The 68,692-nt window shown below is 37.5% G+C and overlaps 1 long non-coding RNA gene, 1 other non-coding gene and 1 pseudogene across 3 annotated transcripts; 1 reads left to right on the plus strand and 2 right to left on the minus strand.

The window, feature by feature from the left end:
- Nucleotides 1-9,504: 9,504 nt before the first annotated feature.
- TRNAS-UGA (transfer RNA serine (anticodon UGA)) lies at nt 9,505-9,575 on the minus strand. Its single transcript has one exon. It is a non-coding gene; the product is annotated as a tRNA-Ser (tRNA).
- A 6,136-nt stretch (nt 9,576-15,711) lies between these two features.
- On the minus strand, nt 15,712-46,947 carry LOC143676525 (uncharacterized). Of its 2 annotated transcripts, none has more exons than XR_013172145.1 (4): nt 46,844-46,947; nt 45,903-45,982; nt 44,638-44,709; nt 15,712-15,895 (listed from the first exon to the last, which is right to left on the minus strand). It is a non-coding gene; the product is annotated as an uncharacterized LOC143676525 (long non-coding RNA). The 2 variants fall into 2 exon arrangements; XR_013172146.1 differs by lacking the exon at nt 15,712-15,895 and adding an exon at nt 41,216-41,343.
- Nucleotides 46,948-57,593: 10,646 nt separating this feature from the next.
- Nucleotides 57,594-58,678, plus strand: LOC143676526 (phosphoserine aminotransferase pseudogene; annotated as a pseudogene).
- The last annotated feature ends 10,014 nt before the right edge of the window (nt 58,679-68,692 follow it).

Consider the following 68,692-nt stretch of genomic DNA (forward strand, 5'->3'; position numbering starts at 1 on the left):
GAACAATGCAAAGTGCATATTTCCTAACAGAATGAGTGTGAAAGCCACACATTCAGGATATGACGAGAAGTTTTGCATGTCTGGAGCTTGAGGAAAAGGAGATACAAATGGGAAGGTAGATCACACTTACCGTGTTGGCCCAGGAGACCCACCAAAGATGTGTAAGTGTGGATCACCTAATGCTGCAAACTTGCCTATGTTTTAGAAGAACAACTGTTGTTACCACAAGTCATTGTTGGGAGGGGAATAATAATGGAGGCATGGGAACAGCTTTGTGGTTGTTTACTATCTCAGCAGGAAAGCCTGAGGCCCAAACTGTAGGGATGACTATTAAAAAGAGGAGATGCCTTGATATTTTTATACAGCGTATAAAGAGCTCAGTGACAAGAATAGTTGTGAACTCCATATGGACAAGAAGGCAGGTGGCTTTATCCCTAGAGCCTACCCGAGTCCCTGATACTCAACACGTGCTCATTATTTATTGAATAAATGAATGACTGCTGAATGTGTGGGAGGGAATCCAGTGATATTTGTTTATTTTCTAGGTTTGATAATTGTATCTTTCAAAGAAAATGAAGATTGTAAGATACCACAAGGGAAAGACAAGTTTGGTGGGGCAGGTTGGGACTGAAGTACCTGAAGCTAAGAAACTGATGGACATGTTTAACATGCAATTAATTAAAAATATAGGCCTGGAATTTCAGAGAGCAAGGAGGGCTGGTATATATGAATTTTTAGGGGGACTGGAGGTATAGATTAAAATTGTGAGAATGCGTGAACTCAACCCAACTGAATCTCCATTGACAGGGAGAAGGATGCTGGGAATGGATGTTAGAAAAACTGTGAAAAGGAAGATGAACCAAGGCACACTGGAAGAACACTTACGGGTTAGTGAGGAAGGTCATCAGAAAGTTTGAGAAGATAAGTGTTAATATGTGTGTTTTAATCCTGAATGCAAAATTAGGAGAGTCTCCATATCTACTCAAAACCTACATGGTGAAGAAAGATGGCTCCTTGTGGTTATCATTTCAATCATGGCAACTCCTCACCAAATGCTGGCTGTCAAGAATATAAAATTAAACTAAACAGATATTGTTAATCCACTACTTGGATTTGAGACCCCATTAAATAAGCTCTGGGTCATTCCTCAAGAGTATCCTCAGCTAAATTTTTCTTTCAGAAAACTAGCCCAGTAGTAGAAAACCCATTTTTAAATGACCAGAAAACATTACCTACAATAAGGCTTTTTGAGATTTTCATGTTAAGATAGAAAGCAAACCAATAAAAAGCCTAACCTCTTTGCAAATTGAATCATGATATAGCCGTAGAAACAAAGAATGTAATTGAGGTAAAGGACTGCATTGCCTACTCAATTATTTTGTAATTAGCATGGCATAGACATATTCAGAGGTGAGATCTAGAAAAGTGAGAATCAAAAACAAAGCAGAGGGTGCACAGATGGTTCAGTGGTAGAATGCTTGCCTTCCATGCTGGAGACACGGGTTCAATCCCCAGACCATGCACTGCCCCCTCACAAAAAAAAAAAAGAAAAAAAAAGAAAAAAGGCAGTTCCTGTTGATCTCTAGTTCAGGTCTGAGGGTAAGTGTGCTAATTTAGGATGTCCATTTCCATCTACAGACAGAGATAACTCTGAGGTAGGGAAGGATAATTCATCACTATACCTTCTGTAACTTGAAGGAATATCCCTTAAGTTCACACAATTTCCTTTAATATTATTTGATGGACACTGACCAAGCTCTTTACCTATAGATTGTTTCTAGAAAAACCTACCCATATATGGTAAACTTCTGGTCAGCCTCTGCTCAAGCAGCCAACCAGATTCTCCTCTTTTACATCTTTTTATAGGAACACATACAAAGGCAGCCGCACTATAGCTCATGTCCTAATTCAGTCATTTGCTCTCAACATCACTAGGCTGAAATAGAACTTATTCAGCAAACAATTTTATTGACCATCTACTATGTCTTGAACATTGTGTTGATTGCTACAGCAGAGAATAAAACAGAAATTACCCCTCCCTTGAGGAAATCAGTGAGACAGGAGGGAAAAACAGGATTAATTTCATATTGTGATGTGTCATGACAAAAGCAAGCCCACTGCTCCCATAGCTGTTCCTCAAACTTGCCAGATATACTTCTACCTCAGGGCCTTTGCACTTGCTGTTCCCTCTGTCAGGAAGGATCCCCAACCCTCACCCCTGATATCTGGATTGCTTCCTTTAAGTTCTCCATTCCTTCCTTCATAAAAAGTCCTTATAAAATGTCATTTAAGAGAAAACCTTGTTGTCTTAATGTAAAATTGCAATTTCTTCCCTCCAACTTCTCCCCATTGCTTGCTTTTTTTCTCCAAAGTATTTTCCACCTTCTAACAATTTATAACATTTAATTATTATTTTTTTGCACTAGAATGTAAGCCACTTGAGGTTAGAAATATTTGTCTGCAAAAGTAATTGATTTTATCCAGTGTTTAGAATAGTTCCTGGTACATACTTGGAAATTTTTCTAAGATAGAGAAAGTGAAAGTAAGAAAAAAAAAGACTCTATTATATTGAGGGGGGTTGGAGGGCTTATTAGGAAGTGAGGAAGTGATATTAAGCATGAAAAAAGCACTGTGTTAAAAGGAGTGGAAGCATATGTCTGGCAAAGGACCTGAGTCTTGAATGGATCAGCAGGAGGAAAGACAGGGAAAAAAACCAGTGTACAAAATGATGGGAAGGCTGGCAGCCTGGGATACAGTCCTAGAAGTAAACAAGTCATAGCTCACCTAAGTGCTTTGTAGGCTACAATTAAGGAATGCGGATTTATTTGTACATGTGAAGGGAAGGCAGAGGAGAGTTTTAATTCGGAGGAGGTGGGAGTGGAAGGACACAAACCCAGACTGCTCTGTGAAAAAAAGGATTAGAGGATGCAAGAATTAAAGCATGGAAGTTCATTTAGGAGAGCCTATTTATATATTCCAGGTTAAACATGATGTTGACCTGACCACAACAGTTGAGATGAAAGAACTAAAAGAATTTAAGATACAATTTGAAGGTAATCGACTATATTTGCCGGTAGATTCTATTGGGATATGATGAAGAGAATGGAAATGAGGAAGACTCCTAAGTTTCTAGTTTTACTAGAGTTTCCAATAAGAATTGTTATGATTGGATGTTAAATTAAAGGGACAGAAATGAGACAAATGATTTTTTGAATTTATTGAATTTCTACTAAATCTACTCTGTAACTCCATCAAGCCTGAGTACATGTTAACTTTCATTTCTGTTTTAACATAAGGATTTCATTGAGTTTAAGCTTGAAGTCATACATTCTGTCACTGTCCGCTAAAGGAAAAGATTAAATCCTCAATATACATCCCTTGCTTCCTCTTCTCCTTACTTTTATATGGGCCCATTGCTTTACCGATGCTATTTAATTCTTCCTTATCAGCAATCCTGTACCATCTGTATTTTGAGAAAATCAAGGTTCTAAGTGGTTGACTATTTTGCCAACTTTCACTGAGCTAGAATGTATTGGAGCCAAGACTCATACCCAGGCCTGCTGATTCCAAAACTGTGCTTTTCCTTTAATCCTATGCTACTTCTGATTATTTGAAGTACTAAAAATTCTGAACAGTATATACTGCTCAGATTCCTGCCATTTACCTTTGAATGCTTTATTGCATTATTTTATAGCACACTTATTTTCATATTAAAATAGTAGCTGTTTTTTCCTGATAGCTAACTGCCTGCGCAAGGAGAAAAGTGAGAGGAAAGGCTAAGGATTAAGGCTTACCTGAAATTCAAACTTGATCATGACTCTGATAATCCAGTTTTTAAAAATGTAATTTAGTTAGTCCCCTAGGGCAGCTAGTAAATAGTCAGGAATTGTTTGGAACAAATGTCTGTGGAACTTCTGTGACCAAACACACATTGATTACCAGTTTGGAATGGGTAGAAGGGCTGAGATCATGGTGCAGAACTGCAAGTAAAGTTTCCCAAACAGTGGAGACTGGTGCTCCTCCCCACTATCAAGGCAGGCTATTCTGTAGAAACTTCTCCAGGGAAAAAAGAAATAATCTCAACTAAGAGCTAGGCAAGCAGAGCTCAAGCAAGTTCCAATTCGAGATTTAATTAACAAATTTGGACTGATGACTACAAGTTCTGAGCACAGACAAATCCAGAGTAATCATGAAAGGAACACAGAGATATCTCCCAGCAGAAAGGAGGTGTGACAGATAAAACAAACAAACAAAACAAAAAAGACCAGAGGCTTTTGGATTCCAGTGAGCTCAAAATACTGGAAAAGGGGTGTTCCCCAAGAAAAGGGGCACATAGAGCCAGGTACCCACTCTGGCTCTTGATTGGTGAACCTGGGGAAGTGGGCCGGGGACTGGCTCTGAAAAGGAGTTTTTAAAAAATTTTTAGTACTTTTAAAAAAAGGGCCTCAGGCATTTTCATTTTTCAATTGTCAGCAATGACCCACACAAAAGTGAAGTTAAGGTATTTCTAAAAGACAATGTAACTAGTGAAGTGAATGAGATAATTCCCTAAAGGGCATTTCTTCCCCAAGAAAAGGAGGGGAGGCAGGGCCCAGCACAAGTGGCAGCTCAGAGAATTCAAAGACCCCAGGGGCTGAGAAATAGGAACAGCTGAAGCCTACCTTCAACTTCAGCCTCAGTCTCAACCACATCCCTGGAAGGGACAGGATCTGCTGAGAATTAGAGGCACCATACCACTTTATGCTGGAGGGGAGGTTCAGGCTGACAAAAACCACCTGCTGGGTAGAATAGGAAAAGCATAGATTCAAGAGGCTTCTCAAGAAAGACTGGAAATCTACTAGGTCTCATCCTCAGGGAAACTTGATACTGATTACATCCTCTTCTCAGACCTGGTCCTGTCTTGTCTGGGAAAATCTGATTGGGGTCAATCATGTCTTGGGAGATCCTCCACAAAAGAAAAAGGCCCCATATAGACACAGTAAGAACCAGAAAAACAAGAGCTGAAAAATTCTGATCAGTTGATCAAAAGATGTGCTAGATGTCTAGAATAAGTTGAACTGAATGTTAGAGAACAGATAGAGAACAAAGCCAACCAACAAGAAACCCCTAGTTAAAAGAGTGTAAACAACCTCCAAAATAAACTAATGAAGGAAATCAGATGCCTAGACAGCAGCAAAAAAACCACGAATCATACCAGGAAGAACAAACATATGGCCCAGTCAAAGGAACAAACTAACACTTCAAATGAGATACAGAAAATGAAACAACTAATTAAAGATGTTCAAACAAATCTTCTAAGTCAAATCATGAGTTGAGGGAAAATATGACAAAAGAGATGAAGGCTATAAAGAAGACATTGGGAAACCATAAAGAAGAATTTGAAAGCTTGAGAAAACAAATGGCAGAACTTATGGGAATGAAAGGCACAATAGAAGAGATGAAAAACACAGTGGAGACTTACAACAGCATGTCTGAACAGACAGAAGAAAGGATTAGTAACTAGAGGACACGACATCTGAAATGTTATACACAAAATAACAGACAGGGAAAAGAATGGAAAAATATGAACAGAGTCCTCATGGAATCGAATGGCAACATGAAGTATGTGAATATACATGTTGTGCGTGTCCCAGAAGAAGAAGAGCATGGAAAATAGGTAGAAAGAATAATGGAGGAAATAATCACTGAAAATATTCCAACTCTTATGAAAGACATAAAATTACAGATCCAGGAAGTGCAGCATATCCCAAACAGAATAGATCCAAATAGACCTACCTCAAGACACTTACTAATCAGATTGTTGAATGTTGAAGACAATGAGAGAATCTTGAAAACAGCAAGAGAAAAGAAATGCATTGCAAACAAGGGAAGCTTGATAAGACTACATGTGGATTTCTCAGCAGAAATCATAGAGGTGAGACAGCTGTAGTATGATATACTTCAGATACTCTGAGAGAAAAACTGCCAATCAAGAATTCTATATCCAGCAAAACTGTCCTTCAAAAATGAGAGAAGCTTAAAATATCTTCAGACAAACAGATACTGAAAAATTTTGTGAATGATTGACCTAATCCATAAAAAATATTAAAGGGAGCACTACAGGCAGATAGTAAAAAAAATTATGGTGATTAAATGTACAAATATAAGAAAGTTTTTACATGAGGAAGACATGAATGTCAATGTTGAAAATGGGATGGTGTATAGAAAAAATACAGTCAACACAAATTGCGGTCTCTAGTTAACAGTAACATTGTAATATGTTTCCATTACTTCTTACAAAGTCAATACACCAAAGCTAAATGTCAGTAAGGGAGGGGTATGGGATTCTTGGTGTTGTTGCTGCTTCTTTTTATTTTTTAATTTGTTTCTTCCTCCATTTCCTGTGGAAGAAATGGAAATGTCCTCAAGTAGCTGGTGGTGGTGAAGGCATAGCTTTGTGATTACACTGGGAGCCACTGATTGTTTACTTAGGATGGATTGTAAAGTGTGTGAATAAAACTGTTTAAAAACTAAACAGAGAGAGAGAGAGATGTACCCATTCACTGTTGTAAGTAAGTAGAATGGTGCCCCCTCTCTGGAGGGCAGTGTTGTAGTTCCACAGGAGGCTAAGTATAGGGTTGCCATAGGGTTCTGCAACCCCATTATTAGGTATATACTTGGATAAGCTGATAGCAGGAACACAAATGGACATTTGAACACTGGTGTTTATGGTAATAGTATTCCCAATTTGCAATGATGGAGGTGGCCTAAAGGTACATTGACTGAGGAACTGAAGGGGGAACTGTAGCGTATACATACAATGGAATGAGTGGCTGTAAAAAGGAATGAAGTTGTGAGGCATGCAACTAGGTGAATGAATCTTGAAGACAGTATGCTGAGTTAAATAAGCCAGAAATGAAAAGACAAACATCGTAAGACCTAACTAATATGGACGAACTAGAGGGTACAAACTCTGAGAATTGAATTTGAGAGAATAAATTATCAGGGACTAGAACATGAGCAGAAATTGGGCAATTGAAGAGTAAGGAGTACAGAATGCTCAACAAAGCTTACTGTAAATGTTCCTAGATTGTAAGCTCCTTTAGCAGTTACGTCTCTTCCTGAGCTTTCACTGTTATTTCTAAATCCTACGATACAGAGCTCTTTGTGTATAACCTGGTCATTCCCTGGAACTTTGGGTACCTTATGACAGCTGAGACTCAAAGTTAGAGTTCTGCAGCTCTGAAAGCCAGCCTTACCCCACAGTCACTGTTAAAAGAGCTGAAAGAGAACATAATGCAATTAGAGATATGAATAAAGCTGATATACTTAGAACTAAGGAAAGTCAGAATACAGGGTAAAGGATAATATTGTGTTTTAAAACTTCAACTCTGTATGAGATGTTTATTTGGCATAAATTTTATATTTTCTGTAGCACACTATCTAACTTAACCTGGATGGTTATTCAAATAATATAACTACATGGAGTTCTGAATAGGAATGCAAAATTGTTTTTCTTTGCAGGTTAATGTAATACTCCAGTACATACCAGAGTGCTTTGGGAAGAAAATTTAAAAAGTATTTGCAAAGTTCCCTTGAGAGATTGGGGAAAATATGGAACTAGTAAACTTCCCACCTGGGGAATTCCTGATATTCTCTCAAGCATTAGGGACTCCCAATTTAATAAGCCAAGCCCTCAATCTTGGGCCTTGCCCTTATGAAACTTATTCCTGCAAAGGAGACGCTAAACCTACTTAAAATTATGCCTAAGAGTCACCTCCAGAGAACCTCTTTTATTGCTCAGATGTGGCCTCTCTCTCTAAGCCAACTCTGTGTGTGAACTCACTGCCCTCACCCCTACATGGGACATGATTCCCAGGCGTGTAAATCTCCTTCGCAATGTGGGAATGACTCCCATGGATGAGCCTGGCTCTTTGCATTATGAGGTTGAGGAAGCCTTCTTGACCAAAAAAGGGGAAGAGAAATGAAACAAAATAAAATTTCAGCAGCTAAGCGATTTCAAATAGAATTCAGAGGTGATTCTGGAGGTTATTCTTTTGCATTATATACATATTCCATTGTTAGTTTCTAGTGTATTAGGATAGCTAGAAGGAACTGCCTGAAGTTGTTCAACTGTAATCCAGTAGCCTGGATTCTTGAAGACGATTGTATAACTATAGAGCTTTTATGGTATGACCGGGTGATAGTGAAAACCATGTGACTGACACTCCCTTTACTCAGTGTATAGGCAGATGAGTAAGAAACAATGACAAAAAATAAAAAAAGTAAAAGTAAAATCTGGAACAGATTGTGACTTGTTTATTTAAAAAGTCACATATCATAGCATAATCTTTATTAAAGAGTTTTCTCCCATGATCTGATTATAGAAGCGTTACTCTTTATTATCATTTAAATAAGGGAACATTAATTATGAACAAATGATATTTTATTACCTTATTTTCATTTTCCATGTCTAAATGCCTATTTAAAAAGATATCTGATTGGACTGTAATAGCTTTCAGCCTCAGGAGCATTCATTGTTTGCAGTAATATTATAGACTACACATACAAAAGAAATAATAAAAGAATTCCCTTCTTCAGGTAACCTGTGATGAAATGTGATCTAATTTTATCCCCTTAGAGCTCATTGAAAATGTTTAAAATTCAGAAAAACATGATTTGGCAAAATTGCCTGCATTCGTAATTGCTTACTGATATTCTATTAATTTTTAGTCTGTCCAAAATGAAGCAAAATTAGCAGAAAACCATAATTTGGCTGGTATTCAACTTTGAAAATTCCATCAACCAATTGACCTTTTGCCTTCTTTTTACATGCCCACTATTATGAATGGTACATAGCACCCCAACAATCCTTTAATTAACTTTAAATATTTCATAATGAATATATTTAAATGAAAAAACTGGTACCTGGATATTAATTATGCACTGTTCACTGAACACAAAATATAAGAACATGCATGAAATAATTTATGTTTGCATTATCCTAAACAATGCCAGAATTAATACCTCCTTCCAATGTGCAGTTTATGGGAAGGACAGGAGAGAATTTTATTATGATTATTTTTAAAATAACAGGCAATATTTTTTTTTTTTTTTTTTTTTTTTTTTTAAAGGAAAGACAGAGAGAAGGAAGGAAGGATAGAAGGAAGGAAGGAAGGAAGGAAGAAAGGGAAACATCTTTAAACATTTTCTTGTTTTATTGTATTTTGTTTTTCCGTTTTTTGTTACATGGGCTGGGGCCGGGAATCGAACCGAGGTCCTCCGGCATAGCAGGCAAGCACTTTGCCCGCTGAGCCACCGCGGCCCACCCCAACAGGCAATATTTAAATGAACAAAACAGAATAAGGTATATAGGCATATAATATTAGCTATTGGGAATCATGGATGTGCCTTAATTACAATGTAATTACTAAGGAAATATAGATTAATTGGCATCTGTTAATTTGAACTATTAATTGCTTTAATATAGTTCTTTTAAGCACATTTTTGTTGTTGTTGTTTGGGTGCATGGTCCGGGAATCGAACCCGGGTCTCCCACTTTCAAGGGGAGCATTCTACCACTGAACCACCTGTGCAGCCTCTTAAACACACTTTAAATACATGAAAAATAGTTTCAGGTTCTGAAAAGAAGTGTTAGTATGTATCATTCCACGAGATGGCGCAAGCATGCCATATGTTGCCCTTTTGGACTGTCTCAAATAGTGTTTTACTATTTAGTCTTTATTCTGTGATCAGAATGCTTTCTGCCATGAAGAGTTTACATTTCAAAGAGCCATCTCTGTCTTGGGCAGTGCTTCCTGGTACACAAGCTATGTACATTACATGCAAAGTACAATGGAATCAGAAGAATCCTAAGCAAATAAAATTTCATTGATTTTTTTTTTTATTCTAGACTCTCTCTGAATCCCAGTGAAGCAAATGCTTTTGCATTTCTAGTTTTAGAACATATTTTACAAAATATTTTTAGGAAGATTCTTCACCGGTGTCTCAAGCATAATGTCAATGAGGTTTCTTAATAATAAGTGCAAACTGGAGGTTTTCAGAGGCTTTTTGATTTGAAGTAACCAGAAGGAAGTCATTATTCTTTACAGTGAAAGAAAAAATAAATCTACCTTTATCCTAGCTCAGGGGTTAAAGTGCCTAAAATCCCACTTTTAGAGAGCTATTCTTTGGGTAAGTATTACCTCTTTTTGTATGTGGTCTTGCTGGAAAACATGCTTTCTGCTAGGGTAACAATAAATCTCGAGCACTACAGCCCCCCTCCCCTTTACTAGTGGTATATCTTTGATATTTCATCAGACATATTTGTGATGTTTCAATTTTCCCTTTAATGAAACAGCAGGAGTAGTATACTCCACTCCTATGACTGGCCTGATAATTCATGTCATGAGACGATTCACGTGAAATACCTTGCCTAGAACCTGACACCTAGCAAGAGTCCAGCAAGTGATTATTACTGCCATGATGATGAGGATCAGCTTAGCATGCTTCTTCACAGATCTTTTGTGTGACTGGAAGACGGCAACGCAAGAAGACAGAGGGCTGGCGGAGGACTTGAAAGCACATCTTGTTGAGGGGCAGTTTGGTTCAGTGGTGCATGTGTGCTGTGTGTCTTGATGTCCCTCTGCTGCTCTGGCTTCCCAGTAGTTCTCAGTTTTGCTCTTCTTAGACTTGTATTTTGGGGTACTGGGATTTCTTCTCTTTATCCTGTCTGCATCGTCTCAACAAGATGAGCACACTCCTCCGGATAAGAACCTTGCCTCTCCATTCTTCCTTTGGCCCCTCTCCCCAGTATATGAGTTAACCAATAGCCATGGTGATCTCTGAATTCTGCAGGTGCTCAATAGTTCATAACAGATCAGGCATCTCTATTCAACATCTACCAATAGCTTAAATGGTGTGTTGTTTCCCAGGCTCTTCATATATCCAAACTTAGCACACAGCAGCAATACAAGCAAAGGGTCTGCATTCCCAGATCTCAATGCTGGAATCCTGTCTTGCAGGATATCATTAAGTTTACCTAATAGATGCCGCTGATTAGCCTAAGATGCTACGAGTAGTCTTCAGAGCTACAATAACATAGGGACTTGGATTTCATATCCTGTTATTCTTTTCAATAAGAAAAGTGTGCTATAGTATAAGAAAAGGTCATTTCATTTTTATGTCTTCGTAAAATATTTTAAATAACTAAGTCAAGAAGCGGGAGAAAAAAATCTGTGTTAAAATGAGTCTCCTGATTTTTGAATAAGAAAATACAATAGGTACTTTTTTATCAAGTTCTTTTTGCCCCCAAATCTAAAAAATATGGAGTAGCAATGGTAGAAGAAATTGAACTATTAACATTACATACATAATTATGTAATTTACATTACTTAATTAATTATGGGGCTGGACCAATTGGCTACACATTTGGAAATAAGTGGATCCTTCCTCATATCATAAATTATCATCTCTGCTTAGTGAGATTAGGACACTCACTGCATGTGCTATTTCAGGGCTCTGAATGGGGAAACAGTGAAAGTTGAGCCAACTCAGGGGACTAAAACACTCTAAGTCTGTGATTCTCAAAGCATGGTCTGGGAACCATTAGAGACCCCAAACCCTTTTTAGGTCCATGAGGTGAAAACTATTTTCAAATTACTGAGACATTGCTTGCCTTTTTCATTCTCATTCTCTCACAAATGTACTGTGGAATTTTCCAGAGGCTACAGGACATGATGATGTCATCACTCTGACAGCTACTGAATGTGCTTGTGTATCCTCATGTTTTAAAAAGTTCTGTTTTAATATCTAATATGGCAAATATCAATAAACAATCTATATAAACTAAAGCTCATTGGGGTTCATGCTTTTTAGTAGTGAAAATGGTTCCAGAGACTGCTACTTTTGATTAACATTTTGTGCAGAATAAATGACTTTGATTACCTAGCCTATAAAATAAAATATGCAAGAGATAAAGCATAGAATTCAGACTCCTGATTCATCAAAAAAAAAAGAAAATCTAAATTTCTAGTAACTAAAAATCATTCTTATTCAAAGGGACCTTGGAGAAACCTAAAGTTACCATCCAGTTAAGGATTAATAGCAAGATTCTGTGATGCTAATCCAGAATTTTAGAATGCTATGTTTATTATACTTTTCTGATAATGATAATTTTTATTGTTTATAGATGAGCTACCAACTAGAGTAAGAAATGGAGAACTCGATGTAAACCCAGCAAAGTGAATAGTCCTTTAAAAACAGTCTTGCATTAAAATAAAAAGCAAGAAGAAAAAAAATCTATAGCACAATATCATTTATTTAAATTAAAATATAGCACACAAAACAATTCACATTTATCAGGAACACAATCACACACAATTGCCAAATAAATATCAAGCCAGTAAAGGCTACTTATGGATAGATAGGGAATCAGTGTGAAGATCAGGGATAAGAGGGAATAAATAAAGTAAGAAAAGGATCTTTCAGGGACTGCTTGGAACAAGGAGTATGAGCTCAAATTTCTACTGCCAAGTTACAAACAGAGCCATAGAAAGAACTGCAATTATCACTAACCTACCATTCAGAGATCACTGCTGTCAATATTTTTAAAAATTAATTTTTAAAATATTTCTTCTTCTGAAAATAACCTATTCATACCCTTTGACCATTTTCATTGGGTTATGGTCCTTTTCCTATTAATTGTAAACACAGTTTACATTTTATGGATGTTAGCCCTTGGTTTATTATATATATTGAAAATATTTTCTCCAAACCTGCCACGTTTTTTACCTTTATTTATTATTTCACTAAACATAGTTTTAAATTTTTTGTGCAGCCAATAGGTCATTCTTTTCCTTTGTGACTTTTGAGATTTGTGTCATGTTTTCAAAGGCCTTCCTAACCCCTAGATTATGAAAATATTCTTTTACATGGCAATTTAGTTGCCAGTGACGGGGCTTGACCAACCGACTACACGTTTGGAAATAAATACAGTCAGACTCTCCCTCTTACCATAAATTATAATGCATTCCAGATAGATTAAGATGTAAATGTAAAAGATAAAACAATTAAATTGATGTTAACATGTTGGTGTACATGATTTCAGTCTTTTTTTAAAAAATTTTTTCTGTTAAGTAATAAATTTTATTCTGTACCTTTTACCCTTATATCATTTAGTATTTGTCTTGCTTACTTTTCTGAAAACAATTTTCAGCCAGTGATAGCTTTCTATAATAGCACATCATTTTAAAGCTGTCCTAAACTACTAAGTATTTAAGTTATTTCTAATATTGGTATTTTACATAACAGCAAAGCAACATCCTGGTACATGCATCTTTGCATGCCTTCTCTCCTATGATAAATTCCTCTAAATATGTATTGAGGGCAAAGGGAATGCATTCAATTAGGTTTCTAAATATTAATTGCAAAATTTATTAAACAGGTTGTACTCAGTTTCACACTGTAATGAATATAGGAGAATACCGTCAGATTATATTTTCACTAACTCTGAGAATGAACCTTTCTTTGTGGTCATTCTAGTTTGATCAGAAAAGAATGGAATCATATTGGTTTTTAATTTTTACTTCTTTTATTGCTAATAAAGTCAGATATTTTGCCATATTTTTCTTGGCCATTTGAATTTTTCCATTTGTGAACTGCCTGGACATGACTTTTTTGCATGTTATTCTTAAGATACTATGTCAAGACATTCCTTTAAAACCAGAGCATTCTGGTGTGTTAAAGAGAAATGTAAGTGCATTTCCATTATATATATATATATATAAACTATGAAAACCAGTACTGTTTATGTGACCCATATTTTAGATGAAATTTTTGTCTCCACAGTTACAAGGTTTAAAACAATAAAATCTAAAAACCATTGTTCTGGGTTTTCTGCCATTTCCCCAGATTCATTCTCTGTCCATCTTAGTCGTGCCGCACGCCCTGGGAGGCTTGGCCCTTTCTTGCTCTCTGGCTCTCGGTTGCAGCAGGCTGGTAGGAGTTCATAGGGCAGGAGGAAGAGGTTGCAGTATATATTCCTCTCATGTTCCTGCTTTTCCCTTGGTTCTGGAATGGTCTCTTCTTCGACGGCAGCTTCTCTTTTGCAGTCCCTCTTTCCTGGTTATCTCTCAAAGTGACTCAACCCTTGTTTCTTCCTCCTGACCCCAGAGACCTGCAGTGATTGGCTTCCCTCTGTTAGTCCACAGGTGCCTCAACCACCCTTGCCGGTCTCTGAACTCTGGCTGCACCCCAATAAATCGTACCTTCATGAAAGCATCTCTTCAAAAGTCCCAGCTGAACGTGCTTGATTCTTGCTAGATTCTGACAAAAATACCAGTTAAGTTTACTATATCCTTTCAATTTAGGGTCGTCTCTGGTATTTCATTCATCAATAAACATCTTTTTCAACATTAGCTGAGTATTTACTTGGAATCTGGCCCAATGGTGGTTCTGGGGATGTAAATAATACATCCTTCAAAATTCAGTCACGTTTATGTTAGAACATAACATTCTCCGATTTTTAAAGGATCAAATGTGATTATTCATTAGGGATTAAAACTCTCCATAGCCTGTCTCTTCCTTATCTAAGGAAGGTACCTAATAAAAGCTCATCTTTACCCACTAAATACGTCAAAATTCTTCACCACCTTTATATCATCATTTATGAAGTTCTCATTCCATTTTCTAGGAAAATCTGCCATGAATTTTCTCCCTAAATCCAATCTAATGTTTAAGATCTCATTACTCTCTTCCTGCCTTTTCTTTCAAGTTTTAAACACACGGTGATGGCTCTTCTCTTGTATTTTCATTTTTATCATTAACTTGAGACCTTAATCAAGCACAACAATATGTTCATTCCAATATCTTGGGTGTCTTTGAAACCACAGAGTGGATTTTATATTTTTTATATTCCTTAAAAAATTTAGCACAATACTAATCATAGAGCACTGTTCACATCTTTTCAGCTAATATAAGAATTTAGCTAATATATAAAATAACAGAATAGAAATACAAAATGTTAACCTTATATGACTAAATCAGTCTCTAGAAGAAAATTTAAGGTGTTAAAGTTCCACTTAGTATGGTATATTATGCACATGGTTCAATTTTCAGACACACATGATCTGGTGCTTTGTTAAAAATACTTAATAAAAGGGAAAAGTTCCAGCCCCTAAACACAGTTAGAACCATACACATCTTTCTGATGTGATTATCCATATGGAAATTTTACTACATAATCTGGAGACTAATAGAGTGATGCCTTCGAGATTCAGGTGGAATCTCTAATGAGAGAAGCTAAAATATTTGCCAGAAATCTAGGCCTGATTTTTTTCCCTCAAATTCCAGAGCACATATCAGTGATCGTTCAGAGTAAAGGGGTTAAAAGAGCCTCTTACATTCACCACTGAATCCGGACGCTAGTCAGGTTCGAACAGACTGCTGCCACCAACAGCCTCTGCAGCTGCTGCCTAACAATTTTCTAAGCAGCTCTCACAGCTGCATAGTAAAATGTTGGAGGGCTCACGGGAAGCACAGCTGTGCTCCTCCACACAGCTGTGCACCAGAAATATTATTTGGGTGGGGTGTACTTAGGAAATGCCTCCCATTGTCATAGCCCCAAACTCATGGGACCTGAAGCTTGGTTGGCATTTGGGGTTTAGGAGCAAAGGGCATAAATTAGCAAAGTTGTATTACGAGCTGGCATTCAGAATTGATGAATTATGTTTATTTTCAGTTTCAGAATGGAGAATGATGCTCATTTTCTCTCTTTTGTGCACAGGCGTGTTGCACACACACACACACGTTTTATTTTTTTATTTTTTCTGTTTCTTTGTGGAGTTAATCTTGATGGATTATCACTTGAAATGACACTAGTTTGAGTTTTCATTGACCCTGAAGGAAGCTTTACATGCTGATCAGCAACAAAAAAAGAAAAGAAAAGAAAGAAAGCATGAAAGCAAGAATAAAGAAAGCTTAATCTTTCTATGTATGTAGCCACGAAAGCACAAACTAAAGTTGCACAGATAATAACCAGTAACTCAACTTTTAAATAACAACTAACTTTTCTGGATAACTACTGAGTCAACCTTCATTCAACAAAATATTTCATGTGTGTCTACAATGTGTGAAGCACTTAGAAAGAAATTTTAGATTTTTCCACTGATAAGGTAAAAGAGCATTAGAAAGAAGACTGGTAAATTACTTTCTCTGTTAGTAAATTTAAAAACACGGTCTAAGTAACTTTGAAAACGATTCATTTTTAAATGTTTTCATTAAGATTATTTAGGTTTTAAGTTGACGAACTTTCAAACCATATCTCTGCTGCTACTAGAGAGGAAAAAAATGATATATGTATCTCTGCTGCTTTGGGGAGCATAAAAGAAATACTTGCAAGTCTAATTTATTCTGAAGTTTGTGATTTCAAGAACAATAAAATGGCTCCCTGGCCTAGGGTTTTTCATGAGAGAATCCCAAACCCATTACAAGTTCTAATTTTCTCAAAATCTCTTTGAGGTGATAATGGTAATACCTATCCTATGTACGGGTAAAATTGTACAGATAAGTCAAATAATAAAAATATTATAAAACTAAATGGAGATACTGGGTTAAGTAGGAGTTGAAAATAAAAGCTAAATGAAATTTCCCTTTTTTCTATAAGGTAACTGTTCTCCATAGATTCTTAGAACACTATTTGGAATTAATTTTGCCTCAAATTGGTATCATGACAAGTAATTGGATTTATCTTGCTATTCTGTGTAGCAACACCCCTATTATATGGTTTTATTTGAGGCACATGAGTTGTGCTGGGTAGCAAGCTGGCTATATCTAACTATGGAATAGGTCTATGTAAGAATTCACCTATCAATCTCTGCAAAAAAAGTTACATAATCTCTGTCTTGCTTTAAAAATGAAATCAAGTAAAGCATAAAAGACTGAGAGCAACTAGTAAAATACTCACTTTTACAAAAGAGAAAAGATTCATTTGGAAATGCCCACATTTTCTATATCTCAACTGACATTAGCATTTTCCTCTATTCTTTACATAGATTTAGGTAGCGTTGTTATTACAAGTTCATCAACTGTTCCATTAACAGAAATATTCTCTTTCTTGCTTTTTCCTGGCACATGCTTCCTTCCTCCTCCCTTCCCACATATGTACTCTTCCAGTAACTAATCTCTGCAACCTTGGCTGTAAGAATCTGAAATGTTTAGTGTGAGATTTGAAAGAAAGATGGAAGCATAAGTGCCAGTCCTTTCGTTCTGAAGCACAGAATTAAATCATGTATCACTACTTCCTATATTAAAAGTCTTTACTCATTATATTTATTAGGAAACACAACTATCTCTCCTAGAAATAACCATGTTGCAGTGCATTAGAATGCAAATGAGATTTGACGAGCTGACTTGTATAACTTTAGCAATGACTTAAACTGCAGACTTCTGCATGAATGGGAGCCTAACAGGGATTAATATTTTGATGTAATTGAAATAAGAAACCTTGAACTTTTTCCCTCTTTCAAACTGAAGATCACACAATAGGAGATTCTAACTAGGAAAGGGGATGTCTACAGCTGGATCTTTATTTAGGTGGAAGGAAATCAAACATTTACAACCAACCCTCTTCACATTTTAGCCTGGGAAACAGTGATTTTATTAATTAAAGCCAGTGGAGAATCTGGAAGTTGGAACCACAGTTGGCTCCCAATTCAGGATTAGGTACTTTTCCATTATAACTACAGGATGCTCTGTGAGTGCTCATAAGGAAAACCCAGGATTTTACTTTGTTAAAATTCCAATATAAACACAATTATAGCATAATTTGCCGAAAGACAGGGCTAGCAAAGACATTAATTTAAAATATGAACAAGAAGAAAAGCTTCAAGTGATATTTGGCCTTGGAGATTTGAAAATTTTAACTTTTCACTTAAATGGAATGTTTGACCACATGTTCTTTACATTTTATAAGAAACGAAAAAGGAAACTAATACACATTAAAAATATATTCTAGTATCTATGTACACGTAGTTTCTGAAAAAGAAAAACTAAGCACTTAAAATCTACCATAAGAGGTGGTTGAGGTGAAAGCTCATTTTTAGAATGTTGGGTTTTTTTTTTAATTTCTTAACTGCATTAAAAGTTTTAGAGGCAAAATAGAGAGATGAAATAGCTAAACTTCATTGTTTTCAGTTAAATTATTAGCAATATAATAATGTCCTGGATTCATGAGATGCTGAAAGCAGATCTTACCATGAACTTCCCTTGCAGTCAAGAAAGGCCAGCCTATGCCTTGCATATGCATTGATCCAGAGGACAATTTATTTCAAAGGGCTTGATCACTTGTAGACTTTTTTTCACATTCTTTATAAGATACCCAGAATAGACTCAAGTACTGTCATTTAATTAACGCGCTGGGACACTTGCTGGCCAAAATCAACATATGCAAATTGCTGACTGCATTACAAAAATATCAGCTCTGCTAATGGTTAAGGGTGGTTTATAGGCCCAAATATTTCCAGCCAATTCTTTGTGTCTTTCACCTTAATTCATCACTAGTTTGCCAACCATTATTAAAGCACTTTCACATCTAGACGTGAAGGCCTACATCCTGGCATTGATCCATATGTGGAACTCCCATTGAAGTCGATGAGAGTGCTGCATAGAAATCAATGACAGGATATGGACCTCAAGGCCGGACCATCTCTCCTCTGGAACCTTTTATTTCATTGACACTCAGAAATTTGAGAGTATTACAAGAAACAAGTTACATAAAGCAGAGTATTTGCACTATGAGTTCCATGGTTTTCTGTTTCTTCTCTGGCAAAGTCTATAGTGAGTTACATGCCAATTTTATTTTTAAAAAAATGGGGGGGGGGGTTGTAGGACTGTAAAACTGCCAACTTCAGCAGTGATGTGCTTGACTAGAATTTCATCCCTAACTTTGCAGGTGAGCAAGCCTTGTTTTAATCATAGTCTGTTTTGGCAAAGACACCACATTACAAAGAGAAACTTTTTTTTTTCTTTGCAGTTCTCATGTCTGAATTGGCAATCTTAAAATATTTTGCAAAGTACATGTCCAATTCAAAGCTTGAATAATATTGAACATTTTATAGTCTAATTTCTAATAACAAACTGTGTGAATTATTCTGCCATGTCATAAATGCTAGAAATAATCCTTTGGATTTAAATTGAGTTTTTCTTCCAGAGAATGCAAAGCATTTCAGGTATATTAAAGGTAATTCTGTCATTTTTGCAAACAGCCTTGAACTCAAGTTTTCAAAGACTTTATGAAAATGCAAACATTTTAAAATAAAGTAAACAAATTCATGCCTTCCATGCCACTGCTGTTATATCCCAAACTCTTTTTACCCACAAAAATGAGGGAAATTAAAAGTTATGTGTTTGGTCTACTTCAAGTTTAAAATAAATCAGGAGATTGGTTTTCTAAAGGGAAGGTTTTGACTTATTTTGTTGCTATGTATATTACTCACTTCTTTAAGTGAACAAGCTCATTAGTCAATTCAGCCCTTGTTTCCTTCTAGATCAATTGGAGGGGTTGTCTAGAATCAGTGGTATTCAAATTTTAGCTCACATTTAAATCACATGGAGGGCTTATTAAAACACAGGGGTTTGTTTCCCGAACCATGCACCACCCCCACCACCCCCCAAAAAACACAGGGAGCTGGGGCATGCCACTGGAGTTTCCGATTCAGTAGATTTGAGGATTTGATTTCTAACAATTTCCCAAGTGATGCTTGGTCTACTGGTCTGAGTCTATCTGTTGAGAATCACTGGTTAATGGACCTCAATCTTCAGCAAGTATAATAACCTGGGCACACTTCTTCAAGTTGTGCTACCAAAATCCTTTCAGGTTTAGTTTGGGTCTGGGGTAGAGTCTGGATATTCTTTAAGTTGGTCCCAGACCACTTTTTGAGAAAAAATGCCTCCTAAATCCCATCCTCTCAGATATTTCCTTCTAATCGCTCCAGAATTTAGGAGGCTTGAAGGAATAATTATTTTTTTGTCATCACAATTGACTTTTTTTTCCTTTTTTGTGAAAAATAACATATACATGAACAAGCAATAAATTTCAAAGCACAGTACACAATCAGTTGTAGAACAGATTTCAGAGGTTGGTATGGGTTACAATTCCACAATTTTAGGTTTTTACTTCTAGCTGCTCTAAGGTACTAGAGACTAAAAGAAATATCAACTTAATGATTCACCAATCATAGTTGTTTGTTAAATGCTACCTTCCACGTATAACTCCACCATCACTTTTGATCTTTCTATTCTTTTCTTTGGGGGTATTTGGGCTATGACCATTCTAACTTTTTCATATTGGAAGGTGCTGTCAATAATATGGGGTAGGAAGATGGAACTAGCTGATGTTCTGGAGAGGCTGGGCACTCTGGGTTTCAGGACTTATCTGGTCCAGGGACCCAGCTGGAGGTTTAAGGTTTTATAATTCCTTTTTAATAAGTCAAACTAGCAAGGCTAAAACAAACACCCTAGGGAATGAAAAAAGACACTGAGGCAGGAACATCTCAGAGATGATACCAAGGGCTCTCCTAGGCAGGCAACCTTTTAGATTCTTTGGTTAGTTGCAAGAACCACTGACCAGACTACCTAGAGCTTTCTATGTAGCATTTTGTGTATTCATAGTTATGTAATTGCTTATTTGTAATAATGTGTATAACGTCTATCTTGTCAAATTAATAAGAACTTAGTTCTATCATTTTATGAATTCCCTGTTTTATCAGACCATCTCACATACTGTAACATGTTTGAATTGGGGGCTACTTTCCTTGGCATGAGAACAGTAGGCTCCCTCCTTCCTTCCATATAAAGAAATTTTATAGCTAGAAAAAGAACTCAGTAGGTTTTATAAAACTAATTCGTTTTCTATTTTATACGGTGTGGTAAAGCTAAATACTTCATTAAAAAAGATTCTATATATGTGTCAGGATAATAGAATCTACTGCTTATATTTTCTTACCCATTACATTGATAAAATTTCATTCTTATGAAAAATAGCACTTTACCTCACCAAGGACACTTATTCTAGAGAGTAAATAATTACCTACTATTTAGCTGTCATCGTAGTTCCTCACAAGAGCACCATTTGTGAAGAGAATACTTTTCAAATAAAGAATGAAATAAAGAGTGTTTTTTTCAAATTCAGGGCACTGGTTTTTTTGTAGGCCACTGAACATGGGGAAAATAAAATTTTTTTGTTTCACTTCTTCATTTGTGGTTAAAATAAGTGATTTCTAGGGAAGTATGTGGTTAAAATAAGTGATTTCTAGGGAAGGCCTCTTCCAGCTCTTAATTTTTTATGATTTATGATTTAGAACTACAATGTTGACCCAAATGTCTATCATGTCAAAAATCCCATAGTAATACATAGTTTGTGTTTGTGATTTAATTGACAGTATGTTCTATTCCTATCCAGCCTTCATATTTCTTTTTATCTGGAAATGAGTATCTCTCTGTCCTGACCATTTATTAGCATATTTCATATTATGATGACCTACCAAACAGGTGTCTTCACTAATCACAAAGGTTGGGTTTAGAAATTAATTTCTTTTTTTATATTTGTCATAAATTACATAAGTTTCTGTGCTATAATTGTAACCTTTTATAATTGGCAGACATTACTGAACTTTTACTAGAATTTCCATATAATTTTATATCGAAGATACATGAATACTGAATGCATTCGTCATGATTAAAATGCCGATGGGGGAAATTCATTTCCACTATTGAAATGTGCAAGAACTCTTATGAATATGATAAGAATAAAATATGTAGATCTCAGGGTCCTTTACGGCAAGAAATAAGCTCATGTGTGTTCAGGTGTCTTAAACCAAGACCAGTTGTTTCCCACTAAAATTAATCCAGTTCTCTCTTACTAGAGCAGAATAAGACAAGAATCAGATCATGAAAAAGTTCCCATCCGTGGTGAAGAATACAGAGTAATACATTATCAGAGTTTTCCTCAACAAGCTATTAGTCAGAGTTCTCTAGAATAAAACAGCACCAATAGGAGATATCTGCAAATATGAGATTCATAAAAATGTCTCACGCAACCATGAGAATGCAAGAGTCCAAAGTCCGCAGGCAGGCTGTGAGGTTGGCAACTCCGATGAAAGGTCTAAATGAACTCCACAAGAGAGGTTCATTAGATGAAGAAGCAGTGAAAGTTCTTGCTTCTTCTTTAAGTCTTCAATGATTAGCTCAAATCCAACTGATTGGATTACACTAATTGCAGGAGGCACGTCCTTAGTTGATGGTAGATGTAATCGGCCACAGCTGCAATCAGCTGACTGATGATTTAATAAACCACCTTTCTGGTTTATCATCCAGCCATGAAATATCCTTGTAGCAATGGTTAGGTCAGTACTTGCCTGACCAGAAAACAGGGCATCATCACCTGGTCAAGTTGATACCACAATCTAACCATCACACTCATCCTTTAAGCATCCCTGTTTCTTCAATTCTCCCTAACATCCAAATTCACAACCTTACAGGCATTTTCAACTCCAGACTCCATGGGACAGAGCCATAGATTCAACCTCTTTGGTCTCTGTTTAAACCGGGATTTCTTAACTTGAGGTCCACAGATGACCTCATAGCATCAGTAATCATACAGAAATTGCATATAAAATCCCATACATATGGCCATCTTTTCTGAGGGAAGGGACTCAAAGAAGGCTATCACCCAAAAGTTTAAGAGACACTGAGCTAAACTACTTCATTCTTTTACGATCCTGCTGCCATCAAACAAAACCAGACCCAATGTTCTTTATTTTGAATATTATGGTTTCCTCCCACTCAGTCTCTCTAGCTTCAGGTTCTTGCTATCTTACTCTCTGCCATATGATACTGCCAAAGTCACCTTCCTGAAGTTCATCATTTGCCATGTTTCTCCTCTGTTCACTCATTTTCAGGGGTCCCCCATTGCCCACTGAATAAAATCCAAATTCCCTGGGTGCAGACATCACGTCTTACTCATTGTTGCATCTTCAGTATCAAAAGATTCTGGTTTAGAATTTTCCGGATACCATAAATCTCAGTGTCCCAGAGCCAACCCCTCTTTCCATCTTCCACTGCTTCAATTCATGAAGTCTATGCCCCAAGCAATTCAATCATTTCATCTCCTATCAGTTCTCTGAACATAATTCATGTTTTCTTTCTTTCCTGCATCTTTTCCTCATTTTTTCCCCCTTTGCTTGGTTGCCTTCCTGATCTTTCCTACCCAGACACTTTCTACCTAATGAAATCTTAGCCAACCTTCCTTCATGAACCCTGTAAGCTTTACCAGTGAGAATAATCCCTTTCTCCTCCAATCTCTTGGTACATTTTTTAGGACTTTTCAATTATTAAGCACATCATATTATTTAATAAATATTAAGCACCCAAATTTTAATATTGTGTAAATCATTTATAAAATTTGTGTATTGTATTAGACTATATACTTTATAAATGCAAAGACTGAATTTCTCTTTTATTTTTCCCTTCTGTAAAATACCAGTCTTGCATATCATGATATTCGACAAATAGCTGTTGAACACATGGATGAAAGAATAAATGAGCACAGAGTCATTGGTTTTTCGGATGCCTCAGACCTGGACAGTTGGTCAGCACTCATACTGATGAGGATGATGAGGTTCAGAGAGGCAGAGTGAGAAGCAAAAGGGCACAGAGCCAGTGAGTGGACAAGTGCTGGAGCTGAAATATCTGGACTTGATCCAAGTCTCTGTCCATCTCACAACAATGCTTCTTTTCAGGGGGGTGGCTCAAAATAATGCACTTAGATGTTTCTCCGTTAAGCTTGTTGCTTTTGTAATTTTACATATTGATTTTGCCACTTACCTGTGAGGACGAGTATTTTATTTAATTTCCTCAACTGTAAATTAAGGGTCTATATAGTGTTTTCTAAACTTTCTTCCAAACTTCCTTCTAGCCCTGAAGTTGGAATTGCTTCTGACACCTCATACCTCTTTCTCTCCAGCAAAAAAATTAACCTTCCCAAGGTTTGCCTAGGTTTTGTGATGTCCCATTTCTTATCAGTAGCTGGTACTGACCAATAAAGGTAATGGAACTAAAGAATTCATGTGGAAAAATCAAGATTCATAAAAATAAAAATTTAAAAACAAAGTTTTTTTTTAATGCTAGAATATGTAAAAAAAATTAAAACTTTAAATAATTAGGGAAAAAACCCTTATTCTGAAGATCTGAAATTTCCCATATGCATCCTTACTGTGATAAATATGTATGGCAAAAGAAAGTTTAGGACCAAATAATTCTTTCTTAGTTTCATCCCAACAATCAAAAATGAAACTTTTTTTTCATTATTTCATTCTTAATATCCCAAATGTGAATAGAAAATTCCTTTTATTATGGTTTTGCTCTGAGATATCATAATCTATTATAATTTTATGTATCTCTTTCATGTATAGGGTTTTGGATATGAAGAGCTGCTGACAAGTCACACACAAAGCAGATATGTGCTTGGTCCACACAAGTCCCTTTTTTTTTTCAGATGCTGCATTGTGGTTTCAGTTTATACATTCCACCCTAATGGGCAGTCTCACTCAGTTCCAAAATTAAGTTCTGGGCAAAATCTGGCATTACTACCCAGTTCTATAATTCCATCTTCTGCATAGTTTTCTTCCTTAGTACATCTTATGTGAGATCCTCAAAGCTTAAAAAGGTCTAGACCCCTTTTGTTAATAATGAATTTGCGTTATATGCACAGTCTTTAAAGGAAGACATGCTTTGCCCTTTTTAAGATCAGTACACACTATAAGGAATATATAGTCCGTGTTCTAATAAGAAGTAGCAGAATCTGATAAGGAAAAGTTAGTGGGTGAGATGAGAACTATAAGTTAAAAAAAATTCTTTTGACTGGCTTATTAGTCAAGAGACTGAGTGAATCCCTTTAAAATGTTTAGATTTAGCAAAGGGAGAAAAATCCCGCACTTCCTAAATTTGCTTTACAAATTCATTACTTTCTCTCGGTATCCACTGATTTTTAGTTGACTTGATATCAGGATCCTTAAATCAAATATAACTTATTGTGTTTTTCTGTCACGTAAAACTCTGAGCAAAACAATAACAGGTGATCATATGGGAAATTAATCTTCAATGTCATTTTAAAATACAAATAGTCTTCTGACTCAGAACTCTGCCCCATTCATAGCAGCTACTTTGCTATTATATTTCTCCCAGAAGAGCAAACAATAATGAAGATAATGTGATGATTAAGGAGAAAAGGTAGTACCTATGTATATATTGCATTTTTTCCGTAGATATACACATACTTATGGATATATAGAGATACACATGCTTTGCCTTCTTTAAAGTAAATATATATCTACGTATGTATATATAGGCATATTATGTCATATGTAACATTTTTATCTGTGTGCATACACACACACATATCACAAACAGAAGAGGATGACTAAATTTTGAACTGTGATAAAGTCTTAGGCTAACTCATGGTGATGATTCTTATGAAGGCTTCAACACAGATTGCTCCATTTTCATTCTTACTAAAGTTGTTGCAATACTGCCATTTATTTCTGATTATACTAGAAATAGTACCAGAAACTGAGATGCTAGGGCCATGTGACATGGTTTGTTAAAGGTAGTTGTGGCAATAAAATAACTACTGTTTCAAGGTCAAATGGTTGAGGTGTAAGAAGTTTAATTAGACCCCTTGAGTTATGCAAGACCTGAGAGGCCTGCACCCCAGACATCCCTGCTCACTACCCAACACAGCTCCCTGCTTAAACTGCAAAGACTTGGTATCCCCATGATGTTGCTCCCCAGCCTTATGTCTTTTTGTACCTGTGTTCTTTCAGCTTCTCACAATACAATATAACTTGTATGAAACGTGTGTTGGCATGTTCATTTTTGCCAAGCGTTTGCAGGAATAGTGTGGTATTGGGCTTAATTAATACCACATTCTTAAAAAGAAAAAAAATTACATAATTCTTCCTCAAAAAATTCAGCAATAATTATGTATTTGAGGTAAACCTTTCAGATACTTTTTCTATCTGATTTGATCTCTATTATACAACAGTAGATAATGTGATTTAATTCTACCAACACTTCAACGGAGCCCACGATAGCCTATTTTTCCTTATACAAGGACATCTGATTATCCACTTTCAGAACTAGAGCAAATCAGGCAGAGGGAATGAGAAAGGTGCCCATTTTATCCAAATTGTAACTTTTAATGAATATAATGTTTACAGAAGCCCTGAGAAACAAGCCGAAAGGAAACTGCAGAGAGCTGTGAAGAACCCAGAGAGATGATGCCGCATCAACTGATCTCAGGAGCTAAAAAAGTAAGTGCCTTAATGACAGCTGACTTCAGCAACAGGATGTTTATGGAGCTGAACTGGGAATGACAGCTGAAATTAGGAAGTGAGGAGAAGGTAAAGAAGAGAAGTAGGAGAATGTGAGCAAAGGTTTAAAAGCAATAAAAACAAAACAGTTATATACAGAAAACCCAAGCATTTCTCAGCTAAGGAGTTTGGATTTTAATTAATTAGAAATGGGGAGCTATTGAAGGTTTTTAAGTAGAGGTGAAACTATATTGCTTTGTAAATTAATCTATAGAAAGTATGTAGGATGAACCAGCAGACAGAAATTCAAAGCCCAGGAGGCTATTAGCATTTACCCAGGTATAAGGAAATAAGAATCTGACTTGGATGGTGGTGGTTGGATTTGATACATAACAAGAATGAAAGACTGAAGCAACGGGATTCAGATTTCAGGATTTTATCCAAGCAGGGTTTGATGGGTAGGTTCATGTGTCAACTTGGCCGGGTGATGGTGCCCAGTTGTCTGGTCAAGCAAGTGCTGGCCTATCTGTTGCTGGAAGGACACTTTGTGGACTTAAATCATCAGTATGTTGACTACATCCATGGTTGGTTACATCTGCAGTTGGCTAAGAGGAGTGCCTTCCTCAATGAATAATGTTTAATTTAATCAGTTGAAGGCTTTAAAGGAGAAGTCAGAAGAGAGATTTCTCTCTCTCCTTTTCAGCCAGCCAGTCTCTCCTGGGGAATTCACTGAAGACCTTCATTGGAGTTGCAAGCTTGCAGCCTGTCCTGTGAAATCTGGACTCATGCATCCCCATATTTTTAAAAATCTCGTATTTTAACCCACAGATATCTCCTGTTGATTCTGTTTCCCTAGAAAACCCTGACTACTATAGAGAGCTATGTGCTTAATCCATGTTTCCAGTTTCATACTTAGAAATATAAAATCCTTTGGGCTTTTGGAATGAATGTATTAAATTTGAAGTTTAGGCTTCAGATGACAATCATGTCTCAATAAGAGAAATACCTACATGATTTTATGCTGTAATTTCATATTGGACCACATTACATTTCTCTTCTTTCTTTTTTGCATTGTCTCTGGAACTTCTGATTAATGGTGCTGTAAACCCATGCTTAGGTTGCCTTCTAGATAATCCAATGCAACCTTCTTCAACCTTCTATGACTTGAGACCACAGCTACAGAGTCCCCAAATGTCTCACTTGTTATCCAACCTCACCTTGGCCTACTCTGTCACTACCTTTCATCTGGAGTTCTGCAACATTCTCCAAAGCTGCTAGTCTTGCCCTCATTTTCCCATCCTCCTCTCCACGTGGCAGCAAAAGTTACTTCCTTACAACATGAAATGGATCCTGTCCTTGCCTTGGACTTAGAATAAAATGTAAAATCCCTTACCGTTCCCTACACACACAAAAAAGCATGATCTTGCTTCTGCCTGTACCCTGACTTTACCTGCTTGACTGAGTTGCCTATTGGGTGACCCTATAACTCTACTTGTGATGTTCTCCCCCAACCTATGTTTCAGCCACAATGTTTTCTTTCCATTGCTATCACATGTGAAACTCTTTCTCCCCTAAGAGTCTCTGTTCAGTTCATTTCTTCCATTTCTCTCTCTCTATGTGACTTACTTTTTAATGCGGGTCTTAGCTAAGTGACATCTCAGAGACAGTGTCTTTGGCCACCTAATTAAAAATAAGATCCACTCTGCTATTTTCTGCAATAATTGGCAGGGGGAATTGCTCATTATGTTGATCACAATTTATAATTAGAACATATATTTATGTGCTCAGTTTTAATTTTCATCCCTAATAGGTTGTAAATTATATATATGATTATAGAGAAATTGTACAGACAGGAGAGACTGTGATGGAGGAAAGTCCCTAAGAGTGAGGTGACATCACCAGAAGAGTTCTCCAATGTGTATTCACGGAAGGAAAAAATAATAGTTGAGATGTAAATAAACCTGTCAATGGGGATGTTGGGGGATATTATGAGGGATTCCCAGCTGATAAGCAGAGAAGAAGGAAATAAGAAGATTGTAGTAAAGCAAGGGCTTGAGAAGAATGAAAAAGGTCATTAAGAAAAGCTAAGACAAATGGGAGAAAAGGTAATTAGGGACATACAAAATGGATTTGTAGTATCACCAGATCAAGTCTTCATTCATTTATCCATTTAATATATGTTTATTGAGTTCCAACTCAGTACCAAACATGATACTTACTTATAGTGTCCCAAAGACAAGTAGGCACCAAATAGTTCAAAGTCCCTAAATTAGAATTAGGCTCACCTGTATAATACCCACAGTATAAAAACACCAAGCTGACTTACTTTCCTCCCATTGGCTCCAGTTAGAAGCAAGGCCACAGGCTACTTTTCTCTTCTTGTTGATGGTATGCTCTTAGATTTCATGAGTATCATTCCAAGATTTATTTTATGGAATCCCCCAATCCCCTACATTATGTGAAATTGTGATGTTGGAAGATTTTGCAAAATATCTCCACTCCTGGTCAATAGAACTACCTTACCAACCTTCGCTACAGGGCAGTGGGGCCTCTATTATATATATGTCAACCTAGGAAGAAAGACAACTTATAGTATCCACAAAGTTTCTTAAGATAGATATCAAAACTAAATTATAATAGCAACAATCAATTCACAAAAGCAAAACATAATTGCATATTTATACTTCACTATAAAGCTTTTAGAAAAATGCAACAATTTCTAATACTTTACCAGTCTCTCTATAATCTGGCCGCCAATTTACCTGGCCAACCAATTTCAACTTTGTTGCAACTCAGGTTAACTTCTTGTAGGCAATCGTACAAGACAAATCCACTCCCATGACTGAAGCCAAATGGCTCCTGTCTGAAATTCTCCGTTCTTCTTTTCTCTTCCAACCTAACTATTATTTAAGTTTCCCCTCAAGTCCTGTATTTCTGAGATTTCTAGAACATCTAAAACTGTTTAACAATGATTTTAATAATTAAATTTTAAATGAAAACCTTAAAGAATATACTCTCAATAGATAACTTCCCTTACTCCCAAATAATGAACCCTAGATAAATAATTTAAAAAACACAATCCTTTGAAATTTTAAGGTTGTAGTTATCTGGATAAATAGTCTCAGACTATGATTTTTAAAAATGAAATGAAAATCAGATGACTGAAAGTACACTAAAGTTTCAAAAAAGAGTATGTGTTTTGACTTTACGGCTAAAAGTGTAAGGAATATCATCAGTGTTATTTTACTAAATTTAATGAAAAAAAATTTTTTAAACACCATCAGAAAGGACAGACCAGCATTCAGAATTAGCTGGGACTCTGTTGACTCAGATGGTTTATTCCATCTCTCAGGAATGCAAGTCATTAATGGAAGCATGAGAGATGAGGTGATCTATCCATAAACACAGGGCTCTGATTCAGTCTGAAGGCTGGTGATTTTAATGCCAGACACATCCACTTTCAGCTGGAGGGTATTTGTTGAGAGCTGCCGTGGAGAATGGCCACACTTAGAAAAATGCACACCCTTAGCAACCACTAATGAATAAAGTACAAGTTCACTGATTGAAATTTGGAAACTGCAGAACAAAACAATATGATTTGGTAGTTTGAAATAATTCCAGGGATATAAACAAAAATGGATCTAGCAAGACAGGCTGAACTGTACAATTCCTACCAAGCTAATTTTTAAAATTCCTAGACTGTCTTCTTTACATGATGTGAACAGCACTTAGCAGTGGGAATCTCTTTGGGATGGGGTACTGAGACTAAGTCATACCAACTGGAATTTGTCTGTGGAAAGAAGATATCCACCACTAAGAGAAATACAGGAACATGAGAAAAGGATCCCAAACTGGAACCTACCCCCACTATTTCTGACTACTTACACTTGCTCATCGCACAATCGTACAAGACAAATCCACTCCACTATTCAAAACAATTGAATATTTCATGGAAATAGTGGGGTCTGAAGATGAAGAAAAGAACAAATGAAAGAATGAGCGAAGCCCTGGCTTCTTTCATTTCCGTCACTTACAATGCTATGACAGGGAGAGGACAAATCATGTAACCAATTTGAATTCCTGACTGGTGAAGCAGGGAGTCAAATGCTTGCTTTGCCATAGTTTATCCAACATGCTTTGAACACTTACTATGTGCCAGGGACAGTGATGGGAATTATGCTAGGTACAGTCCCTTCCTTCAGGCAACTTATCATTTATTTGAAAAGATAATCACTCAATTATGCAAATAATATGTAGTTACAAATAATATGTAACTACATATATATAAATTGCCGTGAAGAAAAGGTAAAGAGTGCAAATAAGAAAGAATAACTTTGGGAGATAAGAAAAATTTGGTAATCGGAAATAGAGAGGATAACACAATATTGTTAATGTGATTAATCCCATTGAGTGGTATGCTTGGGAGAGGCTGAGCTGGCAAATTTTATGTTATATGTATGCTGCCACAATTGGAAAGAAAGAAAGGAGGGAAGAAAATACCAACTAAGGAGACAATGACATGTAACGATGTGGATGAAACCTGTGGACATCATATTGAGTGAAATTAGCCAGAAACAAAAGGGCAAATACTTTATAGTTTCGTTAATATGAAGGAACTAAAATGAGTAAACTCTGAGAGTTAAAGTTGAAAATATAGGTTATCAGGAGATAGAAAACAGGTAGAGATTGGGTATTTGATGCTGAAGGAGTGCAAGATATTCAACAAGATTGATGTAGAGCTCCAGAAATGGACAGCACAATAACATCTGACGGTAGCACAGTATCGCAGGTATAATGAACAAAGCAGAACATGAGCATCATTGAAAGAGGAAGGCTAGGAGCATGTATGACATGAGAAGGAAAGATAGAGGTTAAAGACTTAACAAAACCTAGAGTGGACAATGATGATTAAATGTACAAACATAAGGATGTTTTACATGAGGAGAACAAATGAATATCACCATAAAATGTGTTTAAAATGGGATGGTATATGGGAGACAATACAATCAACACAAAGTAGGGTCTCTATTTAATGGTAATATTTTAATGTGCTTCAATTAATTGTAACAAAAGCAATATACAATTCTAAATGTCAATAAGAGGGGGATATAAAGGAGGGTTATGGTATTCTTGGTGCTTGTGTTTCTACCTTTTATCTTTTTTATTCTTCATTAATATTTTTCATCTTCTACATTTGTGGAAGAAATAGAAATGTTCTCATACAGATTTTGGTGGTGAATGTATAACTATGTAATTATACAGGGAGCCATTGATTGTACACTTAGGATGGATTATATGATATGTGAATAAAACTGTTTAGAAAATAAACAGAAAGATACAAGTGCTGGAGAAGATGTGGAAAGAGACATATATACCCATTCACTGTTCCTAGGGAAGTAGATCAGCCTAGTACCTCTGGGATGTAATGTGGGAGCTTCACAGGTGGCTAAATACAGGGTTGCCATATGATCCTGCAACCTGTTTTTAGGCATATACTTGGAAGAACTGACAGCTGGAACATGAATGGACATTTGCACACAGTGGCTGTATTCACTATTTGCAATAGATGGAGGTAGCCTAAGGGTACATGAAGTGATGAACAGAAGGGCAAACTGTGGTGTATACATACAATGGAATATTGAGTGGATACAAGAAGGAATGAAGTTATGAACCGTTCCACTAGGTGAATGAAACTTGAGGGCATTATGTTGAGAGAAATAATGTACAGAAATGAAAGGACAAATATAAATCCTCACTAATATAGCCCAACTATAATGAGCAAACTCTGAGAATTGAATTTGAGAGTTCAGGTTATCAGGAAATAGAACATGGGCGGAGATAAGACAATCAGCAATTAAGGAGCACAGAATGTTCAATAAGGCTTATGGTAAAGGTTCCTAGATTGTAAATTCTTACAGAAGTTACATCTATTCTTGAGTTGTAACAGTTATTTGTAAATTCTGAGAAGCAGAGCTCTTTGTGAATAACATGGTCATTCCCTGGAACTTTGGGTATCTGTGTGATACCAAGACTCAGAGTTAGAATTCTGCTGCTCTGAAAGTCAGCATTACTCCATATAGCAATTGTTAAAGAAGATGAAAAAGAAATCACATTTCAATTAGAGATATGAATGAAGCTGATCTACTTAGGACTAAGGTAAATTAGAATACAGGGTAAAGGATGATATTGACTGTATTTTAAAACTTCAACTTCTGTATGAGACCAAAGGAAAAGATGTTTATTAAGCACAAAATTTATATTTTCTGTAGCACACTATCTAAAATTAACCTGTAGTGTCAGTTTATTTAAACAACATAATTACATGGAAAGTAAAATAGGGAATGTGATCTTGTCATTCTTTTTAGGTGAATGTAATACCCCAATACATATCAGAGCAATCAGAGCCAAAAATAAATTATTTGCAAAGTCCTTTTTAGGGACTGGGGAAAATATGGAACTATTAAATAATTAGATAGAATCTCTGTTACTATCTCAAGCATTAGGGCCTCCCAATTTAACAAGCCAAACCCTTGATCCTGGGGCTTGCCCTTATGAAACTTATTCCTGCAAAGAAATATGCCAACTTATAACTATGCCTTAAAATTATGTCTAAAAGTCACCCCCAGAGAACCTCTTTTATTACTCAGATGTGGCCACTCTCTCTAAGCCAACTCTGCAAATAAACTCACTACCCTCCCCCGCTACATAGGGCATGGCTCCCAAGAATGTAAGTCTCCCTGGCAAGGTGGGACATGACTCCTAGGGAGGAGCCTGGCCCTGGCACTGTGGGATTGAGAAAGCCTTCTTGACCAAAAAGGGGAAGAGAAATATAATTTAGGTGGATAAGAGATTTCAAATAGAATTCAGACATCATTCTGGAGGTTATTCTTATGCATTATATAGATATTCCTTTTTAGTTTCTAGTATATTAGAAAAGCTAGAAGGAACTACCTGAAATTGTTCAACTGTAATCCAGTAGCCTGGATTCTTGAAGATGATTGTATAACTATAGAGCTTTTATGGTGTGACCAGGTGATTGTGCAAACCTTGTGACCAACATTTCCTTTATTCAGTGTATGGGCAGATGAGTAAGAAAACAAAGACCAAAAAAGAAATAATAGGGGGAATTACGGGTTTTGTTTTGGATGTTCTTTTTCTTTTTCTTTTTCTGAGTTATGAAAATACTCTAAAATTGACTGTGGTGATGAATGCAAACTATATGATGATACTGTGAGCCAATGATTGTATACTTTGGATGATTAATGGTATGTGAATATATCTCAATAAAACTGCATTTAAAAGCAAACAAAAACAGACAATGACAATTAAATACAATTCACAACCCTGGGTAGGATCAAGCAAAGGATGAAAAAAGGCTCTGTAGGACATTATTGGAACATATGAAAAAGTTAGAATATAGAATAAGTTCTTAATATCAATGTTAAATTTCTTTAACTAATTAGTGCACATAAAGTGGTTACAAAAGTAAATATCTTGGGAGAGGCAAGCTTCCCAGCCAAGGCGGCCGGCGCCACACTTTTGCGGGCGGCTTCGAGTCTCGGCTTCAAGTCCGCGGCTATGAGTCTCGGATCAGAGGGCTATCCAAAGTCTGGGCTGGCTAGTCTGACTGCGAGACTCGGCTGCGGTGAGACCCCCAAGCGGCGCGTGATTTCCCGAGCAGCCGCAGCTGCGGCGGTCTGAGCTACTCCCTCCCTCCTTCCCGGGCCGGCTGAGAGTATCGGAGAAGCAAGTTTCCCAAGCCGAGGTAGGCGGCGCCCCTCTTTTGCGGGCAGCTTCGAGTCTTGGCTTTGAGTCCGTGACTACGAATCTCGGATCAGAGGGCTATCCAAAGTCTGGTCTGGCTAGTCTGACTGCGAGACTCAGCTGCGGTGAGACCCCTGAGCGGCGCGCGATTTCCCAAGCAGCCGCAGCTGCGGCGGACGGAGCTACTCCCTCCCTCCTTCCCGGGCCGGCTGAGAGTATCAGAGAGGCAAGTTTCCCAAGCCCAGGCAGCCGGCGCCCCTCTTTTGTGGGCGGCATCGAGTCTCGGCTTCGAGTCCGCGGCTACGAGTCTCGGATCGGAGGGCTATCCAAGCCGCGGTGCCCCCCCCCCCGCGGGAGGCTTCCTGGTCCGGTGGGGAATCCCCCAGGCCCGCTGTGGCCCGCGACCAGCCACAGGGTCCCCTCAAGCTGCGGCAGCTGATGCCCCCACTACACGAGGCCCCTGAACGAACAGAGAGAATTGGATCCGAAATCCCCAGGCCGCGGAGATCGGTGACTGGGGGAGACCCATTCCAAACACTTGAGACAAACGTGTGCCACGTGCGTCACCTACTGGGCAAGATAAGAAAAACAGATCCCAGAGATTTCACAGAAAAATCTTACAACCTTGCTGGGTCCGACACCCAGAGAAATCTGAATAAATGCCCAGACGCCAGCAGCAGAAGATAACTGTCCACGCTCAAAAGATTGAGAATACGGCCCAGTCAAAGGAACAAACCAATAGCTCAAATGAGATACAAGAGCTGAGACAACTAATGCTGAATATACGAACAGAAATGGAAAACCTCTTCAAAAATGAAATCGATAAATTGAGGAAGGACATGAAGAGGACATGGGCTGAACATAAAGAAGAAATAGAAAAACTGAAAAAACAAATCGCAGAACTTATGGAAGTGAAGGATAAAGTAGCAAAGATGGAAAAAACAATGGATACCTACAATGATAGATTTAAAGAGACAGAAGATAGAATTAGTGATTTGGAGGGTGGAACATCTGAATTCCAAAAAGAAACAGAAACTATCGGGAAAAGAATGGAAAAATTTGAACAGGGTATCAGGGAACTCAAGGACAATATGAACCGCACAAATATACGTGTTGTGGGTGTCCCAGAAGGAGAAGAGAAGGGAAAAGGAGGAGAAAAACTAATGGAAGAAATTATCACTGAAAATTTCCCAACTCTTATGAAAGACCTAAAATTACAGATCCAAGAAGTGCAGCGCACCCCAAAGAGATTAGACCCAAATAGGCGTTCTCCAAGACACTTACTGGTTAGAATGTCAGAGGTCAAAGGGAAAGAGAGGATCTTGAAAGCAGCAAGAGAAAAACAATCCATCACATACAAGGGAAACCCAATAAGACTTTGTGTAGATTTCTCAGCAGAAACCATGGAAGCTAGAAGACAGTGGGATGATATATTTAAAATACTAAAAGAGAAAAACTGCCAACCAAGACTCCTATATCCAGCAAAATTGTCCTTCAAAAATGAGGGAGAAATTAAAACATTCTCAGACAAAAAGTCACTGAGAGAATTTGTGACCAAGAGACCAGCTCTGCAAGAAATACTAAAGGGAGCACTAGAGTTAGATACAAAAAGACAGAAGAGAGAGGTATGGAGAAGAGTGTAGAAAGAAGGAAAATCAGATATGATATATATAATACAAAAGGCAAAATGTTAGAGGAAAATATTATCCAAACAGTAATAACACTAAATGTCAATGGACTGAATTCCCCAATCAAAAGACATAGATTGGCAGAATGGATTAAAAAACAGGATCCTTCTATATGCTGTCTACAGGAAACACATCTTAGACCCAAAGATAAACATAGGTTGAAAGTGAAAGGTTGGGAAAAGATATTTCATGCAAATAACAACCAGAAAAGAGCAGGAGTGGCTATACTAATATCCAACAAATTAGACTTCAAATGTAAAACAGTTAAAAGAGACAAAGAAGGACACTATATACTAATAAAAGGAACAATTAAACAAGAAGACATAACAATCATAAATATTTATGCACCGAATCAGAATGCCCCAAAATACGTGAGGAATACACTGCAAACACTGAAAAGGGAAATAGACTCATATACCATAATAGTTGGAGACTTCAACTCACCACTCTCATCAGTGGACAGAACATCTAGACAGAGGATCAACAAAGAAATAGAGAATCTGAATATTACTATAAATGAACTAGACTTAATAGACATTTATAGGACATTACATCCCACAACAGCAGGATACACCTTTTTCTCAAGTGCTCATGGATCATTCTCAAAGATAGACCATATGCTGGGTCACAAAGCAAGTCTTAACAAATTTAAAAAGATTGAAATCATACACAACACTTTCTCGGACCATAAAGGAATGATGTTGGAAATCAATAATAGGCAGAGTGCCAGAAAATTCAAAATACGTGGAGGCTCAACAACACACTCCTAAACAACGAGTGGGTCAAAGAAGAAATTGCTAGAGAAATTAGCAAATACCTCGAGGCGAATGAAAATGAAAACACAACATATCAAAACTTATGGGACGCAGCAAAGGCAGTGCTAAGAGGGAAATTTATTGCTCTAAATGCCTATATCAGAAAAGAAGAAAAGGCAAAAATTCAGGAATTAACTATCCATTTGGAAGAACTGGAGAAAGAACAGCAAGCTAACCCCAAAGCAAGCAAAAGGAAAGAAATAACAAAGATTAGAGCACAAATAAATGAAATTGAAAACAATAGAGAAAATCAATAAGGCCAGAAGTTGGTTCTATGAGAAAATCAATAAGATTGATGGGCCCTTAGCAAGATTGACAAAAAGAAGAAGAGAGAGGATACAAATAAATAAGATCAGAAATGGAAGAGGAGACATAACTACTGACCTCACAGAAATAAAGGAGGTAATAACAGGATACTATGAACAACTTTACACTAATAAATACAACAATTTAGAGGAAATGGACGGGTTCCTGGAAAGACATGAACAACCAACTTTGACTCAAGAAGACATAGATGACCTCAGCAAACCAATCACAAGTAAAGAAATTGAATCAGTCATTCAAAAGCTTCCTAAAAAGTAAATATCTTGTTCTTAGGAAATGTACATGTCCGTATTAAGTGCTCAAGGAGCATGTGGTGTACAATCTACCCTCAAGTATTCAGATAGTAGATTGACTGATAGAAAAACAGATAGGTAGGTAGATAGAAAGACAGACAAACAATGATTCAGCAAATATGGCAAACACTAAAACTGGTGTATCTGAGTGGAGATGGGTATATGTTGGAGTTCTCTGTATGGGATTTTTATTATTACTATTTTTTTACATGGGCAGGCACCGGGAATCAAACCCAGGTTCTCTGGCATGGCAGGTGAGCACTCTGCCTGCTGAGCCACTGTGGCCAGCCCTGGGATTTTTATTATTTTTGTAACTGTCCTGTTGGTTTGAATATATTTCAAATTAAAACTTAAAAAAAGAATAGAATACAGAGAGATGTAGCCTCATCAGGGAGGTCAAAGTGCATCTCCCTGAGGGAATGACATTTAAGCAATTGAGTGGGAAGGTAGGAGGTGGAGAGAACATTCCAGGACAAGGGGATAACATATGCAAAGGCCTCAAGGCAAGGAGGAGTTTGACATGGTCCAAGAACAGCAATAAGACGTGGCTAGATTGAGGGGGAAAGTGGCAGCAGATAAGGCTCACAGTGTTTTTACAAGATTTAGAGGAGAAATGTGTGTGAACTTGCTTCACACACTACAAAGCCCCATGTCATTGTGAGAATTAATACAATCAACAATGTTTCAGGAGTCCTTCCTTGGCACCAGAAGCAGCAGGTCAAAAGGAGAAACTATTTAACACAGGTTTGCTCCTTCCTCTAGCCTTCCTAAATTAACTGTTTCTCTCCTCTTTGTTTTTCTTCATTGTAAGAAGATTTTCAATTTCCATTCATGCCAGAAGTCTTAAAACAAGACATAATTATCTCTTCTTCATGTACACAACTGAGCTTCTTTGGAACCAGAAGAGGTTCTTTTATGTCTAAGTAACAGAGAAGTTTTGAAATCTAGGATCCCTTCCCATTTTTGCCTCACAATGATACAGGAGAATGAATAGAGAAGAGCTGGACCCTCCCTCTATTCCATTGTTTCCTTCGCCCGTGTCATTCATTTACCAGTGCAATTTTAAAAATTATATGCAGGAGGAACAATGGTGGGGCTCATTTCAACAACCTCATTCATTAATTCATTCACTCAATCAGTAAATATTTATTGAGAAATATCAATCCCTACTGATGTTAAATATGGGGATTTTAGTGATTGATTTTTTTATCACGTTGTTTTAGTTTCAGAATTATCCAAAGGAAACAGAGACCTGGGAATATTCCTATGTAAGTTATAATCTTAAATATATTTAAACAAATATATTGCTAACTCATAGGATGCTTGGATTCCAGTTTCCTGGGAAAGGGCCCAGAAGATTGTACAACTACTGCTCTCTGGTATCAAAGGATCTAAAATGTCAAGTCAAGAATACAGGGACAGAAAACAGGAGGAAAAGAGCAAGAGAGACAGAGCCAACAAGAGAGAACAAGGGAGAAGAGGGGAGTGACAGGACTTTTAATTTGCAAATTATTTTAATTGCTCCATGGAACCTGTCTGGAGCGGACACTGATGTGCACAAAGGGTACAATGAAATTATTGTGTACCCCAGAAAATGACAATGTATGTGGACAATGTATGCAAATATGACTTCATTTCTCTTCTCTAAAGGGTGTGTCAGGAGACAGCCTTGCTTGGAAAGGGTTCTTAAACCAAAGTGATCAATAACGCTTGTGCTTATTTCAATTTGTGCTGTCTCCAGACCATTTTGTCTTCTCTCTCCCAAACACTAAATACCTTGGGAAACCTGAGCTGACAGAGATGCATAGTGAAATTAGGTGATTGCTGTGAAGAGAGACAGAAAGCAAGAAGTGCTTTTGAAAATTTTCACGAAGAAGGGATGCGGAACGTAGTAGAAGGATCAATGTGGCTAAGGGAAATTGGGAATAAGCTACTGTTCCTGGAGAGTGGATATAAAATCATGCATTAGTTTGCAAGCTGCCAGAATGTGATATACCAGAACTGGAATGGCTTTTATAAAGGGGAATTTAATAAGTTACAGGCTTATAGTTCTAAGGCAAAGAAAATGCCCAAATTACGGTACCAACAAGAGGTTACCTTAATTCAAGGAAGATCCATGGGTTAGGAACACCTTTGTCAGCTGGATAGTCATGTGGCTGGCATCTGCCTCTCCAAGTTCTGGCTTGCTTAACGTCTCATGGCGATGTCTGCTGGGCTCCAAGCATCCCCAAACATGCTGTCTCAGTTCTCCACGTGTCCACATCAGTGTTAGCTGTGCTGTGAAGTTTCTGTTGGCTCTGAGGTTTCTGTCATTTCCGTAGGCGCTATCTTTACTGTCATTTGGCTCTGTCTTTTCTATTATTTCTATCCCCCTCCACAATATTTCCTCTTTAAAAAAAATTCCAGTAACCTAATCAAGACCCACTTGCTATGGGTGGAGTCATACCTCTATCTAATCAAATGTTAATAGTCACAATTGAGCATATTACATCTCCACAGAGATAATCTAATCAAAAGATTCCAACCTACATTGGTGAATCAGAATTAAAAGAAATGGCTGCCTCTGCAAGATTGAATCAGGATTAAAACATGGCTTTTCTGGGATACATGATAATTTCAAACCAGCACAAATCAGTTAGGACATATTAAGTTTTAGATGATAAAGCTGACAAATTGAACTGTCTAGAACCTAGCAAGAACCACGGAAATTTAGGAAAGTTATTATATCACAGAAAAACTTTCAAGACTTAAAAAATCCCTTCAAGTAAGTGTCATGGTACTTTATCAGCCAACTAGTTTCTGTTCATAGATGGCACTGGACTTAATGGGGAATAGAAAGGAGTTGCTAGATATGGAATCAATAATTTTTTGTTTTGCTTTCAAAGAAAGAAAGGAAGGAAGGAAGGAAAGAAGGAAGGAAGTTAACATAGTGACAAGGACAAACTGTTGAAAAAAGGATGCCAGGAGCTAAGCTCATTAGATATTTGCACCTATAAAGGAAATAGTTTCATGTTCAATACAGTACCATGAAAATATAGAAATTTAGAGATCATAAACACCAAAAGTTTAAAAGACATGCAAAAAACCTTTTGCAAATAAGCACATCATATACTTTACAGACCTTTTTCTCTCAACACAGAAGAATAGAGTAAGAAATTTAAGTAAAACAGCAGTTCCTTCCCTGATTTCTCCCATTGCTTTGCCATTTTTGACACATCAATTATCAGTTACCCTCCAGTTAGGCTCATTGTAAAGGGTGCTGAGAAACATGTTCAGGATTTGAATGCAGTCATTTCATTGTCTGTTCCAAACTGGAGTCAATTTTGTTTGTTTGTTTTAATTTAGAAGAAATGTTCCCTGAAAACAACCATTACCACCGTGACTACTCTCCATGCCAAAAACGTTTCCAACAAAATTGACAAAATCAGTGTTAAAATGAAATTAAATCAATGAGAAAGACCCAAGGTCCTTACCCTATAAGGGAAGTGACCCTGTCAGCCTTCTTTAGATGCCAATTAAATATTCATCTAGTAGGAAAACGATTTTAAAAGAATCACAACATTTTAAAATATTTAAGGATATTTTATTCCATCAGTTAATACACTTAAGGATTCACTGTTAGATATGACTATAGGGCAATTTCCAGAGCTAGTTTTAGGTAATCATGGATTGTGTTGGAAGAAAAATCACTTATGAACATACATATAAATGATGCCCTTATCCAAAGATAGAAACTGACTTACTACTTTGCTAAATTTATCTGCCTATTATAGACCCTATATGTTTAGAGCACAGGAAGTAATTTTTATGATAACCCCTGTTTTAGTTTGCTAATGCTGCCAGAATGCAATATACCAGAAACGGATTGGCTTTTATAAGGGGGATTGATAATTTATAAGTTACAATTCTGAGGCCATAAAAATGTCCAACAAGAGGATACCTTCTTGGCAGAAAGGCCAGTTTCCTTTGTCCAAGGTTTTTCTGTCACATGGGAATGCAGATGGTGACGTCTGCTGTACTTCCCTCCTGGCTTCTGGAGGCTCTCCCAGCTTCTGGCACCTCCAGGGACTTCTGACACATTCAGCATCTCCAAATATCTGTCTCTGTGTTGGCTCTGCAAGCATTTATGCTTTTCTAAAATATCTCCCCATTTAAAGGACTCCAGTAAACTTGAATAGGTGGGGCCACACTTTCATGGAAATAATCCCTCAATTGGGTATGTCGCATGCCTGTGGAAACAATCTAATCAAAGGTTCCACCCTAAGCAATGTGTTTGCCCCTACAAGATTAGATTTTCTGGGGTACATAACAGTTTTAAACCAGCACAACCACTCTCTTCGAATCACTCATGCAATTTAATCTCATAATTGAAATAAAGTTATTTTTTAATTTTATAGCAAATTATTTATGATATTCTTGACCTCTTCCATTAAAACCTGACTTCTCCAAATCAAAAGGTCCACTTAACTCCACAGTTTCAGGCTTTGTTCTTTTAGATTTAGACAACCTAAATAATCTCTTACTAATGTGTCTTCCTCCAAAATATCTCTGTTTAATCCACCCACAGTGCCAGTATATGCACCTTCCTAAAAGATTAATTGAAGAGTTTTCTTCCTCACTAGAGGCTAGAAAATGAAAGCCAACTCTTCAGCATAACATTCCAATCACACACCTCTCTCTACCTGCTTTTGCCCTCTCACTACCACTTTATATCTCTAGCCACTCAGCCCTCCTACCTAGTCTCTGCATTCACTTCCAAATGTTCGTGCCTCTGCTCTTGCATTCCCTCTGCCTGAAATACTCTTTCCAACTGTACTGTTCAAACCCTACTCATTCTTCTCCAATAAAACCTTTGCACCATCTCATCCTTGGAGGCTTTAAGTCATTCCCTTTTATGACTTTGCAATATTTTGGGTTTTGTTGCTGTTGGAGGATTTGCTCTGGTAAACCTTTGTTCTCCTTGTGCCATTCAAGAAGCTCCCAGGGCACCTTCTAGACATCTCATTTAAGGTATATGATGTTTTGTTTTTAACCCTAGCCCTCAGGAAGCTACTTCCTGTTCCCCCAGGAGGCTTTCTGATACTTGAGATTAATTTTATTCCTTCTCTGTCACCCCCTGTGCTTACATAAGGTTAGGCAATGAAGCACTTGCTGAATTGAGTTGTATTGATGTGCAAACATCACATGGGTAGGATGACCAAGTTCAAGCTGATGGATGGTCAGAGGTGAGGAGCATCAAGTCTAATGATTTTCAAACTTCTTCTTTTGTTTGTTTGTTTGCTTGTTTATGGGCTTCAACCAAGGAGTTTGTTTGAAAGCCCAACATGTAAAATAGATAAACTCTATTCAGAGTAAAGCTTGGTGGTGGTGATGGGGGGCAGGGGCACATATGCTTCTTACTCCCCTCCCCTGGCATTAAAGGGGCTCTGAAGGACATTTAAAATTCTCTTTACAAAAATTTTAAGATACAAGGTTTTTTTTTTTTTTTAGGTGAGATCTTTTCACCTAAAATCCTAACATTCAGATTTTATACTAAATTTTACCGAAGCACACATCCCACACTACACATTGTCAGGTAAATATTAGAACTATCTTAAACCTTTACAGGATGGGTTAGATAGTTTTTAGTCACAGCCCAGTCTATAATATTCTTATTTATTAAATTATTCTGAAAAGTGACTTGCTTAAAAGCAGTGTATTGTATTGTTTTTTCACCTCCGCTCTGGGTTCATCTTTCGTCTATAACATCTACTGGCTGTATGACAAAATTACTTGGTTCTCTTCTTCCCAGTCTCCTTATTTGTTAAAATGGGGGCAATAATTGTACTCCATAGAGTTTTAGTAAGGATTTAATAGGCCAATAGAAGTATGGGTTTAGAACAGCTATCACATACAGTAAATGTTCAATTGATATACTGGGGTTTTTGTTAAGGTCAATAAGGAGAAAAATATAATGACGACTAGCACAGCCTTCCACTGGCTGGATTCAGTCTTTCTCAAATGGAAAATGTAGGTGCCCATTTCAGTTTACTAAAGCTGCCAGGATGCAATATTCCAGAAATGGATTGGCTTTTTTTTGGGTTGGGGGGGGGGTGAGTTCATGCTCCAAGAATCAAACCTGAGTCTCCTGCATGAAAGGCAGGCATTCTACCACTGAACCACCCGTGCACCCTGGATTGGTTTTTATAAAGGGGATTTATTAAGTAACAAGTTTATAATTCTAAGGCCAGGAGGCACCTACAAGAGGCTACCTTCTTGGAGGAGAAGCAACTAGCATCCAGGGCTTCTCTGGCAGATGGCGACATCTGCTGTCTTCCCCCCTTGCTTTTGGTTTCAAATGGCTCTCTCTCTAAGCATCTGTGGGTCTTTACTTAGCTTCTCAGGGGCAAACTATGGATTTCATCTCATAGCTTAGCATCTCCAAACATCTGTGTCCTGGTTTCATCTTTCTGATCTCTGTGTCAGCTCTGAGCCATTTCTCTCTTTGTGAGCTCTTTTAAGCACTCCAGTAAACTAATTAAGATCTACCTTGAGTGGGTGGGATAAAATCTCCATCTAATCAAAAGATCACACCCACAACTGGGTAGGTTGCATCTCCACAGAAACAACCTAATCAAAAGTTCTCACCTAAACAACAGGTCTGCCCCCACAAGATTTGGATTGATGAAAAGAACATGGCTTTCCTGGGGTACATAATAGTTTCAAACCAGCACAGTGCCCATTGAGATTTTAAGTATTTACATGCTGTTTAAACTTTGCATTGCCTACTTTACTTATCAAAGGAATTTTCCTGCTGACTTTACTCTCTCTCTCTTTTTTTTTGCATGGGCAGGCACTGGGAACTGGACCTGGGTCTCTGGCATGGCAGGCAAGAATTCAGTCACAAAGCCACTGTTGCACCACCCTTCCCTCTTATTTTTAAGTAAAATATCTAATAATAGTTAGAAAAGTCAATGCATGTAAGTATTCATGCATAGTATTTCCAACTGATAGGGCCTACTAAGTAAAAACATAATTAACTAAATGTTTTCTAAGTGCTTCCACCTTTTCCCTAGAAAGTTTTAGAAAGGAGCTAAGATGGCTGAAGAGCAGACTTATTTCAAGAAATTAATCTGAAAATAGATATCCTGGTGATACTGCCATTGAGAGGACAAATAAACGGTTGTCTCAGAACTCTCTATTAAATCATTTCACAGTCTAGAAAGCAAAGTTCAAACTTAGCTAATGAAATAAAGGGAAGTAATCAAATGTTGGTCACCAATACACATTTTGGGGGCTCTATTTCAGTGTCCCATTGGAATGTCAGATGCTTCTGTGGGCTGGGATAGTCTTTTCTGCCTCTAAGTGACCAGACTCACTATAGAGGCTCAGCACAGTTCTGGAGGTATAGGAAATATGAGCAGCTTACCCTTCTTGGGTTCCTTTTGGGTGTTCAAATAACTGTGGAAAAGCCAGGGCTCAGGGGAAGAAACCTCTCTTCCTGCAAGAATTAAGACAATGAGAAGTTTGCAAAATGGATAATCCCAGCTGTAATAAACAGGTTGACTCCATTTTAAGTGTTGGACCACTTACAATTTTTGGATCCCTCTCTCCTCCCCTGCCTGACCCACATCTAGGAAATTAGGATAAGAGGATCCATGTACAGGACTTCTCTTTTGGTATCAGAGTGAAGTTCAAACATTCCAGATTCAAGCCTGTGCTCCAAACTCTTCCCCAGCTAATGGCAGAGCCCCAAGAGCCCAACCCACTCTCTCTTCTTGACTTTTGTTTCCTTCAGTAGTAAACCTGAGCTCTTCTTCTTGCTGTTAACAGTGACTAATATACTTCATTTCATATCCATTGGTGTCAATGTATGCTTCAACCCAACATACACAAACTCCTGGGGTCTGGCATTCAGCTAGGGATGCTGGACACCTGTTGGGAATTGAATCTATACCCCATAAAAGACATTCAGATTTTAGCTTGTATTCCTGTGGATATGAACCCATTTTTAAGTAGGATCTTTAGAAGATGTTATTATTAGTTAAAGTGTGACGAAATTGAATGAATGTGGATTTTCATCCAACTGACTGGAGGCCTAAAGAGAGGAAATTTCAATGTAGTCAGCAGGAGAAGCCAGAATTCAGAAAGAGCTAGACAGCAGGGAGAGAAGCTCCGTGTGATAGAAACTGCCATCACCAGAATACTACCAACTCTGGGAGACATGGACTTGCTGACATCTTGATTTTGGATTTCTATATTCAAAATTGTGAGATGATAATTGTTGTTTAAGGCACCCCACTGTTTGGTGTTTATCACAGCAGCCCTGGCAAACTAAGACAATGCCCAAATAAAACACTGGCCCAGGTGCCAGAGATCCTGTTTCAGTAAATGACAGGGTAGGGTATTAGGCTTAGCACAACTAACCTACATTTTAAACAAGCAACCCAGGCCATACGGTTATAAGCAATTCACAAACTAGTTAAAAAACCCCTCATTTTACTTTTCAATCTCAACACAAATTTGCATTACTTCTCTCACTTTTCCACATTACCGCAGCAGATTTTATGGTACCATTTTATGATACCCATTTTTTCCCTTATTCATCACTCTTCTTGTACTTCTTTCTAACAGATTTTCCCAAATAAGGTAAAAAGTCAGGAAAGAAGCTTACAGGAAAGAATGGTAATTTACCTTGCTTTGGTATCCATTCCCTAAAGGCATAGCACAGTTTTCCTTGAGATGTCTCTTTATGGAACTCTCTCTAGATTAGTCTGTAGAAGAACATAATTACCTGAGGTCTAACAAACAAGTCAAGAAACTCTAGATCATAACAAGTTTACCAAATTAGTAGAATTGTTGAATATTTTGGCTGGATTTAGGACTGAGTGTACCCAGCGAGCTCTAAGACAGTGTTTCCATGATGACCACCACCAAAATTAGAACGGTGGCAGGGTGGCCTTTTCTCATGAGTTGATTTCCATTGGTGGGACTGAAGGTTGAAAAGTTCACAAAGTGGAGATAGTGGGCCCAAGTGCTTGGGAAGGGAAGCAATAGTACAATTAGATGGCAGAGTATGCCTTCTTTCCTAGATCTGAGGCCTGTTGAGAGAGAAAGCATTCTTCCTATTTCTCTAGAGACCACACTACGGCTCTGTTGGAGAGAGGCTTCAGGGACTATAGCACGTTTTCAGTACCCCAAGAATGATCAGCTTTGGAAGCATAGGAATACACTAGGCAGAAAAATACTCTTTGAGTGGCAGGAGAGGATACCAAATATTTTCAGGTGACTCTAGCAAGACTCAAAGGACATGAAGACAGTTGTTCATGAACATATAGGAGACTCAAGGCTGAGGTCATCTGACAGCACTGGGAGCTCCAAACTAGTGACAAAAATACCAAAGAGAGTATGAATATGAATGTCATTAGTATATCACCAGTATGAGAGCTGTGCAATGAAAATAAAACCAGCAACAACTCTACATAAATTGCATCTAACTTTAAGGAAGAGCATTTGTAACTCTGTTCTCAATCTCTCAACTTTCATCAAAAGCTGGCCCAATGCCACTGATAATGCTGAGGAATAGTCCAAGGGGACCGTTAAAAACCTGTTCCTATCCTGACTCAAAGTTTTACCTTTGAGATGACGAGAGGACTCAAACTTGAACTCACTCTAACTTCCCTGCAGAAATGACTTCATAGAGAGCACTTTGATGTCATATGTGCGGTAGCTTCCCAGCTGCTAAGACAAATGCCACTCTATGGGTCGGCTTAAACAATGGGAATTTATTGTCTCTCAGTTTTGGAGGCTAGAAGTCTTGCTTCTTCCTGGGACCCACAGGCTTCTATCTGGCTGGGTTCTTCAGTTTTCTCATCACGTGGAGATGGCCTCTCCTACCTTTTGGGTTTCACTGACCTCTTGATTCTAACTCCTCCCTGTGACTTTCTTTACAAGGCCTCCAGTAAAAGGATTAAGACCCATAGTGATTCCCTTGGTCATATCTTAGGCAGGAACTACTTCAAAATAATCTGTTTCCAATAGGTTCACATCCACAGGAATGGATTAAGATTAGGAACACGCTTCCCCACCCATCCCACCCAGTGGGCACATAATTCAACCTACGATAATATGCATTTTTTTTAAATCAAGGGTTGGTGTAGACAGTGGCAACATGCCTATCCACATACTGATCTCTGATCCTTGTGTAAATACTTTGCAATAAATTCATTTAGAGTTTAGCACAATGATGGGATATAAGTAAATTTACTGAAAATATCTGTGTGTCATATCTTATTTTGGTTTCATTTTACTTCTCACAAGATGCCCATAAGGAAATAACTATTATTATACTCATTTTATAGATAAATAATTATATTTTGCTCAAGGTACACTGTGAGCAAAGGGCACATGCCCCTTCCCTCATAGCCCAGTCTAATTCCTACTGTCTCTTTCGACAAAACTTCAGTTTTTCCTTTATAAATTATGCATATGAGCCTACTGGTTTTCCTTTTTCCATTTCTTCCAGGAAATTATTAGCACAAATACATAGCTTATTTTATCTAGGTTTCTAAGATCATTCTTAATCTATAAATTATGGGCTAAATTGTTTTGCAGCCTTTCCCATATATTTCCCAAAATCTTTTGGAAAGTAGGAGCAACATAAGTAACCACCAATTTGGTGAGCACTAGCTCAAGCATATTCTTTTATTAATCTTATTATCCAAACAGTGAGAAAGTAGGAGCTTTGTATATAATGGAAATGTGTTAAATTGCTTAAAGTTAGATTTTTGGTCTTAGCTTTTGCCCTTACCAACTTTATCCTCTTTTACTAAAAAGAGTACCATATATTCAACTTTTTTTTTTCTTTTTTCTTTTTCACATGGGCAGACACCGGGAATCGAACCTGGGTCCTCGGGCATGGCAGGCAAGCATTCTTACCTGCTGAGCCACCATGGCCTGCCCCCATATATTCAACTTAACAGAGGTGTTTGAGAAACCTAGAGGAATAATCAGAGGTGCAGGCCAGTCATAAGCCATCTCAAATAATCAGATACCCACAAAAATTTACCCAGGAACCCTGCTTGATGCCCTTGTTTGCAGGGCAGCTATACTTCAGTAAGAGAAAGGAGAATGTTCCTCACTGGTTAGCAATTTTCATTACATCGTATTTTGAAATGCGTCCTTGTACAATACAAAGGGCATCCACACTGGTAGTTGTGAAACACCCAGAATTTCATCAGCAGTTATTAGAAATTTTGTGCCACAGGAGCACAGCTGACTAATGGACAATGCCAGAGACATGCAGCCTCCACACGTGCTTGGTTGAGTAATGAGTCAGGATCACTTATGCTGGCTTGTTAGGAGAGATGGAGAACCAGTCTCAAACACCAAAGCGGTGTAATCTAGGAATTTGAACCCAGTGATTTATTATTGACCTTGTCTATAAAAACTGAGTCACCCTGAAGAGATGTCCAGAAAGTGGACCTCTAAAGTCTAAAGGGAGTTGGAACCTGAAATGTCATGAAAAGATTGGCAAGATTCATCTGTGCCCTTAAGGATTAGTGATTCTATACGTACAGAGATTGAGATGGCATTTAAGAAACTATCCTCACAGGGAGAGGACGTCCGTGTGTAAGACATATGTTCAGTGGGTGTTATCCAAAGGGCTTTTTCAGGAAACTAAGCAGGATGTTTTCATGAACCAAGTTTCTTAAAAGCAGAAATAGGATCTGTCAGATGGATATAAACATTTATATCTAAAAGCCTTGGTGTTTTAAAAGCCAGGTTATACCTGGATCTAGTACAAGGAATTGATCATTTGAAAAACTGAAACAATTCCTTTAAAGATAGTGCTTATTATTTGGTATACGCTGGGAATGAAATATGTCCTTTTTTATATACAAGTTTTAATTTCAGCAAGCATGCATTCCTTCTCTCATAAGAGTTTTCCTTAGGAAACATAGAAGTCAAAAATCCCTTTTTCATTATCATACAAATTAAGACATATCTATGCTAGAAATTTTAGAAAATACAGACAAGAAAAAAGAAGAAAACTAACACCAAAATAAAAAGGAAATTGCTATGAAACCACAGACAGAAATGGGGAGCAGGGGCACACACAATTTCAGTACCACAGAGTAATTTCTGGATCCTCTTTTCCATATCTGTACTTTACTCTCTGCGTCAGCTTTAGTTTTTCATCCTTGTTATATATGGAATATGTCTGTGTTCAGCTCAGAGATTATAGCCTGAGAGCTTATAAACGGAGAAAATAAAGAAGTCTTCCCTTTTAGCTCTGGTTAGACGAATCTCAGGGAAGGACCCCAGCCAACCTAGTTTGGGTCACATACTGATGTTTGAACTAACTGCCATGGGATTCTCTGTATGACTCAGCCAGAGTCACAGCTTTTATCAGTGGTAAGGGGGAATGGCAATTCTGATTGACAGCCACCATCAGAACTGCATCATCAGAGCTGAGAGGAAGTTCTTGGCAGGCAAAACAACAAAATATCTATTTCCCAAAGTATTTACTGTTAACATTGCAATTACAGCTGTTTGGGGTTGAACTGTGTACTCCCAAAAGATATGCCAACATTCTAACAACAGTATTTTCAGAATGTGACCTTATTTTAAATAGTGTTGTTACAGATGGAATTAGGCAAGTTAAAATGAGGTTATACTGGAGTAGGGTGGGCCCTTAATCCAATATGATTTCAGTCATTATGACAAGGACAGGCGAGGTCACAGTAAGAGAGGGACAGAGGAAAGAAATACCATGTGATGACTGTGGCAGAGATTGACAACCCAGAATTGCTGGCAAACCACCAAAAGCTAAGAAGAAGCCAGGAAGTATCCTCCCCTATGGAGTTCAGATTTCTAGTCTCCAGAACTATGAGACACTATATTTCTGTTGTTCTAAGCCATTCATCTTGTGGTACATTGTTATGGCAGCCCTAGGAAGCTAAGACAACACCTGACTTGCCTTTTATATTTATTTAAGTCTACATACCAATGAGACAAGGTATAATATCTTTAAAAATAATTTTAAAAAAAAGATGCACTGCTGGCAAATAAGGAAAAAAATATCCTGAATACCTGCTTTAAAATATTTTGGGAAAGGTGCTATCATATAATGTTCCAAACTGAATTCTAAGCTGATGAGCTAAAATGAAAAGAAAAAGAAAAAGAAAAGCAAGGGCTTAGTAAATCTAACATAGGCTATATTGAAAGATATGAAAGTAAGAAATCATTACACAGGTAGTCATGGTCTCTTAGCTATGCCAGGCTGCCTGCAGCAGCCTGTGGACTCTGACCAGGCCATACTCTGGGAAGCAAGTTTCCTGTCTCAACAGGAAATTTCTTACCTCAACAGGAAGTTTAGCCGGAAGTAGGCATAAGTAAAGAACCTTTCTAAACCAAGGGGACATCTTGAAGCTGGAGGTCAAGAGAAGGAACTAAATTGAAAGTCGAAGAAGATACCTGGAGACAGGGACCGCTCAGATGTTAGAGGCCAATGGAGAAAGGCACAGAAGGAGAGCAAAGCAGAAGTAGTTACTGAAGAGTAAGGGCACAGAGTATCTTGCTTGGAAAATCACCTGGTGCCATCTTTGAAATGAGCAAGTTACCATATGCATTATACAACTAGAAACAAGTATAAACCTGATGTAAAATTTCCTTTTGTTGAAAAGTTGAAGTACCATCTAGGGATTTTCTCATGTCTTTCTTCCATTTTGTAATAGAAGTCTTCTGTTTGTTTATGGACCACGGCAACAGGGAAACTGGGAAGGAAGGCAGGGCAACAAATGGCAAAGGGGGATTAAAGAATGCAAAAAATAATCTGGCATTTAGTCACCCACATTGGCAGAGAGTGTCGAGAAAAGGTACAGATTTATGCCTGGGGTTTGCAAATTAGAAAGAAAAAAGTCTATTAGTTATTTTAACAAACATTTATCGAGTACTAATTACCTGCCAGTGTGCTGAGGGAGCAAGGGATAAAAAGCGTAGTAGGCACATTCTCTGTCCTTGAGGAAATTACAGGGTGAGGCCAGCAAGTAAACTATTTACTATATTACATTGTGAGCAGAGTTCTGATTGAGGCATGAAATCGTAGGTGAGGAGCATTTCATTCTACCTGATGTAAATGAGTGGAGGGCCAGAAATAAGCTATAAATAGAACGAATGACCCAAGAAACATGCAAATGCAAGGCCAATTCAAAAGACTATGTTTGAGTTTAGAAACTAGTGTGGGTAAGGAAATCATGTCTAAACAGATTGCTTGTAACTGTTGAGTACTTCCTGCTTTGGGATGGGCCAGGAATACCAAGATAACAAGTTCAGTGTATCCTTATGAAACCAGCAAGTAAAGAGGAACATGAAAATTAAACCTAAAAACAAACAAAAAAAGCAATTCTTAAAAGATTTGATGGAGGAAAATGATACTGAATTTGGGATGAGACATAGGAAAGAAACAGGCATATTGCTAACTTTAGAGATATCAGTTCACCAATTCAATTTAATGTTTGTTCCCTTCAATCCAGAAATCTTCCAAAAAATTAAGAAGGGTCCTAATCGGTCCCTTATTCAGCAATTCTTGCAATACAGAGAACTTAAAAAAAAATTCTTCCCAGCTCCTCCTCTATTCTATTTTCCTTCTGTGACCTCTTGTAAGTCTTTGATCATTTCAAAGGAATGTGTGGGTGGTGTGTAACCTTTAGATACGTTTTTCTGCCAACTTGCTAGAGGGAAGTTTTCCTCTTCTTTTCTGTCCCCCTGCCCTAAGTTCTGCACAAAACCTCATCTTGCTGCATTGTGCAAAGCCACTCAGAGGTGTCCTTGAAAGACTTTAGTGAAAAGAGAAGGGAGTTGAAGCTGTGAAACCAGACAGCACCCCCTCAAAACCAGATTTCTGTGGGCCCCAAACAATCCTGTCTCTTTGTGTGGGATGCCTAGTGGTTGGTGAGTCATGTTACCAGGTGTATTTATAGACCACGAATTAAAAATAAATAAATAAATGAGAGCATTTATTGCCTCTGAAGAGTCTCAGAATGAGCAAAGAAAATAGCCAAAGGGATGTTTGGAATCAGAAAATGTGCTGGTAAGAGAACAGGCTAAATTCACCAAATCCACTTAGGATAAAACAGTTTATGCAAAAGGCAGGGACTCTGTCTGGAGTCCTCTGTATAGGCCACAAATTCTTCATACAGTGGCTTGCACTTGAAAGATGATCAATTAGTGTGTTGTGGAATCACTAATAGTGATTGCCCACCGACTGCTGGATTCTCATTTAATTGTTCTAAGTATCTATTTCCCATTTCAGTTTGAAATATGCATAATGGGAAGGAATGATATTCTTTTACTAGGTTTACTTTTTATTTATACTTTAAATTTGCTTTTTATATTTAATGCGTAAGGCTATTTTTTTTTTTTAATGTTATGATTGGACGCAAGATAACTACGACATTGGGTGCCACTACATGGGCAGAGCAAAGCAGGAAGTGGTAACTGAATAATGAGTTAAAAAAAAAAAAACCTGTTTACCTGATAACTCAAGTTACCAGCTAGTAACCCAAGTTGGGAAAGATTTCCTCATTCTAGGAGCTCAACCACTTACCCACTTCTGAACTGCTTTCCAGAGTGAGTTCCTTGGGTAGGAAACAGGAACTTAATGAGGAACCCAGAAAGGGAATTGCAGTTTTGAAGGGGGATAATTTCAGTTTTGGTGGGGGATGGAATTGAGGCATGTACATGCCCTTCAAGAAAACATGGAATTAGCCATTGAGGACATTTGGTCTCTGCCAGTGGTTGCTTAAAAAGTGAGCACCAAAGTAGGGCAAAAACTTACAACTTGCATTTATATGTACTTTTCCCAAGATAATTAAGCTTTACCAATATTTATAATATAGAATCAAAATAATGCACATATATTAAATATATACATATTTCTGGGTTGCGTGTTTAAATCTCTCTCATAGCTAGCTTTTGCTACTCTGGCTTTTTATCTCTTTTTGTCTGTTTCTTTCATTTATTGGTGATTCCAACTGTAAGAGAGGTTGGATATAAGATCATTCAAAATATTGGTTTGGGGTGAATTGGTATACATTTGATGATCAAGATTGGAGACCATTGCTTTAAAATGAAGTATGATAAAGGTGAGGTTTTCCAAAGGTTTTCAAATCAACTTTGTGCATTAAATAGTTCTTATGCCTTTGACAAATTGTACAGATCAGAACAATACCTGTTAATTAAGACAGCAGCATGTTTTTTGAATAAAGGAAAGATTAAGCAAAATGATGCGAGGCCCAAAACAAGCCTCTCTGCAGACCAGAGAGGGAAACTTCTTCCTCATCAGAAGTAGACACCCAAAAATACCCATGGGTATTCTTTAAGACTTAAGACCAGTACACAGCCAAAACGGCGTTTAACTACATGAGTCTACCATAAACTGTGCAAAAAATGTCCCACCTTTTCTCGATTTAAGAGGAAAAGGAAAATTCTGACCACGGCTAAAATTAAAATAAATATCGAAGCTCCCACTAGCTGCTGATATAATAGCAAGGACATGATTTTATGAGTCATAGAGACCTAGGCTTAAGTACCAGTTCCCTTATTTATTGCCTGTATAATTGTGAGCAAATTGCTTTACCTCTCCAACCTCTCTTACAAAGAAATTAAGACACTAACACATACCTCACAGATTAATAGTGATTGTTAAATAAATTAATAGAACAATTCCCAAACCTCAGTCCTCCTTGTAATGTTTCACAATATTTTTGTATTCAATCTGAATATTTTTCTATTCAATAGTATTATTTACTGTTAATTTTTCCTTAAACATATATGTAAAAAGAAAACTTTGTATCACAAAGAAATACGTGTCTCCCAAATTTAGAGAAATCACATTGTTTAGTTGCTGTTTATTTTGGTTGTCCTGGTGTAATAATTAAGAATGCCCCTTTACTCACAAAAGTATTCCAGTCTAGACAATAAATAATGGGGTCACCCTACCTAGAATTGTCTTGGGTTGTCCTGAGGTGCATATACTGTTGGGAAATAATGACTTAAATATGTAGGTGCCTGGAACATGGAAAACACTCAGCCATGATAGTTTTCTCCCTTTTCTGGAGTGCATGTGAGATGGTATTCATGGTTCGAATAGCTCCAAAGAGGACAGAGTAGTAGAAAGGGACAGACAGGACACAGAGAGACAGCTACAGCTATGCTCACTGATCCTATCACATCTGGGTGTCCCCACACATTAGGATCAGAAACAGATATGCAGTGGAATAATGGGCCACTTTGGTGTAAAATTTATTGATAGATAAGCATGATTTACCAACTCTGAAAGGTGAAACAGTAGTTCTATCTTCAACAAAACACCTAATAGTAACGGATTAATAAGTCAGTGGAGTCTCTCTCTCTTCATATATGCGGGTATGTGAGTGTGTAACATATCTATGTAACATAACTACCTGAGATAAAGGAAAAAAAGATGTAGCAGGAAATTATGAGACTCTTGAAATTGTAATAAAAGTCCAACCGTCGATTCTACATCGGAGCTTTGATGGAGTTAATGAAATAGGGAGGAGGGTTGATCTCAGATTTTTCTCTTAGGTCTTCTTGTATTTCAAGGATGGTAATTTACAAATACATATATATATATTTAATTAAGAAGGAATCCACCTTTTTAACTCAGCAACTATCTCAAAATAGTTCCACAAGAAATGGATTTGGAATTGTTCTATTAGTAGGGGGTTGAGTAGCACTTTTCTAATTTCAATATATGCTAAAAGTGTTACCAAAAAGTTTGTTCTAAAAACACAGTGTCCCTGTGAACATTCTACACACCAGAAAAAAAAAAAAAAGTACAAGAAATAACGGCGATTAACAAACAAGGCAGAGAAAGGAAAATATGAGCCCTTTAAAAGGTTAAAGAAAAAGTTCAAGAGCTAAGAGTTCTGTGCATTTGCCCTCTGAGGGTTTCTGAAAACTCCTTCAGGTGCAAAATACCTTTCCAAGTGAAATACTTTTAAAAGTGGTTTCAGTTCTTCTGATGTGTTACTGTCTAACTCAAGAAAACACTTCCTTTGTCTGCTTATGGGCTGGTGCTTGAGTATGCAGAAAGGATGAGGTTCCACGTGGAAGGTACTTCCCCAGACCTAGTAACCTATAGTTTCAAATGCTGGGCTAGTTGCACATTGAAACAGTAGCTTTTTAAACCAGCCTAGGCATTTTGTGTAAAAAAGATATCCTGTGCGGTTTTTCTTTAGAATGGGGATGGGGAGGGGAGAACTGCAAAATAGACTTCATCAAAATCTGGAATCTTAAGTATAGGTAAGTTTTTAAATTGTTTTCTGAGAGGAAATTGTTATTCAAGGTTTAAGTGAAGCTACCTCTAAGAAAAATTCTGGAAATGAGAAGAAATTTGTGGTAGACTTCCTTCTGCTTTTATTGTCAAGTCTCACTGATTTACGTAGTCGCTATAATGCAAGCAATTTGTGTTATCCTTTCCATAAACATTTACATTTTAAAGAAGCATTCTGGCCCCAAATTGATCTAGAGAGTCAATGCAATTCCGAAGGAAATTTTAGCAGATATTTTTGTTGAAATTGACAAGCTGATTCTGAAATTTACATGAAAAGACAAATGTCCTAGAATTTCCAAGGCAATTTCAAAGAGCAAATTTGGAGGAATTACACCACCCGATTTCTAGATTTACCGTAAAGTTATGAAATCAAGAAAATGTGCTAGCAGCAAAAATTAGACATGTAAGTCAATGGAATGGAATAGAGGGTCCAGAAATAGAGCCACACATATATGGCCATTTGATTTCAAGCAAGGATGCCAACATAATGCAATAAGAAAAGTTAACTTTTTCAATAAATGGTGCTGGAACCATTGGGTATCAATATGGAAATTAAAAAACAACTACCTTGACCCATACTTCATACTATACACACAAATTAATTTGAAATGGATCCTAGACCTAATTGTAAAATCTAAGGTATAAAATTTATAGAAGAAAACACATGAGATAATCTTTTTTGGCCCTGTGTTAGGTAAAATTTTAAGTAAGACACACACACACACACAACATGAACTATAGAAGAAAACAAAAGCAGAAGTCACAGATTGTAAGAATTTATTTCTTATCTAATAAAGGACTTATATTCAGAATAGATAAAGAACTTCTACAATTCAATAACCTAAAACAATTTAAATGGCAAAAGATTTATAGATATGTCACAAAATATGTGCGTCTGGATGTGTGTGAAGGACCAATAAGACTGGTCAATAAATGCCTAACATTATTAGAAAATAAGGAATTTTAAATTGCACTACAGTAAGATACCATAATTTACTCACCAGAATGGTTAAAAATTAAAATGTTTAACAGTACCAAGTGTTGGTGATGCTGTAGAGCAACTGGAACTCTCATACACTGGAGGTAAGAATATACAATGTCCACAAAATGACTTGTACATAATCAGACGCTTTATTCGTAATTGTCAAAAATTGGAACCTGCACAAATAGCCAATAATAGCCGCATGAATAAATTAAATATGCTATAGCCACACAATGGGATACTTCTCAGCAGTAAAAAGGAATGAATTACTGATATATGCAATGACATGGGTGAAGCTCAAGATCATTATGCTTGATTAAAGAAGCTAGACAAAAAATATATATATATACTGTATGATTTCATTTATCAAAAACTTTTTAAAATGCAAACCAACATATAGTGTTAGAAAGCAGATAACCAGTTGCCGGGGGAAAATGGAGGGAGGAATGGGCTATGAAGGGGCATCAGGAAATTTGGAGGGTGACAGAAATATTCTGCATCTAGATTGTGTTGGTAGATTTCTAAGTGTTCAGAACTCCCAGAATTGTTCTTTTTAAATGGATAACGCTTATTGTATATAAGTTATATGTCAATAAAGTTTATTTAAAAATGATCCTAAGGCAAGGGAGAAAGAGAATCATGGAGAGCTATCAATACAATCATTTATTCATTAACTTACAAATAGAATCTCCTGCTCAAGTTCTATGTTAAATTACAAAAATTAAAAATAACTGATCACTGCTCCAGTGCAATGCATGTTCTCATTAGGAAGACAAGTATGTAAATAAGATATATATTTACAATTTGATGAGTCACATAGGAGATATGTATGAAGCACTATATGAGCAAAGTAAAGAGAGATTAGTTTTGTCTGACTTTAAGGTGTGAAAGGAAGGAAAAGGAAGAGGGAAGGAATGACAAAGTAAACTTTGAGGTGGACCTTGAATAATGAATATGATTTGCAGGATGGTAACTGTAAACTCTAAACATAACATACAGCACTTAGCCTCCTGGTCTAATTTGCAGTCCCAGCAGTCACACCATGGACTCCCCAAGGCTGGTGATCAACTTCCAGCCTGGACATGCCAAGCTGCCATGCTTGGTATTGTTAGAGATATAGAAAGAAGTAATAGCCTACAAAGGAGTTGGGATTAGTATTCTTGAAACGAGCCACAGGTCATCAGATTTTGCTAGGATTATTAACTCCACAGAGAATCTTGGACGATAATTGTTAGCTATTCCAGGCAAATACAAGGTGATTGGGTGGGTGTGGCCAGTTCAGTGCTGTCCCCTTAAACCTGATTGGCCTTTAAAGCAGGAAGGTGTCTAGACTACATGGTAACAGGAGCTTGGTCAGCTAAGGTGGCAGAAGAAATCAAGAAGTTTGGAACTGAGAATACCGTCCACCCCAAACTTGGGAATTACACGAAAATCCCAGATCCAAGCACCTGGAATCTCAATCTAGAAGCCTCCTATTGTACATGGAGTGGAATTTGATTTTGATTTTATACCTGATGTCAAAGGAGCTCTGTTGGTTTGGACATGTCCTCCAACTTCCTGTCCAAGCCAGTGGATGTTTCCAAGTTTGGTGTCATTTTTGCTAGTGCTCAGAAGGATGCGAGCTCTGCGGGGGTCATGGTGGCAATCATCCACAATGACCTGATGGGCTTTGCTCTCAGAGAGCACCCCTCTGTCCTGGAATGCAAAATGCAAGCCAGGAACAACTCCTTGTACACCCCACCCCCATGCTTCAGCATCTGCTTCCTGGGCTTGGTCCTGGAGTGCATTATGGACAATGGCAGCGTAGCAGCCATGGAGAAGCTCAGCTCCAACAAATCGGAAATTATTTACAATATTGTCAATAATTCTTGAGGATTCTACTTATGTCCAGTGGAGTCCAAGAATAGAATCAAGGTGAATATTCCCTTCCTCATTAGCAACACTGAAGGAGATAAGGCTTTAGACAAAACATCTCTCAATAAAGCTCTTCAACTCCCTATGATCTCCTTGAAAGGTCATAGGTCTGCAGGAGGCATCTGGGTGTTTCTGTATAATGCTGCCACAATTGAAGATGTTCAGAAGCTGGCAGCCTTCATGAAAAACTTTTTGGAAATGCATCAGCTGTGAATACATCCTAAATCTTTGCACGTGGAACAAAGAAATTTGGGAAGTGCTCCACAAACTTAACCAACACAGTATTTCTGTCAGATGAACATACCTATTGTAGAATCTCTTTTTTTCAAAGAACAGCAGCAAAGCATTTACAGTGCTACAAAGCTGGTGGACTAAACTCTGACTTAAGCTGGAAGCATTTTAAAAATCTTCCTGTTGTTTTTATAAAACTGGAGACATTTTTAAAATCTTCCTGTTGCTTTTTTTAATGAATCCCACTTTTTCTAGCTAGACCTCTATATTCAAAGCCTGTAGATTTAGTATATTGCAAATTTATGTTAATAATTTCTGCAGAAACAAATGCAAAGCAAAGGGGGAAAGTGGGGACCTGTTAGGTGCTGAGCCTAAATCCTTCTCAAGTGGCAGCAGGGGGGTCTCCTGGGCTCAGTAGCCATTGATTAAGGTCAACATTGACCATTTGGTGGCTAGTTCTAGGCACACGTGTTTTGTAGATCTTTCTTTATACTGTTATTCTCAGAAAGAGGTAAAAGTGACATATACTCAATGTTTATACACCAAAGTTTATTTTCAATACCATATAGTTTATACCTATGCATTTATATTTTTAAAAATATGGTTTTCAGTAGACTGCTAGAATTTCTTAGAATCCTAGACCCTGAGCATTGTCACATTACATTTGCAACAGTTGTGCCTGTTCTTTATAAGCTGCTTCACAGAAATGAGATTTAGAGATTCTCTGCTTCACTCTTATTCTCTTTTCAATAGCTAGAAGAGAAGGTTGGTTGGTTGTTTGTTTTCTAATTGTGACTTCAAACTAAAATTCTCTGTTAAGTTCCCTTATCCTTTGTTCACATGCTCTTCTCTTTATTGTGTTTGACCGGAGTGATACTTTAACTTCCAGAAGATCTTTGCTGAAGAGCCTTTTTCCTCTCTTATTTATCCATTATCAGTATTTTATATCGAATATGTGAAGAACATTATAAAGAACTAAAACGTCTAAAAAACAACACACAGCACATAAAAAGGTGGGATCATCTAAAAGCATATAGAATGCTTGCTGTGGTTCAGGGAAGACTGATAAAAGTTCAGACTAGATAGGTAAGAGGGGTAATACTATGAACTTGTATACTAATTACTTTGGAATTTATTACATAGAATGAAGAATTGGGGCTAGTTAATAGTATAATTAGCTCTAGCAGCAGGAAGACTAGTTAAAACAATATATCTAAGAAAATTATTTAAAAAAATAAAAGAGCAAGGGAATAATAAATCCAACATCCAACAGAGTTCTCACTTCTAGGGAGAAGCAGGATAAAGGCTAGGGGAGGGGCGTATGGGTAGATGAGGCAAGTTGTTGCTCCAGTTTTGGTTGGGTGATGTACACTGTAGTATTTATGCTTTAGATTTGGTACATGCTACATACTGTAGTCATATGGGTTGAAGACCATTTTTAAAAGACGAAGGAAATTTAGATGGAAAGAATTAGTGAAAAAAACAATAGCAGAAATTTTTATAAGATCTATGATGAGCACTGGTGCAGTCTAGGGTTACTGGTAATGGGAATGGATAGAAGTCAGATTGTTTTAAGATGTAGGATGAAGGAGAAGGAAAAGTTAGATGACTTCTAGGGCACTCACTCAGGAAACTATGTGCAGGAGAAGGTCATCAGTTACTGAAACATTTTTGAGAGAGGGCCTTCCCTAAGGCTTTTTTTTTTTAAATTCTGGATTAAAGGGAAATTGTATTTTTATTTTGGTAAAATATACATAATATAGCATTTACCATTTTAACCACTTTAAAGTGTACACCTTGGTGGCATTAGGTGTGATCAAAACATTCTACAACCATCACCATTATCTAATTTGGGGACATTTTTATCACCCCAGAAGAAAACACTGTGCCCACCAAAGTTTCAGTTTACCTAAGCCATCAGTGAACCAGGGCTATGGATTTAGGGAATTATTGGAGAATTAAGGTTCACACAGTGTTAGTAGCTTTCCTTCAGAATGAACAGTAGAGCATAAAATTTTGACCAAAGGGTCAGCTACTGCTTACTCTTGTAAAGCTGAGATGCTGCTGGGCACAGCCTGGCTTTTATTTATTTATACATGCATGCATATGTTTATGTATTTATTTATAATCTTCAGATTTTGTTGAGATATATTCACATAGCATATATTCTATCCAAAATAAGTAATTTCTCAAAGTATCCTCACTTGGTTGTACAAGCATCATCCCTTTTGATTGTAGAAAGTTTTCATTGCTTCAAAGAGAAATATAACAAATAGACATAGCCACACCAAAGAAAAAACCCAAAACACCCAATAATTCTTAACCCTCCACCCTGCTATGTTACCCCTAGTATTAGTGTGGTAATAGTGAGGTACTCCTGAGAACGACAGTCCTTAGCGTGCAATAGGTAGTTTTCCCCATACGTCACTCTATTATTAACTCTTTATACCAGTGTCATACCTTTTATGCAGTTCATGCAAGAACTTATATTTACAAAGCTAATCGATGAGATGTGTGAATTTAAATAACACCTTCCAATCATATTCACCTTCAATCCAGCACTGTTACTTATAATCCCACTAATGAGCTGCCATCTCCTCTACCCATTCCCATAGACTTAAGTTCAACCTCACTGACATGTCTGTACCATGTTGTCACATGCTTCAGGACCTCATTCCTTCTTTCTGCTGCATAATATTCCATTATATGTCATACCACATCCACTCGTCTGTTGATGGACACTTGAATTGTTTCCATCTTTTGGCATTCGTGAGTAATGCCACTATGAACAACGGTGTGCAAATATCTTCTCATGTCACTGCTTTCAGCTCTTCTGGGCATATACCTAGTAGTGGAATTGCCGGGTCATAGGGTAACTTTATATTTAGTTTTCTGAGGAACCCTCAAACTATATTCCACAGCAGCTGCACCATTATACATTCCCACCAGCAAAGCATAATTGTTTGTTTCTCCACATTCTCTCCAACATTCGTAGCTTCCTGTTTGTTTAATAGCAGCCATTTATATAGGTGTGAGGTGATATCTCATTGTGGTTTTGGTTTGTATTTCCCTAATAGCTAATGAAGATCAACATCTCTTCATGTGCTTTTTAACCATTTGTATTTCCTCTTCAGAAAAATATCTGTTCATATCGCTTGCCCATTTTACCCTAAGTCTTTTAAAATCACACAATGAATGTGACCATCTATTGTGCACAGACTTAGCCCAGGGCCCTATAAAACTTCAAAGGTAAGGGCCTATTTCTTATAAATACAGATAATAGGATTACCACCATGAGGAAACATACATATATATATATATATATATATATATATATTTTATACAATGCAATAGAATATTTCTTTTATTACCACAGATTATAAGAATTCCTTTAAAATGAATAGAAGTTTACCTCCCATCTGCACAGGTTGACTATCATTCTGCCTCTTTCACCTTATTAGCCAGATATTAAGTGACGTGGGTCCTTGACTCAATTCAACTACTCTACATACTTAGAAATCTGGAACTGACAGGCCAAAAATAGACTGTTGAGTTTCAGGGCATGTGAAAACCCATATTCATCTAAGAGAACTGCAAAAAAGCCTTTGTTGAATCATTTCAGGCTTTTGCTCCTCACTTGAGAAACCTGTGAGTTGAAAACAAACAGCTCCTCGGACTATTTGCCCTGCTCCTGGCTTCCTCAGAAGTAATTAAGGAAAATCAAAGACTTTTTTCAGAGAATGGGAAGACTTCCAAGAAAATTTATTCTCATGAAACCCTCAAAGCGAGTTCATGTGTTAGTTAACAATGTATGTGCTCTCTTCTACTTTCGTTAAAGTTTTTGATGCCAAATCATTTAGCCTAGATTACTGACTCAAAACATGGGGTTTTAGAACCTTTTCTACTTTTGTTTCAGTGTCTTAAGAGTCATAGATGTGAACTTGGAAGTGTTGAGATGGACACAAGTTTTACAGGTCTGCCAGAGTTTCATTTTGAAGGAGTATTTTGAGGTGAACTTGGAAGTTCAATGGAGAATTTTGAAAATATCAGCTTTAAATTATGCTCTTCTTAACAGATAATAAAACATGAACTTGCATTCGAAGGCTAGTTATTTGTTATTTTTAATTAGAATAAATTACAGCAATATGGCAGGTATCAAGAAATATTGATTAATAAATGGATAAAAAAAAGAATAGACAGGTACTTAATTATAAAATCCCTCAGTGGCAAACATGCAATTCAAGTAAATGCTTATGGGATGAACCAACTTTAATTTCCTTCATTTAAAATTTGTTGTAGTCAGTGACCCATAATATTTTTGTTTTCTGCTGTCATTTTTATCTCTACGAGCCAAGTAAATGACAGTCACAACAATCAGGCTTTGTTGCAGTCATTGTTGTTTCTCAAATACACACACAAAACAAGGAGTTAGTAACCCTGTGTGTGTGTGTGTGATTCTTTCCGAACATGTAGTGACTGTTACTATACCATTTCAGATTTGTGCTTAGAGTAATGGGCCTTAAAATAAATCTAAGGGCAACTACTGGTACAAAATAAAATCATCTGAAAACGAATCCATTGAGCTTTCATCCTAAGAACTTATTTTGATTCATTTTAATTTTACCTTGACTGAACTTTACTAAGAACTTGGCCCTTTTTCAGAAACGACAAGGACTACAGATAAATAAATGAGATTCTCCAACCCTTCATCCTCAAGAAACTTACAATCTGACCTAGAACACCAGAGAGAGATGCATGACACATGGAGAATATGGGTATATGCAAGATATGGCAGCACAAATGGTGCATCTGAGATAATGCGAACAAAGGAATGTTCAGTTGAAAGGGAGCCAGAAAAGCAAAGTCCTTGAGAGCAAAGCATGTGATGAAAGCTTAGGGAAGTGTGAAAGAAGTTCAGGAGAATTTCCTTAACTCATTCCTGGGACTCAGGATATACTTATAAAAATAAATACTCACCTAAGAAGCCTTCATATTGTTGGTGATGCAGTAACCCTGACAAGGAGCTCTGAGGTCTGAGTTTGGGTTATGAAATGGTTTGGGGCTTTATCAACCATAAAAAAGGATGATACAGACGGAATTCTAAAAAACTTGCTGAGGATACTTTCAACACTAGCAACCTCAGCTTAGTTCTTCTGATATAGAAAGGCACTGTTCACTGGAGGAATCCTTTGGAAGCCCTGTGTTATTGAAAGATAGGTCCCTTTTGTGAGATTTATTTTAGTGTCTGGCTGATAAATTGCATGTTTGTGTGCAATTTAATAACTTCATCATGAATTTTTATTTAGTCCTATCAAAAGGATAAAAAAAAATAACAATATTAAAAATAAAGCCTTTATTGTTGGGCTCTTTTTCCATAGGATTTAAATTTTTTTTTTTTTTTTTTGGCTTTCTTTGCAATCCTCCATAAAACCGGTTTTGGTGATTTGAGTGAGATGAGTTTATATATTGAAAATCATCTTTGGCCATGGATTTTGTTATATGGAGATAGAATTGTCTGAAAATGAGATGGCCATGGTGCTCTAACAGGCTCCTGAGTTGTGTCTGACTGGGATTATTATCCCTCCTGGGCAGAAATCAGGACGTGCGGTCTGACTGATTTACCAGAAGCAGTAATTGTTTTAATGTAAAGGTTGTCAAGGTTCATTTTTTTCTCCTGCTGCTGCGCTTGAAGAAAGTTGGCTAGTGAGTTAGAGAAGAAGCCCCTGGGAAAAGAAATCAATGCTATTTGATTGTCACCAGCCCACCCACCAAGTACCTCTTAAGAAGCTCAGCCCTTCGGCCTTTTGCTCTTCTCCTCACCTTCCTTCTTTGGCTGTCTTGTGCACCTGGTCTTCAGATCGAAGTTCTACTTCAGTGTCTCCAAAATGCTTAGGTACTTTCCTCAACATTGCCTGACACCCGGCAATTCCATCTGGATGGCCCACCAGAATCTCAATCTCAGTATATCCAAAATTAAACCAGTTACCGTCCCTGAAACACCAGCCCCTTTTCCTGACCTCTGTATTTGTATGAGTCAAGGAACATACTTACAGTCACACAGATATGAGTCCTCAAAAGAAAATGCTTTCGACAGAATAAAGGGTACTAATGTGGTTGTAGAGTCGTGGGAAAAAAATGAAACTTGAAGTAGAAGTCGACACAAAATGTAGAGGCCTTCCTACGTTTTGCCCCTCTCTATAAACACCTTGTACATGTGCTGCTCAAACCAAACTGAGACCCAAATTTAGTTATAAATTTCAAGGTAATTCTCAAAAAATTTTGGTCTCTCAAATATATGACTTATTTGTGGTGCTAGTAAAGCAGAATGTTGGTAGAACATAGAAAAGTAAGAGGTAAAGAGTAAGAATTTGCCCAGATTTCCCAAATTGTTGTTGGAAGAAGGAAATGAAATGTTTATGTTTTAAATTTCTTGGCAGACATTCCCTGACAATAGAGATGGATGCATTAATCCATAATGACCTTATTATACTAGCCATTTAGATCATCGAACCCACCACCAGTTAGCTGACTCTGATAATTATTCTGATATAAACTTTGCATGATATGCAGGTATCAATACAAGTGGAGGTTACGCCATCTACAATAAGGTATTATGAGATTTCAATTAGGGATCCTCGCTGAGTTGAGGCTAAGATTTGGATATGACTGCTGTGGCATAAGCAATCCATGTGCACCCTCACCTCAGCCAAGAGCTTGTTTTTTGCCATTTATCTTTGTTTCTACTCATTTCTCTGGGAACTAGGAGAGCTGTTTACTACTCTCAAGAGGTAAGCAGTGCCACACATCTTTACATTTCATATTAAACCGATACCAGCTTAAGACTCCACTCACCAATTTGCAATGAAGTCCAGTACCTTAAAGCTCCCACCTTCACCCTTGGATACTTAAGGACTTTGGGACTTACCCAGCACAAAAAAGAAAAAAAAGTAGTCTGGCACTTCTACTTTCAAGAAGGATGACTATTTAGGACTGTGTTTTCTGATGGTAACAGAAGGTGCTCTTGATTCTCTTAGTCTGCAACTGCCATCGTTGACATTACACTTTGTAACCTCATGACGCCGTGATGGATCATAGTCCTTCACTTCCTGCCCAGAGCTGCGATTCTGGGTCCAAAAAGACACCTATCAAGTAAAGCCTAGTCCTTCAAGGGAGGACTAATGGCCAGCAACCTTACTATCTCTTGGCCAGGCTTGGCCATGCACGTGCGCTATCCAGGATCCCAGGACTGCAGCTCTTGGCCCATCTCAGGTTCCACCTATCATTCAGTGTAGGTTCAGGCCCCTGCCATGAAGGAATCTGAAACTATTATCTCTCTTTCCAAGTTTGTATCTCCATTGCAGGAGAAATCTACTTTTCTTTCCCATTTGTTCATCTCTCCCTCTTTCTATGACAATAGTTCTTAACTGTCTATACAAGTCCCAAGATCTCAGCCTTCAGAAACTCCAAATAGTCTGTATGTCTTCCTCAGGAACATAAGGACTCAGATTTGGACACACAAATTTCTGTTTACCTTCCCCTGACTGGTTAATTTTCTTTCCTTCCTAATGACCAACCTCAAGTCAAAAATGGACTAGAAGACATCTCCCTACAGCAGCAGAAAATAAAACAAAAGTAAACACAAGTTGATTTTCAAAGGGGTCACCCTGCTACTGAGATAAAACTATGTGACAAATCTAGGGCAAGTGATAGAAGCTAAACTGCAGGGATAAGTGTTAGCCACTTGGAGATGCTTCACCACAGGGAAAGGAATCTGGGTCAAAGATCTGAACTTAACAAGAAGGCTGAAGAGTCTGGGGAGATTAGTGGTTTTGGATACAGTTTAGAGCTGACCTTGATCAACCTGGTGGCTCTGCACCCTGGGGGAAAGAAAGGGCTCTATATGTGTGTGTGTGTGTTTTTTGGGGGGTGGAGGTGTGGGGGGGGGGGGTGGGGTGGGGGGGTGCATGGTCCTGGAAACTGGGTGTGTGTTTTTGAACAAAACAAAAATAACTGAGGGTTTTTACTCATTATGCCTAGGCAACTCTTCTATGGAAATGGAGCATAGAGAGGGGGTAGCATTTTCCTGCAGCAGGAGTTAGGACAAGGAGTGGGGCCCAGAACACCTATCAGGGATGGTAGTAGAAAGCTAGTGCAGCTGGGGCAACAGGGGCAGAGGCCACCCGACAGGGACAACACACACTGGTGCCTGGTAGCACATGGTTGAAGGGAGCCCCAGAAGACGCCTAAACAAACACAGCAGTCACCTAGGCAAAGTCAACCGTGTGGGCACACTGGAGGTGGCAGTCTGAACAAATCCAAGCATGTTTACAAGGTCATCCAGCTGAAAAGCAAGATATAGGCACTTGCTGAATGAGTCATAAAGTAGGCCTTGTGGGCTTCCAGAGGGAGGCTCAAAAAGGTGAGAAACAGGACAGATTTGAGATCCTGGTATCATGAAGGTATGGGTTAAGGTTAAGGAGACAGCAGACTTCAGATTAAACAGTTAAGTGATCTTGTTTGTATCCACAAATAATGCCAGGTGAGGTCATTTTTATATATTTAATTATGCAACATAACAGAAGTTAAGTTTTACTTTACTTAAAAAAGTAAAAGTCTAAGTTTTACTTTCTTTCCACTGCTGCATTTTTTCTTTGCAAGTTGTCAGATAATAAATTCATCTTCTCCTTGACCTTGTGTGTGGGTGAGGGGAGGGAGGCAGGGAGAGACAGAGGTGGGGGGAGGGAGGGAAGGAGGGAAAGAGAGATTGTCATCAGTTTCCCTGAGCTGATTACTTCTGGCTAAACTGATAAAATTATTAGTTTTTGGACATTTCCAAGTTGCGGATCCAAAGCTGATGACATTGTAAACCAGGGGACGTTCATATTATAGGCATGTGGTATCCGGTGAGTCTTCTTTCACAATTTCCCTTTAACTCATTTTCTTTATTTCCTACTGTCATAATCAAAATCCAGGCCTTAAGTAACTCTCATTTTTTCCAGCCAATGAATTTTACACACTGTTTCCATGAGGCCTTTCTAACTCCATTGCTTCTACCTGGAATGTCTCCAAATCTTACACATATTTCAAGGTCCTGCTCAAATATTACCCCCTTCATGAAAATTTTCCATATCACACATTCAAAAACTAACTCCCTCTTCCAGGAAGTCTTATGACAAAACCGTTTTATGTTACACAAATAGGGCTTCTTCTTTGACAATTAGTGTGAGTGTAGGTATTATATACATTCACTAATTATTTGGAAAGTTCCTAGAAATAAGAATCACACCTTTATATTCCAGCACAGCACTCCTTGCTCATGTTAAACCTTCCCCCTCTACCCTGTTCACCACATATCTCAGATGGCCTGTGACATTTTTATTATTTTATTTTCCCTATCAGGGTGATTTTCATGCCTGTGTAAGCTATGTGTTACATGCATAAAAATGTGGGAGGCTGAGAACTAAGCAAGCCTAGGTGAGACTGCTTGATTTGTATCAAATCATATATTCCTTTACTCGGGAAAGTATTTCACCCTTCAAATCCCCTTGTTCTTAATAACCTTTTTTCAACTCTTTTCAAATTCCTCATATTATTCAGAAACAGGAAATTCTGAAGAAAACATGAAATAGTGAGTATAAATGAGTTTTCTCACTGGTTCCCACATTATTCTCTTTTTACCTAGAGTTTTATTACCCGAACAATATTCTATGAGCACCTGTTGATGACACATAAGCAGATAATTTAGCATCAAGTAAATGATTAAAGTCAGAGCTAAATAATTCATGTTTTAATTTCAGTGCTGCAAATTATGTTGTCTGAGCAATCCCTTTCAGAACCAATTAGTTAAGCTAACCATCACTTAAAGATATTAGCTCTAAGAAGGGCCAATTTTTAAGGTCTTTCAATAGGCAGGTGCGACTGTGCCATAAAACATTCATCAGTATTTGTGCCTGGGAGAATTCTGTAAGACCCTACAGTCTTGCCAAATTCCATTCT

This window comes from Tamandua tetradactyla, chromosome 3, assembly GCF_023851605.1.
Source record: "Tamandua tetradactyla isolate mTamTet1 chromosome 3, mTamTet1.pri, whole genome shotgun sequence".
Classification (NCBI taxonomy): domain Eukaryota; kingdom Metazoa; phylum Chordata; class Mammalia; order Pilosa; family Myrmecophagidae; genus Tamandua; species Tamandua tetradactyla.